This window comes from Schistocerca piceifrons, chromosome 2, assembly GCF_021461385.2.
Source record: "Schistocerca piceifrons isolate TAMUIC-IGC-003096 chromosome 2, iqSchPice1.1, whole genome shotgun sequence".
NCBI classification, from domain to species: domain Eukaryota; kingdom Metazoa; phylum Arthropoda; class Insecta; order Orthoptera; family Acrididae; genus Schistocerca; species Schistocerca piceifrons.
The window spans coordinates 429,651,373-429,723,461 of record NC_060139.1 but is presented as its reverse complement, the minus strand read 5'-3'; positions in this window follow the sequence as shown (position 1 = coordinate 429,723,461).

Below are 72,089 nucleotides of genomic sequence, written 5' to 3'. Positions count from 1 at the left end.
TCAGTTCTAAACGCACATTGCGACTTCACTGTAGAAGCCACGGAAATCTCACAAGTGTACAAGTCAGCACTACGAAGTATTTCTACCTGCCGTGACCACCCGCAAACTGCTCCACTCTCTCCAAGTCCCTCCCCCGCGACTCTGCGTCCGTCGCCGTACTGTCCCGTACTCCCGGGCTCCCTTCCATTCACTTCGGTAGTCGCGTCCATTAGTAACGAGCGATGTGATGGCTAGAGCGCTCCCTCCACGTCTCCAAGCTATCGCACACTCACAAACATAAAATACTTTCGAAATACAGGATTTACACTTAAATAACTTGAAATTATATAAATATTCCTACGGCTGGACCATAAACACGCTCTAACACGCATTACTAGACATACAAAGAAATTAAATAAACATATATCAAAGGAATAGAACAAACGTAGGCCAGTAGTCTAATGTCTCTGTCCCTTCTATAACACAGTAAATATTTAACTAATTTCTTCATGAACAGTATATATCGGATATAAACAAAGACATAGATGAATAAATATATTTGTAAGCATGCTGCTACCGTTTTTCATGTAAGTGTGGAGTACTTATGGTCTGAAACGATCGATAGTTAGCGACCACATTGACCTCCAATAACTCATGTACTATTTAAGTTACATACCTGTAATTCATAGCAATTTAGGTTTACACTAATCTCTTTCTAAAGAAACGTAGATTGAGGAAATCGAATGAACCGTTTATATTTTGGAAATTCGTTGCTGGGTGTTACTTGTATAATTTCTCGTCAGATACTAGACTTTAAACTAATAAATCTGATTACACCATCAGAATCGTCGTGCAAATAATACTAGTGTACATGTTTCTTTTTGAGGTATTATAATTCATCTGGATACTATTTTTTCGCGAACTGTGAAATGTCTGCCATGATGGTTTCACAAAGTCCACCATCTTTGGCACTCTCGGCATACAAGTCCCTTTCATTGACACAGCGTCATCCTGGAATTCCCAGCCACGCGGCTGGACCATGCGCTGTGGCTACCCCTCTCTTCCGGCTAACTTTCGCCACCAAGTGTTTGCTGCCGGGCCCTGGCTGTCCGAGCGGCCTGTGCGGCCACCTCAACGTAGAATATTTCCAGGGCGCCACAATTTGCCCGTTACCTCACACAGTGAGGAAACGTACACCTTACAGGGAAGGGCAAGAGATGTACAAGCTTTTCTATTGTCACTTACAACGACAAAACTCTCGCACAGAGTGAACATATCGAACCGGACTGAGACAGTAAAAATGGTTCAAATGGCTCTGAGCACTATGGGACTTAACATGTGAGGTCATCAGTCCCCTAGAACTTAGCACTACTTTCACCTAACTAACCTAAGGACATCACACACATCCATGCCCGAGGCAGGATTCGAACCTGCGACCGTAGCAGTCGCGCGGTTTCGGACTACAGGGCCTAGAGCCGCATGGCCACCGCGGCCGGCCTGAGACAATACTGGAGATGAATATACCCGTAATTGACAATGACTTGTTGAAGTTCGGTAGCTACAAAATATATTATCTTCTTCAATTCATTAGTGAAGCCTCTGATTACGAATAGTCCGCAGAAAACAACGTCTACACAAAGAACCGATAAAGATAAACCAATGCCGTTTGTACGATAGCTAAGTCGCTGTAACATAAGCAGGGAATAAGCAACTGAAAATCTAAGAGACTGTGTTCAAAGCTTTTATGTAACTCAACACAGTTTTATCTAACATATATGTTGATCTATACAGACGCTGCAGTCAATGAAATCTCCCTGACGTAACCACCGAGCCCCTCATCCGATCGATCATCACATTTAATTTCTAGAAGGTTGTGGAAAGACTAACGGAAAGACAAAAACTAGACTCACTATGAGGTGGTTCACAGTTTTCCGTGGAGTATAAACTTCCAGAATCTCCTGCAAGGTCTGCAGGAGAACTCCTGTGAAATTTGGAAGGTGGGGCATAAGGTAGTGGCAGAAGTAAAGCTGTGACGATGGATAGTGAGTCGTGGGTAGCTCAGTCGTAAGAGTATTTACCCCTGAAAGGCGAAAGTAACGAATTCCAGACTCGGTTCGGCACACAGATTTAATCTGCCACAAAGTTTTTATACTAACTTGTTAACAGCACATCTAGAGGTAGTGAAACGCCCACCTTGTGAAAGCAAAATACAATTTTTTTATCATTTGCTGAGGTCCTATTGATAAGCAGGTAAACTCTCCGTCGCCAGGATGAATCTTTTGGAGGAAGGACCAAGGAAGCGTGTGCTTAGTTTGTAAATAACTTACACAACTTTTCAGTTATACCCCTGGTTATTACTCTGGAAGCAGCTGTACTTTAAATTTATAGGGGGAAAAGAATCACAGTATGCTCACTCTACTTACACCCACAAGATACAATACTAAAGAGATACATATTATGTTTTCCTGGGCTAATCTTCTGGTGCTGAACAGCACAATAACCCTGGGTTCGGTGTGGGGCGGCGGTGGGGTGAGTGGACTGCTGTAGCTGTTGTGGGGTTGTGAATGACTGAAGTCTACGGCGGGGACGAAGCGTCTCCGTCGTTTTTATTTCCCCAGTTGAATACAATGCAATACAAATCACAAGATGGAAAACTGAAAGCTCATTCTAGATATAGTAGGAGTGGGTGAAATACAGACAGAAGATAAGGATATTTGGTCAGGTGACTTTGGTGTGTAGGAAGGTGGAGAAAACAGTAAGTTACTGTGAAATGTTCAGTGCAAGACTCTCACCAGACACGAAACCAATGACAGCTCTAGTAGTTCAGGAATATATGTCGACAAAAAATAGAAGTTGAAGAGGTAGAAGAAGAATGAGGGCACTGAACAGGTTACTCATTATATAAAGACATATGAAAATCACAATCATAAGCTGTTGGAACCTTACGGTAGGGGAAGGGAAACAATGTTCCTCGTGGTGCGATACAACTGGATAGCAGTTGTATTGCACCACGGGGAGATAGTGATTCCAAAATCAGATATCGGTTTGTAGGACGTGTCCACAAGCATATAAATATTAAAGTAACAATGAAAAGCTGGAAGAAGTTTAAGAAAATGGTCAGGAATAATTAGTGTCAAAAGAGATTGGGTCTCAAAGTATAGAAGGATATTATTTACGTTTGAAGCTCTCTAAGATTGTTGGTAACACGGTAGTAAATATCACAGTAGGAAGTTCAGTTTAAGAGGTCAAATAGGCAGACACAAAAGTAGGACACGTAAATATAGGTATGAGGAAGCCAAGAGCAAAAACTCCGTGGTTAATAGAAGAAATCACCAACGGAAGAGAGATGGTTGGTTGATTTGCAGGAGGAGACCAAATAGGGAGATCACCGGTCCCATCGGATTAGGGAAGTATGGAGAAGGACGTCGGCGATGCCCTAATCGTTCCAGCATTTCCCTGAAGCGATTAAATAAAATGACGGAAAACCTAAATCAGGATAGCCGGATGCGGGCTAGAGCCGTCGTCATCCCAAATGCGAGTCCAGTGTGTTAAACCCTGCGCCACCTCACAGGGTCAGAAGAGAGAAATATAGACATATTTAAGAAATGAAAGGAATACAAAAACGTAATTCACTCAGGATTGAAGAAAAAAGTAGAGAAGTTAAAACGAAAAAGCTTAATGAAAATGTGAAGAAATAAAAAACGAAACGACTGTCATACCGACACACTTAGCAAATAAGGAAGTCCAAGTAACTCGTAGGGATTATTAAAAGCAAGGTTGCCACTACTGGCCTAGAATAGGAATTCCACTGCTAAATATGAAGGTAAATGGAAAGAGTGGAGAATTCTACTAGGGAGAAACTTCTGGAGATAAGATAGAAGAAGGAATGAGTGCTGATTTGGGAGCTATGGGGGATCCAGCATTACCGTTACGGAGAGTGTAGGAGTCTAGAGAACAAACAAGCAGGAGGAGCACATTACGTCCTGCGAAACTTATAAAGTGATTGGGAACGGTGGCAAACAATCATTATCATTCTGTGACACCAGGGACATATTAACTGCTTATCGGTAGATATAAAAGCCAAACAATTGAGAAAAAAATCGAACAGTTAGCTTAAAATCTCAAGCATCCAAGTCGATGACCAGAATAAAGCAGGGAAGAAACGGAAAGAAAACTGAAGAACTGTTAGACAACTATCTTCTTGGTTCAACTGAACGTAAAGGAGCCAGAAATATAATTTTGATGAAGGAGGTAAGACTTCAGAAAACTCAAGACATACAATTTGTGTACTTCGAAAAATCAGTCTAAAACGTAAAACGCTGTAAGATTTTTGAAACTGGCCGAAAAGTGGTTACGCTACTCTGATATCAGAGATTGGCACAGTAGAGAAATACATGAAATGCTGCATCAAGAAATAAATAAATGAATAAAATAAAAAGTAATGTGACGAATTTAGTACTACTTTTAAGCTTCTATAAAATATTTAACTTATTCCCTAAGATAAAAAGGCAATGCCTTTAATGTCTCAAACAAGTTGACTCATCGTTTTTTCCTTTGTACATATTTAGTGATCTTACACTATACTTGTGTCGCTGTTTCAGCTTTCATCTTGTATCATTCGCTTTTAAAAAATTGTCTGAAGATCTGACCAGACGTATAGTATCTTACTAGTCCCGTGAGCGAGACTGGCTGAAAGTGAGTGCAGTTTTAAGCAAGATCGTATTTCACCTGTATTTATTGTTTTAGACATATCACTTGGGACAAGGGAAACGACGGGAAAAAAATATCTTTACGTGTGGCTTAATTTTACTGAAAATGACCAATGATCTCCGTATCCTTAGACAGCAAGCGATTGGATTTAGGCAAAGTAGCAGAATTCTGTCAATTTATAAAGAAGTCAATTTTTAGAAAGTAGAGAGACATAAAGGATTCAGTAGAAGTTACTTTACATTTTAAGTGTTAAGGAATATACAACCTTCAAAAAGGACTTAACTGTATAATCGCTCTTTTTTCACTTTCACGAAATGAAACTTTTCTCGTAGGCAGAAATTTTTCTCCTAGGCAGAAGATGGCATCTCGAGGGATAGTAGAATTCATAGCATTTTTTAACTGGTCCGATTTTACGTTCCCTGTGTGCCCGTGTCCTTGGCGCGGGCTATCTCGTCACGCCCTCGGTGCTGCGCGGCTCATGTACAACACAGTGGATTCCTGAATGTTACGCCAAAAAGATACGCCAGGTCCACTATACAAGGCGGGTTTCTGAAAGTGACATCCGGGACCACATCTCCTGGACAGCTAGAGGCGTCTTGTAAAGATGACACGTGGTCGTCGTCCCGATTGGCTACTTCTCCACCGATCGCAGTTTCTAGCGCTCATTCTATATAGAACGTATAACAAAGTGACAAATAGGAAAATGTCAGCGCTGCTAAAGTGAGAATTGTCAAATAATGGTGGGATGCCTTTTGATTTTCTTTTAATCATAAAATGGAATGAACCATTTCACCGACCTGTCTACTCTCAATGTTCGCAGTAAAGCTTCTGCGTGCCAATCAATATTTCCCGAGTACCGTAAAAAGGCATAGATAATACCGCACACGATTATTAGGATCAGAACGAGATCACACTTGTACCTTTCCCGAGGCCATTTAAAAATATTGTTCCGCCTTTACGGGAAATCGCACTTCACACCCTGAATTAAGTGTTGCCTCTTCAGAAACCGATGCTTGACTTCTGCACTTGACTTTAGAATTAACTTAAGATTGCCCGTGTTCGTCATTCAAGACAATTTGCAACAAATTGTTTCCTTTTACACGAGATTGCACTTCGTACCCGGATTCGCGTGCTGTTTCTTCCGAAACTGATGGTAAATTTCTACTGCGCTATTTTTACATTTTGGCGCCTGTCCACTCAGAACGTGCTTGTGATTGGTTTATATTGACCACCAATGATTTTCAAAGGTAACAGATCAGTTACTCTCTGAGTGTGAAGCGAGAGGTACTGAAACCACGGTTAACAAGTTATCAGTGCAGGTAACGTCAGCAGTACAGTAAGTTTATCTTTACATTCAAACAGTAAATCAAAATAATAAAAGATATACTTCTCGGCGCCAAGCCTCGTAGGTGAATCCCCTATGTCTCAATAGTTTACGGCATCTTGCAGCCACTACACCTCCCCGTTCTTAAGCTCTGACCGGCCGCAATGGTCGAGCGGTTCTAGGCTCTTCAGTCCGGAACCACGCGGCTGCTACGGTCTCAGGTTCGAATCCTGCCTCGGGCATGGATGTGTGTGATGTCCTTAGGTTGTTGGATGTTGTACACGTTGAATATTACCCGTTTTTCCTTATTGCCTACCGCTGTTTTTCTCAGAATTTCGAACATCTTGCACGTTTCACATTTTCAAACGCCTTTTCCGTGTCGACGAATGCTGTGAAAGTGTTTTTTTCAGTCTCGCTTCCGTTGTCCACCGCAGTGTCAGAACTGACTCTCTCTTCCGTTGTCAACTTCAATGTCAGAACTGACTCTCTGGTGCCATTACCTTTCCTAGAGTCAAACTACTCTCCATTTAACAGATCCTTAATTTTATTTGTCCATTCTGCCGTAAATTATCCTTGTCAACAGCTTGGGTACAAGAGCTGGTAAGCTGCTTCTGCAATCATTCTCGCACTTGTCAGCTCTAACAGTCATCGGAATTGTGTGGATGATACTTTTCCGAAAGTCAGATGGTACGTAGCCAGACTCATGTATTCTATACGCCAAAGTGATTAGTCATTTCGTTACCGCTTCCCCCACTGATTTTAGAAATTCTGATGGAATGTGGTCTATCCCTTCAGCTTGCTTTGATCTTGAGACCTCCACAGCTCTATCTCTTTTACGAACAACCTAATGGTGTTTCGAAAAGGTAGGCGTGTTTTTTGCTGTTAAAAGTAGTTTATCTTGTCGCGAAATTGAAGCAGATACTTCCTGAGAGCTAGTATGGGCAGAGGTCATTCTTGACAACCGGAATAAAATAATTGAATCCTTTCGCCGACCTCCCAATTCAGACGGTACAATTGCTAAAAGGTTCAAAGAAAATTTGAGTCTGATTTCAAACACTTACCCGACTCATACGATTATAGTTGGTGGTCACTTTAATTTACCCTCGATATGTTGGTGAAAATACATGTTTAATTCCGGTGGTACCCATAAATTATCATTGGAAATTGTGCTAAACGCATTCTCTGAAAATTATTTAGAGTAAGTTTATGAGCCTACGTGAATAGTAAACGGTTGTCAAAACACACCTGACCTCTTAGCAACTAATAATCCTGATTTAATAAAGAGCATCAAAACGAATACAGGGATTAGCGAACACAGGGTGTCGTAGCGAGATCGAATATTGTAACCCCCAAATCCTCCAAAAATAAACGAAAAATATACCTATTCAAAAAAGCAGATAAAAATTCACTTGATGCCTTCCTGAGAGATAATCTCCGCTCCTTCCAAATTAACAACGTAATTGTAGACCAGATGTGGCTTGAATTCAAAGAAACAGTATGGGCAGCGATTGAGAGGTTTATACAAAATAAATTAACAAACGACGGATCTGAACCTCCTTGGTACACGAAACTGGTTAGAACACTGTTGCAGAAACAACGAAACAAACATGCCAAATTTAAACAGACGAAAATCCTTAAACGTGAAATTTATCGCGGACTTCAATGCGAGATGCCTATAACAGTTTCCACAACGAAACTTTATCTCGAAACCTGGCAGATAATCCAAAGAGAGTCTGGTCGTATGTGAAGTATGTTAGCGGCAAGAAACCATCAATGCCTTCTCTGCGCGATAGCAATAGAGATACTATCGAAGACAGTTCTGCCAAAGCGGAGCTACTAAACACAGCCTACCGAAATGCCTTCACAACATAAGACGAAGTAAATATTCCAGAATTAGAATCAAGAATAGGTGCCAACATGAGTAACACAGGAGTAAATATCCTCGAAGAAGTTAAGCAACTTAGCTCACTTAATAAAAGCAAGTCTTCTGGTTCAGGCTATATACCAATTAGGTTCATTTCAGAGTATGCTGATGCAATAGCTCCATACTTAACAATCATATACAACCGTTCACTCGACGAAAGATCCATACCCAAAAACTGGAATGTTGCACAGGCCACACAAATGTTCAAGAAAGGTAGTAGGAGTAATCCACTAAATTACAGGCCCATACCATTAACGTCGATACGCCGCAGGATTTTGGAGGGTGTATTGTGTTCGAAGATTGAGTCACCTCGAAGAAAACGGTCTATTGACAAACGGTCAACATAGATTTAGAAAACATCCTTCTTGTGAAACACAACTAGCTCATTATTCGCATGAACTGTTGAGTGCTATTTAGAAGGGATTTCAGATTGATTCCGTATTTCTGGGATCCGGGAAGCTTTTAACAATGTACCACACAAGCAGCTTGTAGCGAATTTGCGTGCTTATGGAATGTCGTCTCAGTTATACGACTGGATTCGTGATTTCCTGTCAGAGAGGTCACAGATCGTAGTAAAAAGAGATTTCTGGCGTTCCCCAAGGTAGATGTAAATCGACTCCTGTTTCTTCTACTACCCCATTAGGCATATCTTCTGCCTCATTGAGTCCTTCAGTGTACTCTTTCAATCTATCCGCTATCCCCTTGCATTTATCAGTGTAATTCCTGTTGCACTCTTAATGTTATCACCCTTGGTTTTAATTTCACCGAGGATTGTTTTGACGTTCCTATATGCTGAGTCAGTCTTCCCGACTGTCCTTTTTCGATTTCTTCACATTTTTCTTGTAACCATTTCGTCCTAGTCATGTCATCACCACCGTCACGCAAGTCACCCAATGTGGGGTCACCGGAAACTAAATTTGCAACTCGGCGGCCGAACTTCCCCGGATGTGGTCTCCATGCCATCAATGCCACACAAGCATTTCATTTCATTTCTGAAACTGCAGCCTACTCTTCATCACTATTATGTTGCGATCTGAGTCTATATCTGCTCCTGGTTATGCCTTACAATCGAGTGTCTGATTTCGGAATCGCTGTTTGACCATGATGTAATCTAATTGAAATCTTCTGGTATCACTCGGCCTTTTGCAAGTATACCACCTCCTCTTGTGATTCTAGAACAAAGCATTCGCTAGTACTAGTTGAAATTTATTACAGGGCTCAATTAGTCATTCTATACCTCACGTAAAGTGTAACAACAAATGTAATGAAATGCGGAGCGACATATGGCATAAACGCCACAAATTTACTCGATGACTTCTGATGTTGATAAGTACGAGTATCATAAATAGTGAATTTCTGATGATAATAAATACGAGTATAATAAGTAGTCATACTTTGACCAGTAAATAGTTCTATGGAATTGTATTCGTGTACCTTGAAGATTTCCAGGCGGACAGAATATTCCAGCGTCTATCATTCATGCATAGAGGAGAAAGACATGTAAAATCTGTGGTCTGTTTATATACTGAGTTGATAATTACAACAAGATAAACACTGAAATCTTGAAAATATGCAAATGTGTGCAAAACATTCGTTTTTCTAAGGTGTGTGACAATTACTGGGATTAAAATGCTCGACTTCCAATTTCAGCTATATTTTAGGTTTCCAGGCAACTCAGGAATATAGTCAAGCTGGACTTTAATGGCTTTTTTGAACACATAATTGTACGGAAACGTGGATTTGCTTCACATCCCAAAATTTTGTACTATTTTATAGCTTCTTCTGTTTACTAATTTTAACTACATTTTAACTACTGTGCATAATTTTACCTGAGATGACAGAAAACATGAAGGTTGCGGCCCACACTAAAAACTTTCTTACTAAATGGCTGATAGCAGGCAATTTGTTGAATACCTTACACGTATGTTGGTGCGTGTAGCTTCACTGGCACACTGCACCCTCGTGAGCATGAAAGTATATGAAACAAGAGTAGATCTAACACCCTTCCAAAACCTATTTGAATACTGTATTATAAAACACTGTGACGTATCTCAACAGTTATCTCTTCAATACGAAGGATGAGAAAAGTTAATGGTTCAGTTATCAGACGCTGTAAAGGTCAGTAGAGATGAAATAATAACTCACATTTCCTGAGTGCTCTACTGGAACGTATGAGAGAGATTAAAAGAAGCATTCGAAACTAATACATTTTATGAATCCATCGTGATCGTCACAATGTTTCTATATGTATCGAGTGAATATATGTGTTATGCAATAGCCGGCCAGTGTGGCCGAGCGGTTCTAGACGCTTCAGTCTGGAACCGCGCGACCGCTAAGGTCGCAGGTTCGAATCCTGCCTCGGGCATGGATGTGTGTGATGTCCTTAGGTTAGTTGGGTTTAAGTAGTTCTAAGTTCTGGGGGACTGATGACCTCAGATGTTAAGTCCCATAGTGCTCAGAGCCATTTTGTTATGCAATAATTTCGAACGTCTAAATCATCTCAAAGAAGTTTGTTCCAGTGAACATATTGAAATACAATATCTATATTTTACAAATATTCTTTTCGGATTGTACAATTTTAATTCAGGACATGTACAATTTTAAGCGCTAATTCAGAATACAAATCCAGGCTCAAATATCTTCATTGAACATTAAATTTTATCATTTCAGTGTGGTGGGAATAAATTTGCAGAGCTGCTATTTTAATATTGTAAATAGAAGAACGATTAGTATAGGTGATATTCTCAAACGGATTTTAAATTCATTCTTAATTTCTGCTTACATTTTTGTATCCGGCGTCTGCTACCATTATAGTGTTGCTAAAATGAATACAATTACTTTTTAAAAATAGAAATAGTTTTACATGTCAGTATTTGTTTTGTCATTTAACTTTTATTGAGGCATTAATTGTATTATAATATATTTCTAAAAGTACCAATAAATCTAAAAATAAGTAAACGAGCTGCAATTTCCACATTCTTTGTCATTCGGTCGCTTACGAAGCCCGGCTACTGAAAATATTTAAGGTTTTGCTGTATAAGTTCATGCCCAAAACAAGCAATATATTTCGCTTTATTTCGAATTGGAACATATGCATGCCATCTGCACAATCTTATAAGGTGAAAGCGCGAAGCAGTGTTTCTGAGAACAGTCGACAGAAATGCTGGGAGCCGTAGATAGAGGCGTTATTTAAACGCGGTCGGGAATTCGATATCCGCTTTGCAAGAAACTTTGCGACATAAATATGGAAGTTCCCTAAATTAGATTCTGTTCTGGCGACTACGTGCGTGAGGCTTAAAATCAAGATCGTAAAAAGAATTTGGGTGGAGGGTATAAACATACAGACTACTCCTGCAGAAGCCACGAAGTTGCTGTCGCATGCTGATCACGTGCACGATGTGTTTGTTGAAGCCGGCAGAAAACTAAATACCGCTCTGATTACTAACTCACTTTTTCGTGGGAGAGTGACAGAGAGTGAGTTGATGCTATTAGGCACCTCCTATGTTGCATTCGAAGTTAGATGGGTCTGTGTGACTAAAGCCTAGTGTAATTTATGTGCTAAAAATCGTTGACAACGCATCAGCGGTCTTATAATGACATAAGCAGTGACAGAACACCATGTTCATACACGTAATTAGCGCGGATTCTGAAAATATTGTTTTTGAGATACACTACTGGCTCTTTATACACAAGAAGTAATAAGTGGTAATGTCAGGTAACCTCAAGTCGAATCCTTATTTCTAGATTTTCAACAAGTTTTTGACAGCGTTCCTCACAGCCACAGCAGTTTATGTGACTATAGACTATCATCTCATTTAAGCTACTAGATTCGCGATTTCTTCTCAGAAATTTCACAGTTTTTAGTAACTGTCATCTAGTAAAACAGAAGCGGCATCTGGAGTTCCCACAAAGAGTTATTTGCTTTCTGGTGTTCCTGATCTACATAAAAGCGTTAGGAAACAATATGAGCAGCCATCTCAGATTGTCTGCATATGACGTCGTTCACCGTCTCGTTAAGTTATAAAGAGATAAAAACGAATTGCAGAATGATTTAGAAAAGACATCTCTGTTTCATAGAGCGTTCATTAATGAATCTGCCAACAGTTGCAGTACTTATTTTGGCAAACAGTTTCAAACCTAACAGGTTCATTTTCACGCCCAGTCTACAGAGGCTGTACTGACAGTGCCTTATCTTAATAATAAACATCAAAGTGGCAACAGATGCTTTATAAAATGTTTGCAGAATAAATCTCGCAATCCATACTGGCATCTTAACAAGTCAAAATCAAAATTGTTAAGAAAAACGCGTGGACTGTGACATTCGTTCCGCAAACATTTTACAAAGCATTTGTTGCCACATTGATGTTTATTATTAAGATAAGGCACTGTCAGTGCAGCCTCAGTAGGCTTGGCGTGAAAATGAGCCTGTTCAGTTTGAAACTGTTTGTCAAAATAGGTACTGGAACTGTAGGCAGATTCGTTAATAAGCGCTTTATGAAATTTAATACAGTTGCTAGTTCACTGTTAAAAAATTGTTAAAAAAAGATGTCTCTGCATAGTGTGGAAATTGAGCCTAAACAATAAAAAGTGAGACACGAAACTTGTCACAACTTGCTCACACTAATTGGAAAGGTATGTTGTTGATTGCTGCCTACCTAGGTCAGATTCGCACGGAGAGATACGTGCCATTCAAGAGTCGAACTACGAAGAAATGGTTCTGTTTGACCTCTGCCAAATATTTAAGTCTGTATTGCAGAACAGTCATGAAGATGTACGTGTGCAGAGGGGTCAGAAAAATGTTGACACCCTTTGAGAGTCCTTATTAACGGAACAAAATGACATACCGCTATAATTCCTGCACGCTGGGGAAGATTATTATACGACTTGAAAGTGACAACCGTCAGCAGCCAAACAACGTCGATGGCGCTGTACTGTTCACCGAACTACGGCTGTCAGTGTTGCTGCCTTCTGTTGGCAATCGCTTTCAAGGTCCCCCATAGGTAGAACTCAAGAGGTGTAGGGTCTGGAGACCCTGGTGGGTACCCAACAGCTCCTGTTCGACCCATCCGTCGTCCAGGTAGATTTTCATTCAAGTATGTCTGACATGTCTGTGGTAGTGAGGCAGAAAGACATCTTTTTGTAGGCAAAATCGATGTTTGCAGTACCAGCTACGCTATCTTCGAAGAAGAACGGTCCAATCACACAGCTATTTACTGTACCGTCGAGTTTGAACTGCCCCTGGTCAGACCAGACAACCACCGCTGAAAAACTGTTAATCCTCACGAAGCGTGCCTTCAAACCACTCGCCATACTCCATCATTCGATCTGGGTCGTCCTCATTCATAGACTGCAGCGACGCCGAATGTACACTTTCCACTTTACAGCCTTCAGAACTCGTCGTACGTTTAATCAACTTACTCCACCTTCACGTGCACACTGCTTTACGGATATTTAAGGTGATCTAGTAAAGTATTTCAGCACAGTAGATGTTTTTCATCTGCTAGACCTCTCCTTATGGACATCCAGAACAGTACCGTCGGCTTCGAATTTATCCTGAATACGTTAATTTGTTATACTCCTTCCTGACTGAGTTACGTACACATTGCGGCATTTCCATTGTACCTCCATCGTATTTTCGTGCTTGCATTACCACTTCAATACGGCCTTTCGTGGCTTAAACGACAATCTTACTTATCCATTGCTGCATTGGCATCTGCTGGGAAACGGGCGCCGTAATAATTGTCATCTGCTGGTAAACGGGTGCCGTAATCTGTTGAGAAAACAATGTGCTAATTTACCGTGCAAAATAGCAACGGTATTACATTTACTTCGAAAGACATTAAGTATCAAAGAGGGTCTACATTTTTTCTGGACCACTCAGTACGTGCAAAGTAGAGGATTACTCATGCCACAATCTGCAGGAATCTTGCAACGAGTCTTCTTGCGCAGAAGTTGCAAAATTAGAAACACTACATTTAAAGTATGTATTACTTCACTTTCAGATGTAGCCAGTGTGTATGAACCCCTTAGTAAGTACTAACAGCCAAAGAATAGATTTTTGGAAATTGATCATGATAGAAATGGCTTCCACAGTATGTTTGTCACTATTGCTTACAGAAGACAAAGGAAATTCATTGTTAACCAATTACGTATGATACTATTTGTATGGATTTCTCGCGTGTCTTTAGTGTTGTAGGAGTTCCAAAGATTTTGTAATGTGTTCCGAGAATGGCAACTGCTCATAAAGACAAGTTGTTCATATATGTAATGTTTTATTGTAAGAGAAGACAAAAAAAATTCTAATATAGTTATGTATAAAGACAATGAACTACAGCACTAGTGTACAATTCGTTAGGGAAAGCAGACAATATCAATTGTTATGTTGTTGCTCATTTCGGTAGACAATTCATTTTTATTTGAATACCTTTTTTTACCACTTTCGTCTTCGTCCATTGCTTACCCAGTGAAAGTATAGTTAGGCTTTAGGACGAAAAATGCCAACGCGAAATGTAAAGTCCGAAATGCTATGAACTGAGGCATTAGGATATATATTTACAATATAACAGAGTGCTTTGGAAAGAATAATTACTTTTAACAAAAATGTTATCTTTTTTGAAAAGCAAGTCTTTTGTGAAAAATGCAAACGGAGCGTAAGTGCTAGTACATGATGCCTTTCCCTTACGATTATATAGGGGAATTATAATGAACTGTTAAAATATTTCAGTGTACATTAACATTTTTACTGAAAAATACTCACTGAACAATATAATTTAAGAACGTATTAGGAAGTAAGTTTTAAAATACGTTTCGATGCAGGGGAATAATATTTCGGTTCGGTGGATGCAATATTTCAGTAATTCCTCATGTTGCCAACACCAAGCTCGTATCCCATGATGCCAACATTGTCGACAGCTAAAGTTTTGTGCCCGTTGGTACAGTGATTGAATAGAGCGCCCGAGGAAAATTCTTTTATCATTAAGTCCGGAGTAATCTTAAGAGTCAAAATATGAGATGTGTAATCGGAAACATATCATATAACATGACAATTGTACAACGAGACAAAAATGACATAGTACATTCTTGAGCGTATGAATGGTAAGAAATTGAAGACAGTAACAATTTAGCTTTATACTGCCAGTTTACTTATTTCTGAGGTCTGTGAAACATTGTAAAGTGAGGTAGCGGTTTGCTTGTATTTTGTTATTCCTTTTATAGAGAGAGAGAGAATCATGTTATGAGCTTCACCAACAAGAAAGGCGGAACTGTTCATCTACGCTTTCGAGCTGTATATCTTTGATTTATGTGTTTACGAAAAGAGAGCCCAATGGAGCTACTGATAAGATGAAACGGAATCCCACTCGCATTCTGCGAGCCAGATGACGTAAAACTGTTTTCACTTCTATTCAATTTAGAGAAATGATTTATTATTGACACCTTGGTATGAAGTGTCTGTTCTTCCAACCAACCTCGTTTTTCACATAAATGTTTAGTGAAAGATAATATGAGGTATGAGAAATAATGCCATGAACTGAAACACCGAAAAGTGATGAAACAAAAATATTTTGCAGCACACGTGTTCGGCAATTGTCTTAGTCACTTCACTAATTGATTAGTTACACTTAGTGTCACAGAATATACTGGTGTGCCTTATTATTATTTAAAAATAAAATTATCAACACTGTAAACATTTTAAAATTTGCATGTAAAAACGTGAAGATTATGATTTTTTTCAAACGTTGCTATGACAAGACATACAGAAAGACATACTCATTTAGCAGCCGGTAAATCTTTCCGTAAAATGTGAAAGAAACACTTTTGTCTCCGTATTAGGAATCATAACGAGGCACATTAGATACCTACTCCTACCCATAAATTATTCAGAGCACTACAAAATTAACCCATTTGAAAAATACTTACCTTAAACTTACTTGAACCTTCATCAGTGACACAGTGGTTGATGTTATGGGAGACTCCTGTCCCTAGAGGACAGGTAACTAGAAACACACGATGTCTTTTCGTCGGTACTTCACTGTAGTGAATGATTTTAGAATCATGTAAAGGAATACACATTAAAGACCACCCTAAGCAGTTTCCTCCAATTAATTAGTGATCTGTGGTTGTTTGACATGACATATTTTGTACAATATGTGCAAAATTTTTTACTTCTACACAATCAACTTTCTAGCAGACGCCCTTCTGTATAAAGTGCGCCAACGACAAATAACATTGTTTTGTATCGTTCCATTGTTGTTCTACAATTGTGAGCTCATTTCTATTACTTCGTTACTGCTTTAGCTAACACAGTGATAATCTGTGTTATTTTACACCCAATTGAGCAGAAATAATATAAAATAAACAGCTAGCCAGCTGAGAAAAAATTTACGATCCTTACAAGAAAATAACTCAAATTCCGCGCTTGTAGCACAACCTCATAACGAGATAATTAGTAATCGAATAGGCGTTTGGTGGGGATCTGATGCAACTGTGCCCTTTAATGCTCCGAGTGGGTCATTACTGTAACACTGGAATGCGGCAACAGAGTGATACAATGGAAGTTTGTTTTATTATTGTTTAATTAAACAGTGATTTATCGTTGTTTAACTGAGCTGTGATGAAGCTCTGATTCTGCTCATACATGTATACCCTGGTAACATAAAGACAGCTATCCTTTAGACGCCTATGAAGTACGCCGCGCCCGCTCGTGTTACGAAAATCAGCGAGCATGTTGGAGGGTTAAGCATCGTATAATATATTAAACCTATTTGGTACATATTTTTCATTTTTAGGTACAGAATTTCAGAGTGATTAAAACGCTATATATTTACAGGACTATTTCCGCACCATGTTGTTCCTTGAAATAGTATGTGTTTTACGACCGAATATGTAGTGTTTCTAAATTAATTCTCTTTAATGTCTTAATAATTTCCGCTATCTTGAAAATCGAAATTGGTTTTAGCTCTTAATAGATTTATGTCAAAATGCGTTTAGTTCTAACTGATTTTTGATAATACTTCTGCTAAATTTCATTTACTGATTATTTCGTTTACTGGTTATTCATGTGCAGTAAAATGATGTAACAGATAGACAGTTAAATACAACATTGGGAAGATTTCCTCCACTGCAATTCTTTTATGTTTCAAAAGATTTGTTCCTATGTGCATGATCATGTTGTACCTTGGAATACATCTTAATACTTGGAAGAAACCTTAACTTTCCGGTGCAATTTTTGTAATTTCAGAAAAAACTGAAGCATGTAAAAAGTGAACGCCATTATTTAAAAATGTACTAAGGGTACCTATTAAACTTCTATTACTGTGACAAGTAGAGGAAAACAGGTAGAAAGTGCACAAAGGTGCGACACTATAGCAACTAGTCACACTTACAGAATATTTTATTTCCAGGCAATTTAATACACAATGGGGTTAATTCACGTTTCTGTTACATAAATTCATTGAAAAAACTGGCCCTATAGAATATTAAATAGATAACGACTGTATAACGAGAGATTAAGTACGCTACCAACGAATAACAGAGAACAGATATAAATGCAGTATGTTACTTCTACTACTTATTTCTCCTATCCTGTTGTTTTATGCATTAGTAACAGATTTCCGAATTTAGAATTTTTTCCAAAATTTGATACAATTTATAATAACACGCAATGTCAGGCAATAGTTCAATCCTCAGGTCTTGAGCTTGGATTTGCTACCTATTTTTGCATCTTTAATTACCGATTTGTTGTGTTCAGGGTCTCCGGTAAACTGTAGGCAAAGAAGTGCATGCTAACTTAATTAGAGCGCGCTTCTTAAAGTACTGCAGAGTTCAAACTAACCTTCAAGGCCAAGGCTCCTTTTTATTGCAATTATAGCTACAAATCTCTGTTAAGTAAAACAGGAAATAATGGTTCAAATGGTCATGCTGAGGTCATTAGTCCCCTAGAACTTAGAACTAGTTAAACCTAACTAACCTAAGGACATCACAAACATCCATGCCCGAGGCAGGATTCGAACCTGCGACCGTAGCGGTCTTGCGGTTCCAGACTGCAGCGCCTTTAACCGCACGGCCACTTCGGCCGGCGCAGGAAATAATGACCGAGCAATTAAACTGTAATTACCTGTTGCTAACTGGCTGCAAAGAACTGAAAGGGAAGGAATAATGGAGGAAGGAAGAGGAATAAAATAATCCCCCTAAATTTAATCAGTTCGAAGTACATGTGGAAAAGTAAAGATTGAAGAGTGTTGGAACCGCGATACGCGGTTAAATCCTAACCCATGCAAAGGAAAGGGTGCTATAAAAAAGTCACAAACAACGAGTCGGAAATCGGTATATATGATGCCCATGTACAGACTAACAAATGATTACAGTCAGAAAAATTGTATGATTTATTCAAGCGAAGGAGCTTCTCAGATTAAGGAAGTCAATAACGCGTTGGTCCAGTTGGTATACCTCTGGCTCTTATGGAAGCAGTTTTCGGCTTGGCCTTGATTCATAGAGTTCTTAGAAGTCCTCCTAAGGGATGTCGTTTCAAATTCTGTCCAATTGGCGCGTTAGATCGTCAGAATCCCGAGATGGTTGGAGGGCGCTGCCCATAATGTGGTATGATCCCCGGCAGAGGGTTTCTTGGAGACAAAGGCAGAGTGAAGAGGAGGAGACAGGCTGTCAGTCAGCGGTCGTTGGTTCACAGAATGGCTGCGACGATTGTCAGCTGCGTCCTAAGAGTGTCAGCGATCTTGTCGTAGAGGCCGACATTCGTTATGTGAAGGTGCACAGCCTAATCGTGCTGATGGCCTGTTCGGCCGGTCTGGGGCACACAGGATGATTCCGTGCTGGTGTTAGAAAGTTACAGGGATGACGGTGAAGTGTAAATACACTGAAGAGCTAAAGAAACCTGCTAAATATCGTTCAGGGCCTGCGCGAGCACCCAAAGTGCCGCATCACGACGTGGCGTGGACTCGACTAACGTCTGAAGTAGTGCTGGAGGGAACTGTCACCATGAATCCTGCATAGCTGTCCATAAGTCCGTAAGACTACGAGTCGGTGCAGATCTCTTCTGAATAGCACGTTGCAATGCATCCCAGATATGCTCGATTATGTTCATGTTTGGGGGGAATTTGGTGGCCATCGGAAGTGTTCAAACTCAGAAGAGTGTTCCTGGAGCTACTCTGTAGCCATCCCTGACGTGTGGGGTGACGCAATGTCCTGCTGGAATTTCCCAAGTGCGCCGGAATGCACAATGTATATGAATGAATGCAGGTGATCAAACAGGATGCTTACGTACGTGTCACCTGCCAGTCAAATCTAGACGTAGCAGGGGTCCCACATCACTCCAATTGCACACGGCCGACACCATTACAGAGCCTCCACCAGCTGAAACGGTCCCCTGCTAACATGCAGGTCCATGGATTCATGAGGTTCTCTCCATACCCGTACACGTCCATCCACTCGATATGATTTCAAACGAGACATCAGACAACATGTTTCCAGTCATCAACAGCCCAACATCCGTGCTGAGGGGCCCAAGCGAGGTGTAAAGTTGTTTTGACAGGCATCATGGAAAGTACACTAGTGGACCTTCGGCTCCGAAACCCCATATTTCGTTGAATGGTTCAGAAATCCCTGGGCTACCAGGACAGAGCGGTTGAGATTATATTTCTGGAAAGGGGCCAACATATAAACTTTATTTGTTAAAACACATAATCACACTAGCAGGAATCAAACCTCTCAAGGTTTTAAGGAAAGACCTCCTTTGATTTAATTCAGATCGGCTGAAGGCCATATCGAAAATCCAAGGCACAAGGCCTAGGCAAGGAATTGAGTACATGAGTTCTTCTGAAGGTCTCACTTCTTTAAAAAAAATTATCTTCAATATAAAAAGGTTGAAGGCCTTAGCTGAGATCTTTCCCATAGAGCTCGACTGAAGGCCACACATTAATCGAGAACAGTGTCACTGCTTAAGGCCGAGACAAAGATTTTCAATGTTTAATCTAAATAGGCTGAAAACTCGGCTGAAGGCTGCATTTCAACAAAACAATTTAACCGCTTAAGGCCTAGGAAGAAGAGCTTTCAATTTGAAAAGACTGAAGGCCTTATCTTAAAATACTTCGTGTAAAACTCGTCTGAAGGCCTCATACTAAAGAATAACAATCTTATGACTTAAGGCCAAGACAATGATTTTGAACTTTTAATTCAAGAGAGATTAAAACTCTGCTGAAGGCTACACATCATGCAGAAAACTATTTTACGGGTGAAGGCCTAAAGGGAAGGGCTTCTAAATTTCAACTAAAATAGACTAAATGCTTTATCCTAAAACGATTCACATAAAAATCGGCTCAAGGCCTCATACGAAACCCAAACAATCATACGGCTTAAGGCCCGGCAAAGAAATTTCCAATTTTTAATTTAGGCTGGGAAACTCGGTTGAAGGCCACATACAAAATTGAAAATATTTCTTAAGGCATAGATAAAATTTTTCAACTTTTGATTTGAAACGGCTGGAAACTCGGCTGAAGGCACATACCAGTACACTCTGATCTTACTGTTAAATTATATCGTGGTATATCCTCAACTATTAAGACGTAAATAATCCGTACAAACTATGAGTTGCAAGTAGTTAGACGTACTGCGTCCCTACTAATAGGAAGAGAACAACAGAAAAAATAATAGAGCTGCATTACAGACGAGCAGCATTTCTATGAAAATACTTACTGTTCCCTCAGTACCTAACGTTACTTGAAGACCTAATTCTCTGTAACTCAGTTCTCTCAACAAAACTTACAATGTCGTTATAAAAGCGAACTACATTCCCCAAAACAATTTTGTGTTGGATTTCACAAGAAATATTTGTTCCAACGTTTAAATGAACAAATACTGAAACTATCACCTGAATTACTTTCTACGTATGTCACTTATCTTCATATCAACGGCGAGACTAAATTTTTCTCATCATTCAGCTTTGAAAGTTTGCCTTTAGTTCTTGAACTCTTATGCTGTGCTGGTGGATGTTGCATGTGTTTCTCAGTTAACTTTCTGCTCTGTAACTGAAATCTGATGTAATTCTTTAGAAAGTTACCCGTCGAGAAACAATGGTGTGGCTAAAAGTATTTGGAAAATGTTTTGCAGCCTAGAAAGCAATAAAACATTTATTTCAATGGTAACCGATTTCGGTCTGTACATAACCATCCTCAGACCCTTACACCATGATGACCCAGACCGGTAACCATTGAAATAAATGTTTTATTTCCGTCAAGATTGTTTGCAATCCATTTTTAATGAAATTTGATGGTTTCAGCCTATCAGTATATTGGTTTTGTTCCCTAATATACCAGTCTGCTACAAATATTTCACACGTTGTAGTAGTAATAATAGTTAATGCTCCAGTCTGAAATTATATCCTTGGAATGATAGCAACATTTTCCTCATCGATCACATGAATCTTTCTTTTATTTTACTTTATAAATGCAGGTAGGTATCATCCTACTTATTTCGCAAAACTTTTCAGAAGTTCTCTGTTCTCGCCTTAGTTAAAGTTTTGGTTTCATTTGTACCTCCAGGAGTAAGGCCGTAGAGTCTTTCAACGTTGTTGTGGTATCTACCGTTTCTCCCTTTACCTATTACGTTAAGAACTGGTGTTCCTAGAATGAGAACTTGTCCTAAATTGTGCATGTTATATCATAATCATCAACGATTTTCATAAGGATAAATTGATCTCAAAGAAATGTAACATATATTTTATACACATCAATATTCCAAATCAAATATTTCAGCCATATCACGAGTTGCTGTCACTACGGTCTCCATTCCATATCTGTTCTTCCTGTTCATCTTGTTTATGCACTTCTTGGTAAAAAATATGGCAGGAACATCATAAAATGTTGTAGCGTGGCACAAAATTTTGTGTGCATAGAGCCATTTCCTTCAAAATTCAAAAGAAACTGAGAGCTTCATGTAATTCTTGTGTTGTCTACAATCTATAGATTCTTTCCTGTAATTACAATACGTTTCTATTGAAGTTACGAAAAAATCTAGCACCATCGTATTTACAATTTATGAAAGAATAGTTGGCAATCGCATTCACAAAATCATTTAGACAACTGTTTCAGGTACTTTCATGATTTAATTTAATGTTAATGACAAGTAACTAACAAGTCACACGGTACCCAGCTTAGCTGATGTTTACGAATTCTGTCAGCACGTCTAGCGTGAGCAGCATGCATATGGCTGCATTTCAGATACGAGAATTCCATTTATACTGGGAGACAGGGTCTGCAAGATATTTCTTATTTGTTTTCTTGGAACGCGTTTATTTTCCGTTCCTTCATATTTATGTGGAAACTTATATTCGGAGCCAATATCGAATTCGGCACCAAGTTCACAATACGGGCACGTCCGCAGAAGACGCCTGGCGTCTCATAGACTTCCAGACCGTGTTGTAGGAGCACGATGTACGTGCCCGCAAAGCCATCTAGGCAAAGAGTGGCAAAATGCAAACTCACGGAAACTCGTGGAGCAGCGTTGCTCAACATTTGCGATGCTTGCACAGCGGTTTGAAAATCAGTTCTTGTGCGTGCTGAATGACTATCAGTATCGCATAATTTTCGCGCAAGCAGTAGCGATAAAGGCTTATACTGCGAAAAGTGTCTTTTTAATAGTATTTAGCGACTACACAGATGGAAGCAAGGAAGATTAAAGTTTAACGTCCCGTTGACAGTTGTCGTTAGAGACTGATCACAATCTCGGGTTATGAAAACGTGGGAAAAGAAATCGGTCGTGCCGTTTTCAAAAGGGCTATCCCGACATCTGCCTGGAGCGACTTAGGAAAGTCACTCGATATATAAATATGGATGGCCGGATGCGGAATTTAGCCATCATTCTGACTGCGATTCCAGTGTGGTAACCATTTAACCATTGTACCAACTCGCTGGGTGATATAGATGGTCTTAATGTGGCAGTAATTAGAGATCAATTTAGTTACACTATTTTACGAAGAAAAGGAATGATTCAGTAGCAGGAAGAAATCATCGAGATGTTACTTCTACTGAATGCAGAAATGACTTAAAATCTAAACAATGGAAATAATAACTCAACAAATGTCTGAGTACTTTAGTCATAGTCTTACAAAGATCACATTACGCATGAGTCCATACACTGGATCTGAGCAAACTTGATGAATATTTAGCTGGAAATACAATTGTCTGCCACGTATAAGACATACTCAAGGAAGGTGTAATATGGGGAGCTGGTGTTACCCTTCTTTCCACTACTGATGTCAAAATTATTCGCTTCCGTTTGTGACATATTTTCTTCAGTCGTGCATCTACCACAGTTATATAACATAACTAATTTGTTCAAATGTGTGAGAAATCTTACGGGACCTAACAGCTAAGTTCCAGTCCCTATGCTTACACACTACTTAACCTAAATAATTCTAAGGACAAACACACACACCCATGACCGAGGGAGGACTCGAACCTCCACCGGGACCAGCCGTACAGTCCATGACTGCAGTGCCTTAGACCGCTCGGCTAATCCCGCGCAGCTATAACTAATTTGTTATTGATGGTGTACCTAAATGAATTTTGTTATCCACAGTATAGCTCACCTATTGCTGAAGACAACAGTATATTTAGTTCGTATGGAGAAATTTTATGTAAAAAAATCATAATTTAATATACTGCTGCGCCACCAACAAGTACAGTCGTTGATTTGGGGAATTCCTGTAGATTCCGCGCAGCTGTGGCTGGGAGGTAGTAGTTACGGAACCCATTGTCACATCGAACGGCAGGCGCGGGCAATGTTGATATTTAGCAAACGACTCTGTCAGACAGGTTTACAACACCGCCCGCAGGCGAGAAAACACGGTTCGGTGGGCACTGTACACGAGTGTGAAGTAAACAGGACTGCAAAGACATTGGCATCTGCATTTACATCTACATCTTACATCGCAAGCCACCTAATCGTGTTTGGCGGAAGATACTTTTTTGTGGCACAAACTGAGCCCTCCAATCGTGTTCCACTCGCTCTAATTTATCGAATTTTCTCCTCAAGGTCATTGACAGGTATGTGCGGGGAAGTAATATGTTGCCCGACTCTTCATGAAAATTACTCTCTCGACATTTCAATAGTATATCTCTCCGTGACGCGCAACGCCTCTCTTGTAACGTCTGGCAATAGATTCTGGTGCTCTTCTATAATTCTGCAACAGGTTGACGTCAAAAGTATAATTGGTCTACAATCGTGTGCATATGTCCCATGCCCCTTCATAAAAACGAAAAGATTGCAGGTATCGCATCTGGTCCTGACGTCTTTCCACTAGTAAGTGCTTGTAGCTGTTTTTCTATTCTGCGATCGGTTATCTCAATATCTGTAATTCCGAAGTTCGTACGACGATCGAAAGGAGGGGCCGTATTACAGTCTTCCGTGGTGAAACAATTTCGGAAGACCGAATTCATCATCTTGGCCTTCTCCCTGTTATCTTGTGTTTCGGTCCAGTATGATCACTGAGGAAATGAATAGATGATTTTGACTCACTTACTGATTTTGCAGCCGGCCGGTGTGGCTGAGCGGTTCTAGGCGCTTCAGTCTGGAACCGCGCGACCGCTACGGTCGCTGGTTCGAATCCTGCCTCGGGCATGGATGTGTGTGATGTCCTTAGGTTAGTTAGGTTCAAGTAGTTCTAAGTTCTAGGGGACTGATGACCTCAGATGTTAAGTCCCATAGTGCTCAGAGCCATTTGAACTGATTTTACATACGACCAAAACCTCTTAGGGTTTTTATTCAGATCTGTTGATAAAATTTTACTTTCAAAGTCATTGAACGCTTCTCCCATTGTTCTCCGTAACCTCATTTTCGCTTCGTTCAGCTTTTGTTTGTCAGCTAAGTTTTCACTTCTCTTGAATCTGAGATGAAGTTCTCTTTGTTTACGTAGCAGATTTCCAATACAGCTGTTAAACTATGGTGTGTCTTTTCTATCCGTTAATACTCCTTCTTGGACTGATGACCATAGATGTTAAATCCCATAGTGCTCAGAGCCCTTTTTGAGCCAATACTCCTTTTGGCAAGCTCAATGTGTAGTATTTTTGCGGTTCAAGGTCATATAAAGAAAACAATTTATAGATTGTAGATCATTTATTGTCCATAATACAACATACAGTCTCCTACAATCTTTATCTTAAATTTGCTATTTCCTACTTTAGCCCAAATAAACAAATACTTGTCAGAATTAAGCAGCTTTTTTCTTCTAGTTGAGATGAAAAACGGCTTGTCTGGAACCAAAGCAAAATAAGGAATCTTCTGCAGCAGTCCAGTACTCTCGCTAATACTCCATGTCTTTCAAGCCAAAATGTTTGCATCTAGAAAAGCTTCAAGAACACCATAGTCTGCACGACTGCCCCGTACAACAGCCAAGGTCAAACATGTACTGCCTCCAAACACGGATGATACATCACACGTGAACTGCATTTTAAGCCCACGAAAACCACTGGGGCCACCAATAAGCTGCTGCTTTTTAAATTGCCCAATAAGGTCAGCGTTGATTGCTTGCAATGACCTATATACAGGAACATAACGCCGAAGGCGCGAGGCATTGCAGCGGTACGTTAATACTAAGTAAACGTAGCAAGCCAATGCACAGCAAAACACAGCGCTAATTGAGCGAAGTTAACAGCACGGTCCTCCGATCCAAAGTCCCGCTCAGCTAACCGCAGCCAGGCTATTTATAGCCTGCGGGCTGCCTGAGCAAGCTCTTATCAGCTCTTCCACATATTTTTCTAGGGAATATTGTACGATCCCCTCGAATTTTTTCCATTTGTTTTCCACATCTTTGTCCTCATCATCGAATATCTGACTGCTCAGGTACTCTGACATTTCTATCCTATTGCTAAGCAAAAATATCTTCCTAGCTTTCTTAACATTCTTTGTCAGACCCATTTGTCACAGATGCTATCACAGCCTTATGATTACTGATATCTTCCTCTATGTTAACTGATTCGATAAGCTCAGGTCTGTTTGTTTCCAAGAGGTCTAAGACGTTACCCTCACTAGTTGGTTCTCTATCTGCTCAAAGTAATTTTCGGACAAGACATTCAGAACAATGTCACTCAAATCCCTGTCTCTGCCACTAGTTCTGATAAATGTGAATACCTGTCAGATGGAAGTCATCTCCAATTGTAATGGGATGATCAGCAAAATTATTAACTATACTCTTAAAGTTCTGTCTGAAGCGCTATGCAACTAGAGCTCCTGACCTAGGCAGTCTATATAAGCTTTACTATTTTTGACCGATCTTTAATACTTCACTCAGGTTAATTAACAATCGGAATCAGTGATAACCTCTCTATATTTTATCGAATTCTTTACTGCAATAAACACGCCACCATCACTGGCGACTAAAAGTTATCCAGTCTTAACTTAGGAATTCGTTGTGATTAACGTCCAGTTTCAACCAACTTTCTGTTTGAAATACTATCTTTGCATTATAGCCTTCAGTAAGCAATACCTACCTTAAAGGTCTTGCAGCCGCGCGGAATTTAGCCGTGCGGTCTAAGGCGCTGCAGTCATGGACTGGGCAGCTGGTCCCGGCGGAGGTTCGAGTCCTCCCTCGGGCATGGATGTGTGTGTTTGTCCTTAGGATAATTTAGGTTAATTAGTGTGTAAGCTTAGGGGCTGATGACCTTAGCAGTTAAGTCCCATAAGATTTCACAGACATATGAACATTTTTGATGGTCTTGCAGTTTACTAAAATCGTATTAACCTTTTCTATTCCTGGCCTGAGAAGAAGTTTTCTCAGGGCTAATTTATCAGGAAAATCCTGTTTGATCCCAAAGGAGGATTTCACTAACTAGAAAAGCCCTATGTGCACGCCACATCACTCCGCTATCTTAGTAGCCGCTTCCAGCGTGTAGTGCACGCCTGACCTATCCAGGAGAAAACTATAGTTCTGTATCCGATAGTGGAGGTCTCGAAATTCGCATTCGATACCGTTGCAGAGCCGTCTGAGCATCAGGTTTAGACCTTCCACTCCGCTCTTAACCAGAGGACCACGAACAACCCTGGGTACGACACTACAAATGCCGGCCGTTGTGGCCGAGCGGTTCTAGGCACTTCAGTCCAGAACCACGCTGCTGCTACGGTCGCAGGTTCGAATCCTGCCTCGGGCATGGATGTGTGTGATGTCTTTAGGTTAGTTTGGTTTAAGTAGTTCTAAGTCTAGGTTGCTGATGGCCTCAGATGTTAAATCCCAAAGTGCTCAGAGCCATTTGAACCCATTTAGCCTGTGCCCACGTTGGGATGCTAGTTGCCCTCAACAAATAAGCCGCCCGCCGAAGGATCGAGAATGCCCGCAGAATTCAGGCAGCAGGCGTCATTCGCGCTGACAAGTGCCATTATATTCTGTGAAGAACCCATACGTTGCAGTTACAACAGCTCCTAGGGCCTTGTATGTAGCGGCCCCCCTCTGGGGAACTATATCAGAGGCGTAGGGAAAAGACGTATTAATAAGCGATCCGGGAGGCTCAAATGAGAAGTCGTGTCGCCATCCTGTCGGCATCTAGAGCCGGAGAGAATGAAGATTGGTTAAGTTACAGGCCAACCACACCGACCTGGAAGCTGCCGTCCTCCCGATTGTCAGAGCTGGCAGCAGTCACGGACTGAGCTGCCCTGGGACGACGGCTGGAGCTGCTAAGACTCATCACAGCGACGGCGGTCGGCTGTTACTCTTCGGCACTCTACATGGGATCCACGAGTTACGCTTGAGAGAGGAGCCATACGTGTCCCGAGCTACCAGTTCAGCCTACATGCGGGGTAGCACCTTAACCGTGGTGTGAGTAGGAATTCTACCTCTGCTAGGCTCGGCGGCCGGACGACAACGCAGCAGATTACGGCATTGGCACTGGCGCTGACCCACGCACGCAGGCCACGCCCTGCCATCACCGAGATCAGTGGAAAGTCCACTTTATACCTGCGTTGCAATAATGTCAGTGACACACTTTCTGGCGTTTCTCTGCACAATTCGGCGTGAGTGACCCCTCTCTCCCAAACCATACCTCACCGTTGTTCTGACATATTACAACCCCTGTACGCGAGGGTTGTAACTTTGCTGTTAGGAAGTGCCTCATCCGTTTTCCAACACAGTACACTGTCAGGAAGTGTTCGTCCACGTCCAATACTACACTACCGGCCATTAAAATTGCTACACCACGAAGATGACGTGCCACAGACGCGAAATTTAACCGACAGGAAAAAGATGCTGTGATATGCAAATGATTAGCTTATCAGAGCCTTCACATAAGGTTGGCGCCGGTGGCGACACTTACAACGTGCTGACATGAGGAAAGTTTCCAACCGATTTCTCATACACAAACAGCAATTGACTGGCGTTACCTGGTGAAACGTTGTTGTGATGCCTCGTGTAAGGAGGAGAGATGCGTACCATCACGATTCCGACTTTGATAAAGGTCGGATTGTAGCCTATCGCGATTGCGGTTTATCGTATCGCAACATTGCTGCTCGCGTTGGTCGAGATACAATGACTGTTCGCAGAATATGTAATCGGTCGGTTCAGGAGGGCAATACGGAACGCCGTGCTGGATCCCAACGGCCTCGTATCACTAGCAGTCGAGATAACAGGCATCTTCTCCGCATGGCTGTAACGGATTGTGCAGCCACATCTCAATCCCTGAGTCAACAGATGGGGACGTTTGCAAGACGACAACCATCTGCACGAACAGTTCGACGACATTTGCAGCAGCCAGGACTATCAGCTCGGAGACCATGGCTGCAGTCACTCTTGACGCTACATCAGACACGAGCGCCTGCCATGGTGTACTCAACGACGAACCTGGGTGGACGAATGGCAAAACGTCATTTTTTCGGATGAAGCCAGGTTCTGTTTACAGCATCATGATGGTCGCATCCGCTGTGAACGCATACTGGAAGCGTGTATTCGTCGTCGCCATATTGGCGTATCACCCGGCGTGATGGTATGGGGTGCCATTGGTTACACGTCTCGGTCAGCTGTTGTTCGCATTGACTGCACTTTTAACAGTGGACGCTATATTTCAGATGTGTTACGACCCGTGGCCCTTCATTCGATCCCTGCGAATCCCTACATTTCAGCAGGATAGTGCACGACCGCATGTTGCAGATCCTGCACGGGCCTCTGTGGATACTGAAAATGTTCGGCTGCTGCCCTGGCCAGCACATTCTGATGATCCCTCACCAACTGAAAACGTCTGGTCAATGGTGGCCGAGCAACTGGCTCGTCACAATACGCCAGTCACTACTCTTGATGAACTGTGGTATCGTGTTGAAGCTGCATAGGCAACTGTACATGTACACGCCATCCAAGCTCTGTTTGACTGAATGCCCAGGAATATCAATGCCGTTATTATGGCCAGAGGTGGTTGTTCTGGGTACTGATTTCTCAGGATCTATGCACCCAAACTGCTTAAAAATGTAATCACATGTCAGTCCTAGTATAATATATCTGCCCAATGTTTACCTGTTTATCATCTGCATTTCTTCCTGGTGTAGAAATTTTAATGGCCAGTAGTGTATGTTTTAATGAGAGAGTTGGTTTACCGAGTGGTGGTACCAGCTCAGTATAATGTGCTTCAGTGAGTCTAAGTTTTATTTATATTATTTATGTTTGCTCTCGTTGCTAGAGTTACTTGTGTGAGCAAGGGTACATGATTTTTAGAGTCACTTTCGTGAAGCTATAGGAACTTGTGGACTTATCTTTGTTTAGAGTGAATGGTGGGTGTGACAATTTAGTGTCGGTGAGGTGTCCATTTTGCAGTTCGTCTGGGCACAGTTGCCATGTAGCATGCTGTAGCAGCTGTTTGTTCTGTATATAGGAGTACTGGTCATCTGTCTAGTAGCTGTACTGAGTGTAGATGGTCGATGATTTCCCAGGACGAATTAATTTGTGCTCACTTTTTTGTGTAGGTTTAAATGGGAGTTCTCGTTTTGCCTTTTTTTTTTAAATCAGGAAGGTGGAAGTAGAGCACGCAATATTCTGTTGCTGCATTAATTCAATAAATTCAAGCGTTAACAGAGCAGTTTGAAGGCACGAAACAGAGAAATTTCGAACTCAGTCGTGATTTATAGGCTCGAAAAGAGAGTTACGATTCATGGGAGAGAAGTCTGGACTGGCAGTGCCTTTTGTTGCATATGACCCGGCAGTGGTCGCACTGATTAATTCCTTCTCGCTCAAGGCAACGGAGGACGTGACAATTGTCATTAATGGACGTTGCAGAAGCACGTGGGTGGTCGGATGAAGTAACCCTGCATGTTCCTAGTATGCATTTGTCAAGGAGCGCCATAACATACGTTGTTAACACGAGTCATTGACTGAAGAACACACGTTTGGTGACTGAGCCGAGGGATTGTACCAGCGGTACGAGAATCAGAAAAAGCATAATTTTTTCGGAAGAAATTAGGTACGTTGTCGATGCAGTGCATCGACACCGTAGAAGCATTCCCGGATCGAGTCAATACGTTAAACGCAAATACATACGTATATACCCAGAATGCAGCAGCTAATAGGGTACTGTTACATGAGGCAGAAAATAGAGCGGTGGATGGTTTTTCGTGTCGTGTATTCGCTGAAATGTCACGAAGGGTACGGATGGAGAGCCTGGAGAACTTAGAGTCGACTCTTAGGAACGCAGAGCATACAGAGAAGGTGGATGTGGCCACAAACCAGTGAGCGAACCACTACATGTTCGTCTTTGAAGTCAAGTGTTACAGATGTTGTCGCGAGGGGCATGTGAGGAAGCAGCGTATGCCGGCAGACTGCTATGCGTGTGGCATAGTGGGCCACCAGGGATTTAAGTGGGAAGGGTGGAAAGCACCGCCAAGGGAAGGAGCTGTTAAACTCAAACGGGATTGCTCCAACCGTACCGATGGACTTGTACCACGTACAAGTTAATGCACAGACGGAATGCAGCTTTGTGGGTTTAGCGGCTGACAGGGAATAGAACGTCAAAACTGGGGTTTTCGGTAGGGATAGCTAAGTTCAGCGAACGCATGGAGGTGTTGCCATGAGTAGGAGCAGGTTATTCATTTCTTCATTTTCAACATTTCGCTGACAGGGAACATCAACATTATTTAAATTCCTTAAGTCGTTTATTCACATAACTAATGAGGAGGTACTGAATAGGATTGGGGAGAAGAGGAGTTTGTGGCACAACTTGACCAGAAGAAGGGATCGGTTGGTAGGACATGTTCTGAGGCATCAAGGGATCACCAATTTAGTATTGGAGGGCAGTGTGGAGGGTAAAAATCGTAGGGGGAGACCAAGAGATGAATACACTAACCAGATTCAGAAGGATGTAGGTTGCAGTAGGTACTGGGAGATGAAGAAGCTTGCACAGGATAGAGTAGCATGGAGAGCTGCATCAAACCAGTCTCAGGACTGAAGACCACAACGACAACAAAGTCGTTTATTAGTGGTTTTGTCAACAGTTGCAGTATTTAGGCTATTAGACGATTAGTTTCCAACCTAATAGGTCCATTTTCAAGCCTGGCCTACTGAGGCTACAAAACCAGTACATAGTTGTCAGTGAACTGTGAATACAAAAGCAGTATTACATTGAAAAGTTCAAATGTAGCATAAATTAATTATTTGAATAGATGCATAACTGCACTGACAGTGTCTGATCCTAATAATGAACGCTGAGTGAGAACACATGCTCTATAAATGTTTGCAGGATGAATGCCACAATCCATAAATGCCTGTTACCAAGTCAAAATCAAACTGGAGGTCAACAGAGCCAACAGCGTCAGGAAACTGACTATCGATGGCGCTAGCGTCGCGCCTAACGTACAAGTGCACGTCCGTATCCAGTGGGCGTGTCGCGTTTCAAAATGTGGGTGCATCTAAGCAGCTTTATTAAACCTGACTTCAATACGGTGAATGACAACAACAGATGTGCAAGTATTACACAAATACAAATAGTAGTGCGAAGTGCACTCTTCACTTATTTGAACAGAAGACAAGCATTTCATGTTCAAACGCGCGTCCACGGCCAATGGACGTATCGAATTAAAATAGGGGGCATCGCAGAGCGCTTATTGCCAATCACATATAATAAAAAGTACAATGACACAAGTAACATTTGCTGCTCCATTACAAATTTTACGTTATACATACACATGGTTGTCCTCCAAAAGTCTACATGAATATAATTTACGTGCGTAAAGAAATTTTAAGACACATATGTCGTTTGTTTAGGTAGTAGGTTTCGTATGAAACACGGTCCTGCCAAAATAGCGTCTCATATTACCGAATCACCACTGCATCACATTTGCAACCACCTTGATATCGCCTGGTCCTATACTCAAAGTGCGTATCTATTCGTGCGAACCCTACTGTGAATTTTACGCAATTCCAAACAAATCTGCGTTACTGGTCACGCATGCTGCATGAACAACCTTTTACATATGGTGCCTCTAACATCTCGCCACCCTTCAGATAAACGTATCAAGACCTGACATAATTTACTAACTAGACATTCTAATCCAATTACAGGTGCACTTCAATGCCCTCCTACGAAACAGTGTTTCAAATTCAAACATCCTGATTAAACAAGTTTGCTGGCTTGATATGCATCTCTAATTACGGATTACACTCAAATAATGTCTCTTCCGAAACATCATCCTAAGTACTACGTTCCTGTTTATTCCCTGTGGCTTCATCATACACTATTTTGGGAATCTAATGCAGTAAGTATAACTGAAAAGGTCATTATACGTGCGAAAACCCACGTACTCGTAGTTAAAATCGAAACGAAATAAAATTAAAATTAATAAAATTTAAGAAGAAACAAAATTTTAAAAATTGAAAAATCACATCATTGTGTCCGATATCCGTGTATGAGCATTTGGAACGTCATTTACACACACTGCTAAAAAACCATTTAATCCTAGAAGTGGTTCCATACACGTCTCACATGTGTTAATATCTTAGAAGTACCATGTATCAATCATCGGGAAACGGCGCTGGTGTCCCACAACTCGTTATGAGGACAGTGGTGACATTGAGTGGGCTTTCAGCGAAATGTCCAAATGTTGCTAAATGCGTGGGTAGACGCGGAGTGCTTACATTACAGAGATCTTGTCAATGTGCGTGGTATTTAGAAGCTCAAGAAATCACAAAATCTGAACTTACTACAAGCCCCAATGCATCTAGTGAGCGTGACTGTTCGATGATAAGGCCTGGTTGGTGAACCGACACACCCATTTATAAAATCACTATTGTTACTGTAACGAACAGTATTTTGTTAACACCTAGACACCTTAGAGAACGCAACTATAATAAGCGCATGGTTCAAATGGTTCAAACGGCTCTGAACACTATGGGACTTAACTTCTGAGGTCATCAGTCCCCTAGAACTTAGAACTACTTAAACCTAACTAACCTAACGACATCACACACATCCATGCCCGAGGCAGGATACGAACCTGCGACCGTCGCGGTCGCGCGGTTCCAGACTGTAGCGCATAGGACCGCTCGGCCACTCTGGCCGACTAAAAAGTGCATAGCGTAAGCAGTTTAACACTGTTGAGGCCCAGTCATTGTACCCCTGTATGTACATTGTTGCTCTCAAATTACCATTTACAGAAACTAATCGGTAAGTTTCATTTTTAAAAACATTGCCCTGTGTATTATCAACATCGTTGTAATGTGTACCCCAGCCTATGCGGGGATCGGCGTGTTAAACTGCATTTGCTACGAGATTTATCGTACTCGTAAGGAATAATAAGACGTACTACACCAGTGGCCTGTATGTGAAGCAGTGGCGTAGGTGAGTTTTGCCTCATGCCTACATCATCACTGTCGCTACACAGTGTGATGTATACCTTATTGGGATCTCTGACTTTAAATGTCTCTCCTCGAAAAAGTGCTAAACGATTACTTAAATCCGTAGAAACTCTGCTACATAATGGTGTCAATGGTACAACAGACTACCTGTGTGTCATACAAGAACTTGAACCCAAATTTGAAATTGAAATGAACTCTCCATTCGACGCGCAGCTTATCATGGTGCTATCTGAGCGGGTTCTACTTTATTGCCCCAAATTTCTCTTCTAAAAACGCCGAAGTAATGATTATATTATACTTAAAATCGGAGCCAATGTTTGGCAGCGTGCTCAAGGGAGTCATCATCTTCAAACCTTGTTCCACGAAGAGAGTCTTTGAGTTTTCCAAAGAGATGATAGTCTCGTACTGTTTCAGAAGTTCACTGCATACCGTTTTTCTTGTTTCTTTGCGAGCCACTGTCATCATCCTGGGACCCCACCTGGCACAAACGTGTGTCTCAGTGTTGTCTATCCGAGTTTTGTGATCGCTTCCGTGGTGTTTTGGTAGCCATAAATTTTCCAGCAGAAGGTGCGTATTAACGTTTGAAGTGCCTGAGACTATAGTTACGAACAAGGGTACGAATTTTGTCTCGGATTTAATGAAAGTCATTTCAAATACTGCTTATACGGAAATTACGGACGAGTTAATGTCATCTTCAGACCAATGAGAGAACATAATGCGTACGCAAGACAACTGTAAAGACGTTGAGCTATTACGTAGATTCCACGCACGACGATTGGGACGCCTATTTACCTTACGTACAATGTGCTTATAATTCGAAGGTTTATACTGCAATGGGCTTGGCGCTATTTGATACGCTGTACGGCAGGAAAATGAGATTTCCATTCGAGGTTTTGATTCCTAAATTGGGACAGGATGGAGAAGTTTGCCAGTAGAGTCAGGGAAATGTCCAAAAGGCAAACACGAAGGCTCTAGAACATCAGGAACATGGGTAAATTGCTGTAACTCCGCATAGGGAAGTGGATAATGGTCACTAGTTCCTCTACATCAAAGGGGAAAACAAGGAAATTTTTAACAGAATACCAGGGGCCAGTCGAGGTTGTGGAAATGGCCTCACCGGTCAACGTGAAGATACAGTTCCACAGAAAACCTTGTGTTACACAAGTCAGGCGCTTAAACTGTTTAAAGGAATGTTAGAGGAGATACCACAGTATCAGCAACCAACCATTAAGTGAAAGCTACAAAGGGTAAAAAGAAGGAACCTAAAGTCGATGAGCAACGTAAGGTGCACGATGTGCCGTGTAGGTTAAGGTCGTGTAAGTAGGTTGTATAATTGTAATTTGCTGTCTTTTTTATTTGCTGTATCAGGGAGCATTTATTTTTATTGCCATAGGAATATTTGTTGTTTTTTCGTAGCTGTTAGTTTTCCGTCTCATTATTACTGATTTTATTTTTTTGTGGATTGTGGCTTCTCAGCAGGTAGAGGGTGGTAGTACAATTTTGTTCTACGGCTTGCGAATACGAAAGGACATCGAGGGCGACTAGGATGGCCCTGCTGTTGCTGTACGCCGGCAAGTGCGAGGCAGGGTGGGTAACTTGTTCGGCTCCTAGAATCGGATGTGACTGTCTTGAGACAACTGGATGCGTGGCTTACTAGTCATAAATGGACGCCGAAAACAGTGGAGTTCTGGAAGATTAGGGATGAAGTGGATAGCTTTGATCATGCCTTTTCGGAATTACGAAAGCAGGCATAGGGGAATAATTGAACAATTTATTTAGGGAGATAAAGGGAGATTACCAGGGGTTGCTGTTCACTTACAATAAATTAAGGGCGCAGTTGTCACAGCTGGTGGATGTGGTTCCTCAAGCTAGGAGTCAGTGGAAGAGATGCTGGGTAAATGCGGGAGCAAAAATTGTTAAAGATAATATTCAGAAAAGCAGACGAGGAAGTGCATAAGTTAAATAGCACAGTTGTTCTCGTTCAGCAGATGGCAAGTTGTATGAAGAATGCCGTGGAGTGGCACACAACTACGTTCTCGAACTTAAAACAAGGGGTGTTGAAGAATAGGAGACTATTATGGGAATTAGCAGCAGAGCTAACTCGGTGTGGTAGCGAAACGAGGGAGGTGCTGAAAATTGGAGAATAAAAATTGAACGATTAAGTGCGTTGGACAACGAATTGATTGTAGCGTGGGTACCAACAGAGGCGAACGAGTGTGCCGGGATTTAACACAGTTCACTGATAGTAGCGCCACGTCACAACAAGGCGTCTGCGCGTAGCTCGCAAGTATTGCACGGTAGTTAAGAATAAAATTAAAATTTAAAATTGCCTTTTCAAACTTTTGTCAGCATATAATTTAATGCAATAATGTTTTAAATGTCAAGTCTTAGAGTGATCATATCAGTATTTTTCGTAAATACATCGTTTTAAGAAAAAAATAAGTGGCGCTGAATAATAAAGCTAGAAAGCCAGAAATCGGTCATAATGTGCCACTGTATATCAAAAATAACTGGTGCGAGTTCTCAACATGATAAAATAAAAATTGTGGTCAGAATCCACTTTTTAAGAAAAACTGAAAGACAATGTGGTAGGAACTTACCGTAGAGGTCGCCTCTGAAATGCTCATAGTGCTATTTCGGATAGAAAAATTTACTGTCGATATGAACATAGTGAATTTCACATAGTTGTGCGTGTGAAACTTTACCAAATATAGGTGTCAATTGGAACGCCAGCCTTTGTCGCCATGCGGTTTTAGGCACTTTAGTCCGGAACCGCGTTGCTGCTACGGTCACAGGTTCGAATCCTGCCTCGGCCATGGATGTATGTGATGTCCGTAGGTTAGTTTGGGTTTTTGTAGTTCTGAGTCTAGGGGACTGATGACCTCAAGAAGACTCCTTATCCTCCAAGTAATAATAATTATTCTCCATATCTAATTAATAAATAAATGCTGTGGTTATTAAATATTAATGTAACTTTAACAAATTATTTTAATTTGAATCTGGCACTCAGCCACTATTAATACCAATGTAATTGCCATTCAAGATTTCTGAAGTTTTTAAATAGACTTTATTTATAAAATCCCTTCTTACAAGTTATTTAGTAGTAAACAGGACCCAAGCAAACAATAAGCTTTAGCCGCCGCTGCTGCTACTGCTGCTGCTTGCCGCTGCGAATTGCTTTAAACCGCATGGAAGAAGGCAGTGGTCTAAAGAGATGAGTGCAAAAACTAGGGCTAAAACAGAGACACTGACACACCACAACATGACATGTACTCTAATCCAGTAAATTCCGTTGAACAAGTCAGATTCTGTATCACTTGTAAATTATGGTTCGAAAACGCAGTCATTTAGGTTAACATTGTTACATGTTCGTTTGTTCCTGTAGTTTTTCATATTCAAATACGCAGTCAGATAGCTTATCCAAATGTGAGGTTTAAGTTTTTCATGTAACGCTTTGTTGAGGGCGTAAATGACAGTGAAACTAACACTCACACAACACGCACACAATGTTATGTCGGTTAGATTACGTTCACTGATAGCTCAGGTAGCTTATCGAGTCCTTTTCCATAGACGAACGTAGGTAATATTTGTTGTAGCAACGTTACAACTTCTACTAAAATAATTAGTTGGTTTGTTAGTCATTCCAGTCAGAAAACATCGCTTTCTAAAAACTTATTGGTAAACCTTATGGATCCCCTTGCACGTTAAACCTTACTCTCACCTAACGGCACCACTAATTTTGCTATTTTCACATTGTACAGAATTTGGGCACTCATATTTTCTTCATTGCCTATTTAATCTGTGTAATTTTACCGTTTCCTATCTTTGATGTTAATATCTCAAAGATAATGTTATTGTATTTTACAATTTTGTAGTATATGTAGCAAGCACATCTATAAATAGAAAGGAACATTATTTACTACAAGCTCATTCTGCAAAAAAGACTACTGCAGCCAGCCCCTATTGATGATGTTATTTGTTTGCAACAGAAGTTCCGTTACAGGATTCTAACCGACAAATTCATTTTCAGACACTTGGTCACGTATAAATATAAATGTTCCGAAGTTTACAAAAGATTTTGACTCTTTATTCCACCATGTGCTGAAAGATTCTTGGGATGGTGGTGCTGTATAGTTTAAACAATGTAGCTTTCTACTATAAAGTCAATGTGCATATTCTATAACTCTGAGAGCGAATTTCTTTGGCGCTGTTCTATTAGTGATATCAGTTTCTTTGTATATATTTTCCCATGTGACAACAACTTTTTAGAGTGTGCCTTGTGCTTTATGACGCATGTTTATATGTAAATCAAATAAATGTTTCATTACCTTTACTTACACTCTACATATACATTCATGAACACGGAAAAACAACATTGCAACCAAGGGACTAAGAATTTTCGATGTAAGTAAGACATAACTAAAACATCTCAATCTTTAATATTTGTTTACACTGAGTTCGATCGTTGTTGGAGATGTGCTTAAACAGATCGTTTCTGACATTGTGTTTTACTGCAGGACACCACTATCCCAAGGATATTTCTCAGTATCGCGGAATAAAGAGCGAAAAATGACTTACATTTTAAGAAATGTGTATCCTGAACAGCTGTCTGAAGATGAACGTGTCGGTTCGAAACCGGTAACGGTCTGTGTAAACAAAGAGCGTTATCAATAATTGCTATTTTCTGTTGACCTCTTTGCGAGAGCTAACCTCTATTTTCTATACAACCACGGTCCCACAATTTCAGTTTTAGACGAAGCAGCAGGGGATTAATATTTAACGTCTCATTAAAGCCGGAACACAAGGTTGGATTAAGGAAGTGCTATGTTTCCACCATGTAATTTTCTGTTATACGTCGTCTGTAGCACCTTACGAAAACTATTACCTCAGGTGGACACTATGACATAATGTTCCGTTTTAGACAGTCTGTGTACTGGTGTGAATATCCAAAGTTCACAATGCCACAATGCCACTTGTTAATGTTAGCTAGTCCAACAATAGCCTATACTCCTTCCGAACACGTGACCCGTGCCTTAACCGCAATGCCACCTCGCTCATTTCTGAAGCAGCAACCATCAAGTGACTGAATCAGATGAAAACAGGAGTTAATCGAAAAAGACAATAGCTAGACGGGTTCGGAAAGAAAGGTACTTGCAGTTATAAGGTATCTGATAGGAATGTAGCAGAAGTACATAAATCAGTAGTGCCATGTTCAGAAGTAGCGACTACAGTCATCATTTACAAGTCGAGGTGGCGTGTCACCAACATTTAAATAACGTGTGCGGAACACCAGATTTACCTGCTGAAATTTATTGTATCACTGGTCAACCATATCTTCCAATTTCCAGAGTAACATGCAACATTGTAGATGCGATATACTTCTGTCATTTTGACTATTTGTCTCCTAGAGGAATCAACCTCTAAATTAGCTGCTTACTTTTCAGAACTGGATTGACTCTTTGCTTATTCCATTTGAAATGTTTTTTAATATTTGTTTTGTAACGCAATGTAAACTTGCTTTTCTACCGAAAGTAACATACAGTCGTATAATAAATTTAATGTCTTGTTGTAGAACAGAAGCTACATAAAGTCACGGCACAGTGTGACGAGATTTTGGTAGCCAGAGAAACAAAAGTGCGTAGTCTTTTTGATGCGGTCCGCCACCGTGTCAACCTTTTCATCTCAGAGTAGTGCCTACAACTTACATCCTGTGTTATTTGTCGGACTTGTTCCAGTCTCTGCCTTTCTCTAGAGTTTTTACTTCTGCAGCTCCCTCTTAGAACCAAGGAAGTTGCTCCCTGTTATCATAACAAATGTCCTGTCATCCTTTCCCTTCCTCTTTTCGGTGTTTTCATGTATTCCTTCTCTCGCCGATTCTGCGGAGAACCACCTCAGCTCTTACCGTATCAGTCCATCTGATTTTCAACGGTCTTCCTCAGCTCGTCATCTCTTCTGGTTGGGATTTCCCAAAATCCATATTGCACTAACATACAACGCTGTGCTCCAGGTGTGTGCATTCTCAGAAATTTCTTCCTCAGAGTAACGCCTATATTTGGTACTAGTAGACATCTCTTGGCAAGGAATGCTCTTTTGCCGGTGCTAGACTACTTTTTAATGTCCTTTGTCCGGCCGTCATGGGTTACTTTGACTAGGTAGCAGAATTCCTTAATTTCGTTTTCCTTGATACCAAATTTTTGATATTTTTCTCGGTGTTCTCGTTTCTGCTACTTTTGATCGCTTTCGTCTTTATTCGATCTACTCTCAGTTCAAATTCAGAACCCGTCAGGCTGTGCATTCCATTCAACAAATTCTGTATTCTTCTTCACTTTCAATGTCATCAGCGAATCATATCACGGATATCCATTCACCCTGAATTTTAATCCCACTCTTCCATCATTCTCCTATTTCCGTTACGTATACTTCGATGTATATATTGAAGACGGGGGAGGGGGGGGGGAGGATCGATGTATTACATCCCGGTCTTACATAATTTTTAATCCATGCACTTCGTCCTATGTCCTTCAGTGTTGATGTTCCGTCTTGGTTCTTGTGCATAACGTCTATCAGCCGACATTCTCTATAGCTCACCCCTATTTATCTCAGTATTTCGAACATCTTGCATCATTTCAGATTGTCGAACACTTTTTACCGTTCGGCGAATCCTACGAAAGCGTCTTGATATTACTTCGGACTTGCTGCCAGTATCAACCACAACGTCAGAACTGCCGCTATGTTACCTTTATCTTTCCTAGAGCCAAGTAATTTCCCTAAATCACTCCAGGCAATTGCCGGGACGGTTTCTTTGAAAGGGCACGGCCGACTTCCTTCTCCGTCCGTCCCTAATCCGATGAGACCGATGACCTCGCTGTTTGGTCTCTTCCCCCAAACCAACCAACCAACCAACCTAGAGCCAAATTTAGCATTATCTAACATAGTCGTCAGTTCATTTTTCCCTTCTTCTGCTTATTACACTTGTCAGCAGCTATACACCCAGGTGTAGCCGTTTTGTTGCCACTTCCCCCAGTGACTTCATCTTAAGTCGCCCAAAGCTTTTTCAAATTCTGATTGTGATACTGGGCCCCCGACCTGTTTCCTGTCGACTCCTGTTTCTTCTTTATGACGTTGAGACAACTCTTCCCCCTCACAGAGGCCTTCAAGTACTCTATCCACCTATCCACCCCCTCCTCTGTATGGGGAATTCCCATTGCACTCTTAATGTTACGACCCTTGCCTTTAATTTCACCGAAGATTATTATGACTTTTCTGTATGCCGAGTTAGTCCTTCTGACAATCACTTCCTGCTCGGTTTCTTCACGTTTTTCATTTAGCCACTTCACCTTAGCTTCTCTGCACTTCCTATTTATGTCTTCAATTTCAAGCTTATCTTTTCATTCCTTAGCACATCCGCATCCATCTTCTTTGCTCACTGATTCTTCCTGACTAATCTCTTAAACTTTAGTCCACTCTTCATCAGTAGTAAATTGTGATGTGTGTCTATATCTGCTCCTGGTTACGACTTTTATTCCAATATCTGTTTTCAGAATGTCTATCTGACCATGATGCAATCTCACTGGAATCTTCTGGTATCTCCCGGCCTTTCCAAGTATACCTCCTTCTCTTGTGATCTTCGATCAGAGAATTCGCTATTATTCACTGAAATGTATTGCAGCACTCAATTAGCCTTTCTCTTCTCTCATTTATGCTAAGGAGCCTATCTTCTCCCGTCCCACATTTTTCTACTCCTTCCCCTACAACCGCATTGCAGTCGCCCTTTCTGACCTACCTTGCTATTCATAACGAGCCATACTCCCATTAAAAAGTTTTCTGCTGCTCTTGGTATTACCCTATACTTTTATGATTAGAAATCCTTTTGATCTTCCCGTTTCACATTACTGACCTCCAATATATCGAGATAGCGCCTTTTATTGTCCTTTCCAGATTTTCTAGCTTTGCTATTATGTTCAAACTTCTAACATTCCTAGCTCTCATTTGAAGAATGTTACCCTTTGATTATTTTTTTTTTCTTGTGATCACTCTGTTCTTGGCAGACGTCTTCCAGAGATCCGAACTGGTGACTAGCCCAGAATCTTTTGCCAATGAAGAGATCGTCTTAACACTTCTTCAAGTACAGGTTAAATGTCCTCTGGTTTTAATGCAGTGGTTTCCATTCCCTTCTTTAATTTCATGCCTTGAACATTGTTGATTTTTCCACCTTCATTATCCCACCCCCAATGGCAAGAAGTCGTCATAAAATTCTGTCCGCTCCTCCCCCCATCTTTGACGAGACCGCTGGCAGAAGAACGGTGATTTCTTATGCCTAAAGCCTGCGGTCACCACTGTTGATGATTTTTATTTGTTTTTGATTTTGTCCGTTGAATACTCAAAAAAATTGATCAAAACTCGAAGCTACTCAACCATCAAAAATGAACTATTCCTCTTCACGCGTTACACCTAACTGTTCCCAAGAATGCTCTCAAAGTGATAGGATGCAAGTTTCTCTGATTTGCTTACATGATTATAATTAGTACACGTATACAAACGAAAATCGTATAAATTGTAACGTTACAAAAGAGTTATTCAAGGATCAACAAAAGTAACATGCGTATATTATCTGTACAACTTCAGCTAAAAGAAAATGGTGCAACTGGATTCTTCTTGTGCACTGCCGCTGGCATTTTCCCACTTCAACAATGCCATGTAAAAATAGCTACAAGCTGTAAAAGGAAATTTATTGAAATACCTGTTATAGTTTAAGAATCACAGGATTTTGCCTAATAGGCGTTTTTACGTATAATACATGTTCCCATTCTGGTATAATTTTCTGGTCCATCATCAGTCTAATAGCATTCAAACTGTTGCAGAATGCTGTCAGCATTCGTAGGAACACATTATGCCTCTCGTTTTGTAGTTTGGAATATATCTGAGGAAATAGAAAAACCTTATTATACCACATTACTATTTTCTCTAAAAAATACCGCTAAAATTATATACAGAATGACAAATATAGATCATTTCTGCGATGTATTACGTGTAATACAAAGATACTATCCCATTCGTCAGTTGAGAGAAATTTGGTGAACTTGGATAAAACCATTGTGAAGTTATATGTACCTAATGTTCTGAAAATGTAGTTTCGAGAAAATAAGAAAAGAATGTTTATAGTGTTTTTGACTCACCGTATGCCTCTTTTAGAACATTCCAGCAGCATAATCTTGCTGGCCAGCTGCTTCTTTATCCTCTGTAGACTTCTTCAGGAGCCTTTTCCCTACTCTGGACTCTTTAGTGGTGGCTTCCATAGCCCTTTCGGCTTCAACTAGTCGTTGACGATCTACGGCAATCAAAGCAACTATCATATTATTTCCTGGCTGAATGCCTAATTTGTCAATTACTTTTGTCCAGCTGATTACATCATCACTGAAACATGCGACAGCATCCATCACACCCAATTTAGTAGTATCCGTCCAACACTGTTTTTGGTATTCGTTGCCATAGACAACTGTTGAAACTCTCACTAGGGTTTTGTGTACGGCCACGTAGACATTTGCTGAGTAATTTTGTGTCTGCAAGGTCCCTGTAAATTGGCTTTATTGTTTCCATGACTGTGGCAGGCAAGAAATGTTTATGATGATATTTCTTGCCTGTCGCATGAGCGTGGCAGGTTTGCAGACATTTGTTCAAAAAGCATTTCAAACCAAATAAAGAACGGAAAAGTAGGTAAGAGATACACTTTTGAAACGGGATGAAATTGTCTTTCAGATGGTGACAAAAAATGTTTTGAAAATTTCAGTCATTTCACGTCCAGGTTCCCTTAAACAGAATGATAAAAACCCCTTCACGGATAAAACTTAAATCTACGTTAGCCATTGAGGCATTGTCATCCAGAATGGAACGGGACGCGTCAGAGATTAAAAGCCCACTTCAGGACGGCTAGATTTGGACAGCTCAACAAGCTGTGGACTACTGTTAAACGTGAATCACAGTGACACTGAGGTGGGTCCTCGCCACGTAGGTGACCGTGAGATAGCGAAGTATCGCTGATACAAAGCCGACAAAGAACAATGAAGATCTTGCGAGAGGCTCGCATGAAGGACAACACGTTCTTAGTCTCCTCTATCACCTGATCTATTCGGTAAAGTTAGGGAGGGCCATTCTGCATTCCAGAGCCCAAAAACTTCGCGGAGTATTACTGATCGCAGATCAGATTCCGGACGCCCATATCCAGACTCGGTTTTTGTGTAGCCTCTTTGGATAGCTTGTCGCCAAGTTCATTTCCCGGGACTCCGTCATGTTTTGGGGCCCATATGAATATCTCTGACTGTCCATCTTGTCTGAGGACATAAGCAGATTCTTTGAAGACAATTACTGATCTGGATCTTCTAAGGCGCTGAAGGAGTTGCCATAAATGAGGCACTCCCTGTTGCAGGAACATATATGCCCAAGAGTGAGAGAGATGGTTACCAGCTCTGCAGTGAACACAATGTAGAGAGAAATACTCGAGTTCATTGAGAAGGGACAAGACATGGACACCAACTGTAATCCCCGATCTGGGTCGCCGTTGTGGGAGATAGATCACCATGTTAGGGAAAAGGTGATTTGAATGTTAAGGCGAGCTGTGAATGTGTGTGGTATAATTGGCAAGCAGTTGTTGTCGCCGGATCCGCAAAGGAGAAACCCTAGATTCTCCAAAGCTGTTCAAAGGAGTTGTTCGGAAAGCTCCCGTTTCAAGTCGATCTCCACGGCCGTGTATGGGGTCCAGCATCTGAAATGCTGAGGGCGATGCCGAACTATATGCCAAGCTCCCACAGGCACGACGGAACTGTACAAGGACTTTGTACAACAGCATCAGTGTAGGGTGATCTGCACCCCAGTCGGTGTGACCCAGACAACGAAGAATTAGACACTGAAAGTACTGTTGCTTAAACTGATGAAGACGAGGTAGCCAAGTTAAGTGGGCCTCGAAAACTGGTCCTAATAGCAATGAGTCTACTACGTTAACAAGATTGTAATTATGATAGAGTTGTGGATGTAGGTAAACTGTACGACTGCGGGAGATGTGTATGACGTAAGTCTTGGAGGCTGAGAACTGAAAGCTGTGGATGAGGGCCCATGACTGCTCATTTCACATGGCTCCCTGCAGTCAACGTTCAGCCACAACAATAGTAGATGAGCAAAAGGAAATTTTCTCATTATAAGAGTATTCAAGGGGAATGTGTTTATTTTTTATTCAATATATCGGTTTCAACAGTCTTAGCTGAGATCTTCGGGTCTGAATTTTTTTTTTTTGTAGTAACTCATGTTCATTTTACTCTGGCCTCATGAGAAGATGTGCGTGAAGTCCACATTATAAATGTTCGTCACCGCTAAAAACACACAGAATCTTGTCCAAAAGGTCATGTCCATATATATTCTTGTTACATGATGCAAATACGGAGCTAGAAGGCCTCGAGACTTAGAGCCAACACCTGCCAGCTCACCATTCATTCGAGAAGTTTGCACAGAACGTTTGTGAGGCTAGCAGGAGGAAAGCTATCTATACCTAGAGGGATCTTACCAGGTTTTAGAACAAAACGATGATACTTACTCGTCATTGCAATGGGAATTCGCCGTCGCTCCAGATGCGGTTGAAGAGGGCAAGGAGGTGGCGTTGGTAAGCTGCTGACAGATGTTCAATCATTCGGTGATGATGGATTCGGTCTGGCTCAGGGTTGTGTCAGGAAGGGACCAAGGAGGCAGTTTACGCTTAAGCGTTATATATGGCCCCCAGTTGAGTGTGTGTATCCATTACCATTGCTTTGGAGGCATCGACCAGGTTGTGGTCCTTGGGGTACACTAGAATTTCCACCTCATCCTCACCCACAGAACCCGTAGATGGAGATGATGTGGGGGGTCACCAGAGTCTCCCATCTGTTAACAATCTTTATCTGTTTGTCTTCTCGCTGCTCTTTAGGGACTTGATGAGAGGGCTTCTCTGAATTAATTTCAGAGATAGATGAAGAGCATGAAGCCCTTTGATCAGCAGCTCGTTGCTCCTTCAGCCACTGGCTGGTGTTCTCTTTGGCATGGGTGGAGACCTTGGAAGGTAGAGCCCCAAAGGACGCATTCTACGTGAGAAGAGCCTCAGGAGGCTATGTGGTTGTGGGGGGGGGGGGGGGGATTGTAGTGCTACAACGATGAAAATTAATATTACGACGATGTCAAACCTTATTTTCATGATTTAAAGAAGTATTAGTGATATTAAAAATGTAATAATAATGTTATTATTTTCATTTTCGTGCTCAGTGTATCTAAGACTTTCTAGTGCACGGAATAAGTTAGAATTCTTTGTACTACGAAACTATGTTTGATTGTTAAGCGTTAAGCATGTAATAATTTGATGTAAGACATTTTGTGGAGTCTGAATTTTGTTCTCGTACTGGTCGGTAGAGAGGGAAAAGTTCCTTAATCGATGTGAAGGTATAAAGGCTGTAAAAAGGAGAGAGAGAGAAGGTAAATACAAGTTATTCAAAACAAATATCTCTAAAGTGTAACGTCTTGTGATTTCCTATAACTAAAAATTGCAAGGTCTAATCTGAGCCTGTCCTGAATAACAGCGAAGAACATTTATGTTATCATATATTTCCTTCATTTGATCACGGTTGTGATTCGCATGTTTCTATTTGTTACGCGACGTGTTATGAATATTTTCATTATACGCGCAAAAGTGCACACAGCTTTAATCGAACCTGCGTCTTTCGGAAATGATCACTTTTAATCAGTACAATTACGCGAATACCGTCTAAATCGCAACCGTGATCGCAAAAGTGTTTCCTGGACCAAATAATTCTTATAAAATTTGTATTCTCCAAAGCGAGCAACATTGCGCTATCGCTGACTCGCAACAATCGAAAGAGTAATATCAGTGCTTAAATAAAATTCCACCTTTTAATAATTATTATTATCCCATTAAATAAGTAAATAGCATCTCAGTGGCTATACAATCAATAAACAGAGAGGGCAATTCAGGGTGGAACCAAAGCACTAGCGTTTGGGGTGGATCCCTCCCAAAGTAGTTGCTTTGGGAGCAACAGAAGAAGAAGTGCCACATATCATCAGGTGGCGGGTGGGGGATGGGGCTGGGGGGCAAGATATAGTCTGGTAGACCATAAGACCAACTATAGGAGGCGTAGACGAAGGTTCTACCATTTCTACCATCACCAGCGAGGGCGGTGCTATTGTAGCTGCAGCACAAGAAGATATCAATCGAATGGGGTTTAACTGATCATATTTCTTTTCAGTGTCTTGGTAAATGATCCTGTGCAGGACCTGTATTCTATAATTTTCCTCTCTTTTTGAAGAACTGTGCAGTCTGGCGAGCAGGGGGAGGTGTGCTCTCTACAGGTGATACTGGTCAGAGGACGGGCACATGGAATGATCGGATGCAACGGACGTTCACAATCTTTACGCGTGGCACTAGAAGTGCACTGGTAAGACATGTGCCCCAAGCCGGCCGGTGTGGCCAAGCGGTTCTACGCCCTTCAGTTTGGAACCGCACGACCGCTACGGTCCCAGGTTCGAATCCTGCCTCGGGCATGGATATGTGTGATGTCCTTAGGTTAGTTAGGACCAAGTAGTTCTAAGTTCAGGGACTGATGACCTTAGATGTTAAGTCCCATATTGCTCAGATCCATTTTCAACCATGTGCCCCAATTTTCAGTACTTAAAACACTGCACAGGGGGAGGGTATATGGTTTGATGTCACATTGCTTTGCATAACTTTGACCTTTCCAAGTAACGAATCACCTTCAAAGGCCAAGATGAAGGCCCTAGTAGCAACTCAATTATCGTTTGGTTCCCCATGGACGCGAGAGACAAAGCGAACACTCCGTTTTCCAAATTGGTGTGCAGCTCGTCGTTGGACTGAAATAGGAGATCTCAATGAAAAATAATCCCTTGTACCATGTTTGGAGTCATACGATTTGGAGTCATACTTCTCAGCAATGAAATTTAGCCTTTCTTTCACAGAGACTGCTGGAGCCATTCGGCCACTAGCAAATACAGACTTGGTCCACTTCGTAGTGGATCATCTGCCCAGATGCTCATCTGCCCTGAGGCTCTCCCCATTAGCGCCATCCAGACAGAGCAAAGGGTCACCTGGCACAATGGCCATTGCTGAGAATCTTGTTGCCCCAAGAGGATGGCCATCTACTCCTTGGCATAGATAGGGAGGCATCAGCAGTGCGATCCGTGTGTTGTCGGGGGGCTACAGCCAAGAGAATACATGACGATCCTCCAAAACGGACTGGCTACCGCACTGGATATTGGGAGTGAAAAGATCCATTATTATCGTGGCTACAGGAAACGACGGTGCACAATGGATGTAAAGTACGCACTCTGTAAGATGTCCTTGATCAAAAGACTGGACTACAGGTGTAATTACAATAGATGCACAAGGTCTCAGCGCATGGTGTATACATCATGCGCCACATACGGCGTTCTTCCCCAAAATAGCCTGCACTTCTGTAGAATTTTGGAAGGTGGAGGTCAAATCCTAAAAGGGAACCATAAGTGATTAGGGCGAAAAGTAGGACACCCCTTGTTGTAACTGCGACTAGGACGGTCGCGGGGTAGCACTGACGAAAGGCGCGGCGGGACCCGCGGAGAGGCCTGCGAACAACACAACGAAAAAGGACGGACACGACCAACGTAGGACAGAACGAATACGACAAGACCGAACAACAGAGTCACAAGGAAACAAACTCGTACACGAACCATGAAGAAAGCAGTCTAGCGCAAGCGAGGTGCAAACCCACGTAAGCGAGATAAGATGACTTGATGTGCTCTTTTTTTCCTTGGCCTCTGAGAAACACAAAAGTTACAAATGAAGACATTGAGAGAAAAAACATGGTGGACATAGAAAAGGAGACACACTTTTTAAAATACATGGAGCCGTTCACGGGCGTAGAGTCCAAGATAAAATTGTCACACGCGAACGTAGGTGCACAAAACGAATAACACTGAACCACTTAAGCACAAAACGACGGCACACACAGAACACGAGGCGTTGATGTCTGGCGCGCGAATGTTCACTAACCGTGTATGAGTCCGGGGACCTGCCAAGAGAAGAGGGGGAGGGGTGAAAGGGAGAGGGGAGAGCAAATGCCATGGGCAGGGGAGATAGGGGGGAAGGGAGGAAGGGGAAGCCCGGGGGAAGAGGGGTGGAGGGAGGGGACGGGGGAAAAGGAAAGAGAAGGGAGGTAGGGTGCCTAAAGGAAAGGACACAGGAAGTGGGGGGGAGGATCAAAGTTGATAGGAGGGGTAGATGGAAGGGAGGAGGACATCATCAGGGAGGGGGAGCTGGCGGAAGCCACCTTGGGAGAGGGTAAGGAGGGTGGAGAGATGGAGACCGGGTGGGACGTGGGAATACAGGCGCAGCAGCGGGCGGGGGTGGGAGAGGATGGGTGAGACAAGCGGATGAGGAGGATCGAGTTTGTGGGAGGTGTGCAGGATCCATAGCCTTTCAAGGAAAAGGGGGAGGTTGGGGAAGGGGATGAGATCATACAGGATCCGCGTGGGGGAGGGGAGACGGATGTGATAGGTGAGGTGGAGAGCTTGGCATTCAAGGATTTGGAGGGATTTATAAAAGTTGGGGGGGCGGAGATCCAGGCCGGATGGGCGTAACAAAGGATAGGGCTGATGAGGGATTTATATGTGTGGAGGATGGTGGAGGGGTACAGACCCCACGTACGGCCGGTAAGGAGCTTGAGAAGACGGAGTCAGGAGCGTGCCTTGGCTTGGATAGTCCGGAGATGGGGAGTGCAGGAGAGGCGGCGGTCGATGGTGACGCCAAGGTACTTAAGGGTGCGAGTGAGGGCGATGGGACGGCCATAGATGGTGAGATAGAAATGAAGGAGGCGGAAGGAAGGGGTGGTTTTGCCTACAACGATCGCCTGGGTTTTGGAGGGATTGACCTTGAGCAACCACTGGTTGCACCAAGCGGTGAACCGGTCAAGATGGGATTGGAGAAGGTATTGGGAGCACTGCAGGGTGGGGGCAAGGGCAAGGAAGGCGGTGTCATCCGCAAACTGGAGGAGGAGGACGGGGGGTGACGGCGGCGGCATGTCCGCCGTGTACAAAAGATACAGATGGGGGGAGAGGACGTAGCTTTGGGGCACACCGGCGGAGGGGAAAAAGGTGTAGGAGTCGGTGTTATGGATGGTGACGTAGGAAGGACGGTGGGAGAGAAAGGAGCCGATCAGACTGACGTAGTTAATGGGAAGGGCGAAGGTTTGGAGCTTGAAGAGGAGACCGGAATGCCATACACGGTCATAAGCTCGTTCGAGGTCCAGGGAGAGGAAGATTGCGGAGCGACGGGAATTAAGCTGGTCGGAAAGAAAATAAGTGAGGTGACTTGATGTGCGAGTGGCCGGCGCTTAAGTACGCTCTCGGGGGCGCCGCTATTGGCCGCTGGGACCACGTGTTCCACTGGTGGCACCCCCACACTAAAAGCGGGCCAGGAGGCGCGCGCCGCCACAACTTACGGTGCAGCGACCACTATGGGTCTTCGACGTCCATGACGTCTGGCGCGGATTCAAATTCCGCGGCGCGCGGTACCAGACTCCTCTTAATCGCTTCCTACGACAGGCAAGAATACAGCGACTCTGTTCTAGCCTCCGACCCTCAGGGAGCAAGAGGTCATCAGCTCTTGCCCAGACCTTAGCCAGTACCAGCCCACCATCGTGCAGTTGGAGAGTGAAAGTGTCATATCGTACTTTAAATACGTGTACAGCGGATAGGTAGTAACTGCAGGCCACCTGAATTCTGTGGCCTATCATCGCCGGCAGTGGGAGGACTTGTACCTGTGTCATGTGTTTGAGTTTTGATACTCTGTGGAGTGAACACGTGGTCTAGGAGCTCTGTGTTTTGTTAGTAATGAAAACGTTCTCGGTCCCAGGTTCGAAACCCGCCACAGCTTAAATTTTGATTGAAACCAGCTTTGGCGGACGATGACTTCTGACATGAGAAGTGAACCTCATTCTGTTAATGGTCTTGTCAAATTCGGCGGAGGAATTGACAGTGGTTCAGGGTGCTCTCTTATCTTTGGGGAGGGAAACTGCCCCTAATGGCCGAATAATCAACAATGATCAACGGCATGAGGATGCAGAAGGCAATGGAAACCACTGCATTAAAATAATGTGTGTACATAGGACATGTGGCCTGTAATTTAAAAGGTGTCATGACGCTCTCTCCATTGAGGAATGATTCTGGAACAGTCCCCCCATTCAGATCTCCAGGAGGGAAATGCAAAAGGGGAGGTGACCACAAGAAAAATATTGAACAACCAACGATGTGAAACGATATACGATTCGGGGCGTGGACAGTCAGAAGGTTGAACGTGGAGGGAAGCTTTAAATCTGAAAACGCAAAGGCTCAGTCTAGATATTGTAGGGTTCAGTGAAGTTAAACAGAAAGAAGACATGGGTTTCTGGTCAGATGAGTATAAGGTAATATCAGCACCATTAGAAAATAGGTTCATTATGAGTAGGAAGGTAGGGCAGAGAGAGCGTTACTGCAAACCTCAGAGATAGAGTTGTTCTTCTCAGAATGGAGAGCAAACCAATAACAACCACGATAGTTCAGGTACGCATGCCCACGTCTCAAGCTGAGAATGAAGAGATAGAAAAAGTATATGAGGATACTGAAAGGGTAATACAGTATGACAGGGAGACGAAAATGTAATAATCATGGCGGACTAGAATGCAGTTGTAGGGAAGGAGTAGAAGAAAGTGTTACATTACAGGGCTTGGGATAGGGAATGAGAGAGGAGAAAGAGACTAATTGAATTCTCTAATAAATTTCAGCTAGCAATAGCAAATACTCTGACCAAGAATCATAAGAGGATGAGGCATACTTGGAAAAGGTAAGGTGATACGGGCAGATTTCAGATAGATTGTATTATAATCAGAAAGAGATATCGAAATCAGAAAGAGGGTTATAAGGCGTACCCAGCAGCAGATATAGACTCAGATCACAACGTAATTGTGATGAAGAATAGACTGAATTGTAAGAGATTAGTCAGGAAGAATCAATAGACAAAGAAGTGAGATAGGGAAGTAATAAGGAATGACGAGATACGCTTGAAGTTCTCTAAGGCTATAGATACAACAATAAGGAATATCTCAGTACGCAGTACAGTTGAAGGGGAATGGACATTTCCATAAGGGCCATCACGGAAGTTGGAAAGAAAAACATAGCTACAAAGAAGGTAACTGTGAAGAAACCATGAGTAACAGAAGAAATGCATAAGTTGATCGATGGAAGAAAGAAGTATAAAAAGTTCAGGAATATTCAGGAATACAGAAATACAAGTCACTGAGGAATGACATAAATAGGAAGTGCAGTGAAACTAAGGCCAAATGGCTACATGAAGAATGTGAAGAAATTGAAAAAGGAATGATTGTCGAAAGGACTGACTCAGCGTACAGGAAAGTTTAAGCAACCGTCTGTGAAATTAAAAGCACGGGTGGTAATATTAAGAGTGCAACGGGAATTCCCACTGTTAAATGCAATTGGACAGCGGATAGGTAGAAAGAATATATTGAAGTCCCTATGAGGGGGAAGCTACGTCTAATGTGGTAAAGGAAGAAACAGGAGTCGATTTAGAAGAGATAGGAGATCCAGTATTAAAATCAGAAATTAAGAGAGTTTTGGAGGGCTCAAGATCAAATAAGGTAGAAGGGATAGACAACATTCCATCAGTTTCTAAAATCATTGTAGGAAGTGGCCACAAAACGACTAATCACGTTGGTCTATAGGATTTATGAGCCTCGCGACATACCATCTCACTTGGAGTAAAATATCATCTGCACAATGCCGAGGACGGAAAGAGCTCAAAATGCGAAATGAATCGTACAGTCAGCCTACAGCTCATGCATCTAAGTCGCTTGCAAGAATAATTTACACACGAATGGAAGGAAAAATTTAGGAAGTGTTAGATGACTATCAGTTTGGCTTTAGGAAAGGTAAAGGCAATTCTGACGTTCCAGTTGATAACGGAAACAAGACTAAAGGAAAATCAAGACTCCTTCGTAGAATTCTTCGACCTGCAAAAAGCGTTTGAGAATGTAAAATGGTGCAAGATGTTTTAAATTCTGAGAAAAATTGGGGTAAGCTATAGGGCGAGATGGATAATACACAATGCGTACAACAGCCAAGAGGGAATAATAAGAGTGGACGACAAAGAAAATAGTCCTCAGATTAAAAAGGTTGTAAAGACAGGGATGTAGTCTTTCGCCCCTACTGTTCAATCTGTACATCGAAGAATCAATGCATGAAATCAAAAAAATTCCAGGAGTGAGATTAAAATTCAAGGTGAAAGGATATCAATGAAATGATTTGCTGATGACATTCCTATCCTGAGTGAAAGTGATCTGCTGTATGGAATGATCAGTCTAATGAATACACAATAAGGATTTGGAGAAAATCGAAGAAAGACGAAAGTGATGTAAAGTACCAAAAATGAGAACTGGGAGGAACCTAACACCTTGATTGATGGTCACGAAATAGATGAAGTCAAGAAATTCTGTTACCTAGGTAGCAAAATAACCAACTCGCATGGAGCAAGGTAGACATCAAAAACAGATTAGCAATGGCAAAAAAAGGCATTCCTGGCCAAGAGAGGTCTATTAGTATTAAACGTAGGCCTTGGTTTAGAAGAAGAAATTTCTGAGAATATCCTTTTGGAGCACAGAATTGTGTGGTAGTGAAACGTGGGCTTTGGGAGAACTGTAACAGAAGAAACTCGAAGCATTTGAGATATGGTGCTACAGATGAGATGAATGCTGAAAATTATGTGACTGATAAGGTAAGGAGTTGACAAATAGAAGGGAAAGGATGATAGGACATCTGTTAAGACATGAGGGAATTACTTCCATGCTACTAGTGAGAGCTGTAGAGGGCAATATTCTAGAGGAAGACAGAGAATAGAATACATTTAGCAAATAATTTAGGACGTTCATTACAAGTTGCACCCTGAGATGAAGAGTTTGGTACAGGAGTAGAATTCGTGGCAGGCCCCATCAAACTAGTTAGAAGACTGATGACTCAAAAAAAAAAAAAAAAAAAAAAAAAAAAAAAAAAAAAAGGAAGAAGAAAGATTACAGGTTTTTCAAACGTCGCAGCTGGCTCAAGTCCTGGAGCAAGTTCTAGTGCACCATCACTTGTATGATCCTTAGTAACCGTAGATACATCTCTGCGGCCATTCCGTGCAAATCCTTTCTAAATGTGACGCCCGAATGTCTCATTTCAGTCACTGGCAGGACGGGGACAACAGCGCTCGGTACTAGACTGTAAATGACATTTAGTTCCACTGAACTGTTGATTTTCAGTAAACTGCTCGCGGCCAGTCCGTATAGCTTTATCTAGTTTAGTGTGCTGCGGAACTCATCTGTCGAACATATCATAAGCAGTAGGTCGTCCGGCGTATGCCCTAATGCGGAAGGTAAAGCCCCATATGCTGATGTCAGATAGCCTGTGGTGGAGAACCTCGAGGTGTGCCTCGAACGTGATTCTGTAAAGGTAGGTAGAAAGGGAGAAACCTTGTTGTAGAGTCTTAAGGGGTATTGGGCTCACTTGCCTTGAGAGGTGGTTGCGGCCAAAAGGCGCCACAGCATATTGATGAGTCTCGAGAGTAATCCTTCATAATTCCTTAAACTGCAGGAGGAAGTTTAGTGCACTCTAAGTATGGCTCCATCAAAATTGATAGAGATGATATACGCTCTTAAGCAGCACTGCCAGGCGACGGCTGTTAAGTGCCTGTAGTTTCTGGAGGCCATTAGCATTTTAGCATCTCTCTACTGTGACGTCTGTTCCAGGGCGACGATCATCGACATTTTCATCTTAATGTGGCCTGTCAAAAGCTTGGCGAAGATCATGTAGTCGGCATGCAACATTGGAAGTGGCCAAAAGTCGTTAACCGATTGTCCGCCCCTGGCATGAGTACCTACCACTATGAGAAGTTCTTCAACGATGGTTCCGCTGGCGTGCACTGCCCGCTTATATAGAGCCAGCGTGACCTTGATTAAGTAAAGCGCTGATAACGGACTTAGACTCTGCAGGCACCAGCAGGCGAGACTTATGCCGTGCGCGCGCTGTGGTCTTACTAGGAGCGCGCGTACCCGCTGGTGCGCTGGCCTAGCGACAAGCCAAGCGGGTTGCATAACCGGCAGGCTGGGTGCCCCTGGGGACAGTGTGGCACTATGCTCTGTTAATTTTTCAAATTGTTGCATCCTTCAGCCCCCGTTCGGAGACGTACGACTAGCGGTTCTCGGCTGACGCCCCCGGTTACAGTAGTCAAGGAAAAAAACTTTATTAATATTTATAATACAAAGTAATATCACCCGTTACTGTTACATTCTCAGCAAGTACACCAAGTCCTTTCATCCATACATGTATTTTCTCATCATTAGACACTTTCCTACAGGAACGGATATACAAAGTAAAAGGTATATTACTATAAACAAAACTAGGTCTACTTTGAGTCTCTGAGTCTATCCCACAGTGCCAGGTCTTGTAGGCGATGACATCTCGATCGGCAGAAGATTATAGTCCAGGTAGAGATGCGTTCTCACAGCGGACAATTGAGAGTGTAAACCACCCACTGTCAGCTGCTCCAGTTGCGAGTTTGCTGAGTTTGTTGAACACTGTAACCCAATGGGGCCTCATGAAGTCACAGAAGGTCCGATAAAACCCTATTAGTAATACACTGGGACCTCGAGACTTACTGAATGCATCACTTTAGGCAAGACGTCCTCCATTAATACAGTACCTTCACTGTTTACATGTCATTAATGCGTGTCACCTGCTGTAATGTTTCTGAAGTGGTGTCGCCATCTACGGTTCTTTCTTGGTAAAGAGTACGAAAAGGATACTGCGTGATTTCGCTGTGGTTGCTTGGGTTGTACAGGAGCGAACGCATAGCGCCATAAAGCGTGTGATTAACTGTCAACGATGTTGGGGCATGTCCAGCACAACGTGATAAACGCTGGGTATCTCTGCGGTCATTTGGTTGTGATGTGAGCAGGCCATGGCGCTTTGTAATCGGCGCATTTTCAAGATTGTATTAAAGCATAATTCAGTGGAATTCTCTTTGTCTGTCCAGCGATGGATTAGCGTAGAGGTCCCTGAACATCACATACTAAAAGTCCAGGACTGGCGGTGCCATACAGCCATGTTCTTGCCAGACTGCATCAGCATATTCCACACTGTCAATTCACTGCAGTGCAGTCACCACCACAAAACCGACTGATACTGAGAGTCATGGTGTTCACAGTTGGCCCATGGTACAGCTACAGTGGTAGTCCGAGCCATTGAGGGGAGTTACATCCAAATATTCAAGAGCTGTTGCTATACCAGACTGGTTGGGGTGGAGAAGCCTAATTGGATACAGGCACTATTGTCAGAGAAGGCCATAGGCCATTGGTGGGTGGCAACAAATCCCCTTCTAAGACATTGTGATATGTATATACTATCCTGTCGGCTCGCCAAATGACTGGTAACATGTTTATTATTTATTTATTTACACGTCAAGTTCCCTAGGGCCAAAAGTAATCACAGATAAAAAATAAAATGTTTATGAACCCGAAAATAGCCAAAACATGGCCCTAAGCACTATGGGATTTAACATCTGACGTCATCAGTCGCCTAGACGTAGAACTACTTAAACCTAACTAACCTAAGGACATCACACACATCCATGCCCGGGCAGGATTCGAGCCTGCGACCGTAGCAGCCGCGCGGTGCCGGACTGAAGCGCCTAGAACCGCTCGACCCCGAAAAAAGTCAATCCGCAAGTTTAAGTAAACGCAGTCAACAATACAACGAGAATCAGCTTAATTTTTCAAGGAATTCCTCGACAGAGTAGTGGGAGTGAGCCATGAGGAAACTCTTCAGTTTCGATTCGAAAGCGCGTGGATTACTGCTAAGATTTTTTAATTCGAGTGGTAACTTATTGAAAATGGCTGGAGCGGTGTACTGCACACCTTTCTGCACAAGAGTTAAGGAAAGAAATGCAGGTTTGATTTCTGCCGAGTATTAACTGAGTGAAAGCTGCTTATTCTTGGGAATAAGCTAATGTTGTTAAGAAGAAATGACAGTAAGGAGTATATATATATATATATATATATATATATATATATATATATATATATATATATATATATATATAGAGGCCAATGTCTAAATACCCAAACTCGTGTACAGGGGTCGACAAGAGGTTCATAAGTTACACCATTTATTGCGCGAACCGCCAGTTTCTGAGCCAAAAATATCCTCTTAGTATGGGAAGAGTTGCCCCAAAACATAATACCATACGATATATGCGAGTGAAAAAGAGCAAAGTCGACTAATTTCCGTGTCGAACTATCAATCACTTCAGATACCGTTCGAATAGTAAAAATGGCAGCATTAAATCTTTGAACAAGTTCCTGAACGTGGGCTTTCCACGACAGTTTACTATCTACCTGAACACCTAGACATTTGAACTGTTCATTTTCACTGATCATATGCCCATTCTGTGAATTTAAACGTCAGGTTTATTTGAATTGTTATTAGAAAAAAATGATTCAAATGGCTCTGAGCACTATGGGGCTTAACATCTATGGTCATCAGTCCCCTAGAACTTAGACCTACTTAAACCTAACTAACCTAAGGACAGCACACAACACCCAGTCATCACGAGGCAGAGAAAATCCCTGACCCCGCCGGGAATCGAACCCGGGAACCCGGGTGTTTTTAGAAACTGTAAAAGCTTGTCTTCCCTTGATTTAGCATTAGTTTATTTTCTACAAGCCATGAACTTAGGTCATGAACTGCATTATTTGAGAAACCGAGCCAATGTTCCACACAAGATCCTTTACTACCAAGCCTGTGTCATCAGCAAACAGAAACATTTTAGAGTTACTCGTAATACTAGAGGACATATTATTTATATAAATAAAGAACAGGCGTGGCCCCAACACATCCCTGGGGGCACCCGCAACATGACCGTATCCCACTCAGATTCCACATCACAGATATTCTCGACACTGTGAACAGTGACCATTTGCTGTCTGTTGCTAAAGTAAGAGGTGAAACAATTGTGAGCTACTCCCTGTATTCCGCAGTGATTCCACTTCTGGAGCAATATTTTGTGATCAACACAATCAAACGTCTTAGTTAAATCAATGAATATGCCTAGCGTTCGAAACCTTTTGTTTAACTCACCCAGTACCTCACAGAAAAACGAGAATGTAGCATTTTCAGATGTTAAACGACTACTAACGACGAACTGTACATTTGATAGGAAATCGTGTGATATAAAATGATGAATTATCCTTACATACACAGCCTTGTCAATAATTTTAAGAAACACTGATGCCATAAAATTATCTGCATTATCCCTTTTTCCCTTTTTATAAAGCGGCTTTACTACTGAGTTCTTTATTGTTCAGGAAACTGACCATTACTAAAGGAAAAATTACAAATATGGCTAAATGCAGGGCTAAAACGTACAGCACAGTACTTTAATATTCTGCTATTCACTCCATCATTAACACGAGAGTCCTTAGTCTTCAGTGATTTATGTATCACGGAGAAGTATTTGAGACCTCATTCTCGGAAAGGCATTTGCCAAGAAAGTTATATGATTGCCTGTAGAAACTAAATTTTTAATTCACCAGCAATTCTCAGAAAATGATTGTTAAATACTGTACATATTCCCGATTTATCAGCAACAGAATGTTCACTACGAACAGACTTTATATCTTCGACCTTGTGGTGTTGACCCGACTCTTCCTTCACAACTGATCATATGTTTTTAATTTTACCCTGTGAAATAGCTATTCTATTTGCATACCACATACTTTTTGCCTTCCTAATAACATTTTAAGCAGCTTACAATACTGTTTCAATGGGCTACTGTAGCTTGATTGTGACTACTTCGAACATTTTGATATAATTCCCGCTTTGTTCTACATGATATCTTCATCCCACTAGTCAGCCAGCCATGCTGCCTATTACTGCTAGTAACCCGTTTAGAACGTTCTAATGGAAAGCAATTCGAGAGTGGTCATCATGTAGCTTTTCCTGCGCATCGCAAAAGTGAAGGTCGTGAATCATTCAAGACACTTCTAGAGAATGCGTGTAGTGCTGGATTTAGTCCTTGGGATGGAGGTTGCAGTTAAAACGCTGGCGAAGACGCTGTCTTGCTGTGTTCCGACAAAGTTCTTCGGCGTCGTTTTTGGCGTTTTGGTGAACAATGTTTCGGTCTGTGGCTTTCCATGTTGTACGACGGCATTGACTTACGCCTCACCGGCACAAAGGCGTCGGTTGGTATTCATATCATCCTAGAAAAAGGAGGCCGATGTCTGTGGAGTAAACCTGACTGGATCACGATGTTTCGTGCTGCCTGACAATGAATCAACATTAATGAATTGATCGTCGAGTGCCGTTGCCGCCAATCCTCGAACAATGGGGAGATATGTGATTTCAGTGGCTTCAGAATTGTCATTGACTAAAATCGCCACCCTGGTGTCTACAGGACTACCGTGCATCACTTACTTCATGTATGCAAACAAATCCTGGGATGTATTAACTCACACTTCTTGGCTGAATGAAAAGTCACGCCTGTGGCTTGTATTGTTTCTCGCACAAGACGTCAGGGTAGTTAACTATGTTGATATTCATCTTTGCCAAGTGGCAAGCCTGGCAGTGCGGTAGCTGTGAGGGGTTATCCATGGTTATGTTGGAAACAATTGGACATCATGGGTGAGGTCACATCCCTTCAACTGGAGCCATCCCAATAATGTTCAGACTGGATGGTCTGGTGAGACTGCGGCGGAGTCTTGGATCGGGGTCCTGCCTGGTCTCGTCGTCCTCGATCTGCGTCGTGGGCAGAGATGTATGTTGAGGTACTATAAGGTTGCAAAAGTTGACAGGAAGGGACGGAGCAGCTTCTTCGTAGGCTGCACTGGAAACTTCCTGCTGGTCACCGCCACAGAGGACTGGCAGACGGACGCCGCCCGTCAGTGGTAATGGCGTCAGCCCAGTGGTTGGCGTCCTGTGCGATTAAATGTCTTCCTGTGTTCCGATACAGTTCTGCGGTGTCGCTTTTGGCGTTTTGGTGAACGATGTTTCCGTGCGTGGCGTTCTATGTTGTGCGACGGCATCTACTCACTCCTCGCCAGCACAAAGGCGTCGGTCTGTATAAGTGAATCTATTGGCCTCCTGCTGGTGTTGGTCGTATCGATCGCATCACAGTGAGTTCTGCCACTGGCCAGGTTGGCTGACTGGCCAGGAGTCAGTCCGCACAGGGTTGTCCCAGTACTGCCATACCAGTCTGTTGCTTCTGCACAGGCGGAGAGGCCATGAGCGCCGCCCCCTGTGTCAGTGACAGGATCATCGTCGCCATTGCAGGTACAAGGTCCTCCTGTCGAGGGTTGTGTGATCTGATGATGGGGATCATATATTAGCCAGACTGTCATAAATAAGATGGTCTGACAACCTTCTGTCTTGAGATACGATGGATACGTGTACCGTGTTGAAATCTAAGTGCGTCTTAAATTGGGTCCACTTTTCTGTCACGGTCCTTGTACCGCGCAATAGGGGCGTAGTGCGCCCATGACGTCAGCCGCCGGGGTTTCATAGGGTAGTTCGAATATTCGTATTGTGCGCAGCCCAGTCCGGCGTGGTCAAGCTCGACTTGCCGACATCTCTGTCTGCGTGGCAAAAGCGGAGTCCTAGTTTCATCTCACGGAGAACCTTGTCACATGTAGCGTCGTTAGTAAGTTTCACATAGACCGTGTTACATACTATCGAAAAGCGGACGCCGACGACGTCGGCAGCAGAGATCTTGACCTCCTCCTTTAAAAACGCTTGACATCGAGAGCTTTTAGCCTGGCAAAGACATTTAAAAAAGCGAATTTCAACGTTGATTATCTGTATTTGTTCACCATGATCTTGTCGCGCTACGACGTCACGTTAACCTCGGCTGGAGGAAGTTAACAAGGCGAACGTGCTCGCTCTGTAGGCGGACACACGCAGCACGTCCGCACCGTTAGTCTGCTAAAGCCCGGCACACGGGTGTGTACGCACAATTATATGGAAAGAATCGACGAAGCTGAACGAAATGGCCTAGTGCTTGTCACATGGATGGCAGCTATTTCTTAAATATTTTTTACGTAGATGGTAGCCAGTACATTGTTGATAAGCACCACATAAGCCCTGAAGCTTAGTATCCCAACCAAACCATTTACTCACTAGGCAGAGAGTAAATTGTTCATAAATTCAGTGACAGCGCTGTTTCTTTACAATCTAATCAGCAATATTCTAACGCGTTTTGTAGCTGAATATCTTAAGAGTATTTTCTGTACACTTAACAGGACCCCAATGTTAATGAAAATGGAAACCATTGCACCAGTCGAAAGGAGATACTCCACAGATAATGAGGGATAGATGAGAAATTAGAAACGAGGTAGCTGTAGCTACCAACTTCAAATTTTCATGAAGAAAAAACGAATATGTTAAATTACAAACGTAATGTATTGCAATCGCAGTTGTTCGATTGGTGCATAAGTTGATAACGTTTCGAAAGCGTGCAAAAAAAGGGCAGCTCGTTTTGTATTATCACGGAATAGGGGAGAGATCGTGGCAGATATGATACGTGAGTTGGGATGGAAGGTCATTAAAGCAAAGACGTTTTTCGTCACGGCGAGATCTATTTACGAAATATCAGTCACCAACTTTCTCTTCTGAATGCGAAAATATTCTGTTGAGCCCAACCTACATAGGTAGGAATGATCATCAAAATAAAATAAGAGAAATCAGAGCTCGAACAGAAAGGTTTAGGTGTTCGTTTTTCCCGCGCGCTGTTCGGGAGTGGAATGGTAGAGAGATAGTATGATTGTGGTTCGATGAACCCTCTGCCAAGCACTTAAATGTGAATTGCAGAGTAGTCATGTAGGTGTAGATGTACATGTAGATGTTTTGTATGTTGGTATTTTGGTTGCTATGGGTTTATTTACCGATTACCATTTTTTACATGTAGTTCAATGTAGCTATTGCGGTTTACGTATTGCAATTCTTTCAATTGAAGATAGTGAGTGGAGCTGTGGACACTATAAAATGGATAATTGGAGAAATCGGAACATTTCAGACATATTTTTCTATCTGAGTTCACAGCAGGTTTTCTCGGTTTGAAGAGGATAATTCTGACCTTAGCTTGATGAAGATCGTGTGAACTCATTAAGCCACACTTACTCACCTCAGCGTACTCCAGAACTGTCAAATGTGATGAACCGTCGTTCCACGATCGTGTGACATTTGAATGCAATGGGAAAGTTTCAAAAATCAGGTGTGTGGGTATCGCATGCTCTAAGCCAAAATCAAAAAAATCAGCGGGTGACTATATGTGTATCTTTGCTTGGTCGTCACCAATTGTCTCATCAACAACACCGGCAGTTCCTATCCAGTATCGTTGCTGGTGACAATACATAGTGTCTTTATGCTGAAATAAGAAAAAGAAAGCGATGATTGAGACCTAAGAATGCTGCTGCGGGCCCCACAAAACATAATGTCATGCAGATGGTGGAACAGCGAAGGTGTGGTGAACTACGAATTATGTCCCCGAGATGTAACCATCAGTACTGATATTTGTGGTCAACAATGAGACGTCTTTCAGGAGCAAGACTGCGTGAAGTGATGCTTCTCGACGATAACGCCCACCTATGTTCTGCTAGACTGATCGCAGAAGACTGTACAGTAGTTGAGTTGGGTTCAAAATGTTCAAATGTGTCTGAATTCCTAAGAGACCAAACTGCTGAGGTCATGGGTCATTAGACTCACACACTACTTAGACTAACTTAAACTAATTTAAGAAACACACACACACACACACACACACACACACACACACACACACACACACACACACACACACCGCGCGCGCGCCCGAGGGAGCACTCGAACTTCCGGTGGGAGAGGCCATGCAATCCGTGACATGGCGCCTCTAACCGCCCGGCCACTGTGCGTGGCAGTTCGGTTGGGATCTCATTCCGCATCCAGCCTACTCACATGATCTGGCGCCGTCAGATTTTCACATTTACAGCTCTCTACCGAACTTCCTTACTGGATGAAAATGCGCTCCAAACATAGCTCAAAGAGTTCTTCTCCTGAAAGTCACGTAATTTCTACAATCGTGGAATCAGGAAGTTACGGCAGCATCGTTAGACTGTTGCAAATAGTGAAGGACAATATATTTGTGATGATTAATGCGTCTGTTATGTGTATGCGTTTTTGAAACGTATGCAAAAACGCTACGAAGTTGTGCACCAACGTAGTGTTTTGTGTTTATGTTTAGTAAGTTGCGCTGATTCAAGGCAACAGCTTTATGTCTCCACGCTTATTACAACGGCAGAAGAAAAATAAACCAGTTGTTTTCCAACGAAGAAAAAGTGTTCTCTTCAAATGAACAAGAAATAGCTGGTCACCATGAAGCTTGTTTAATTATGTGAAAATTATAGAATACTTTATATTGTATGTTTATTACCATTTGAGAGATCTATTAATGCATCACCCTCGTTTATCCGATAAATTACATTATCTCGCATTGCTTTTACTTTTACTACTGATCGCTTGTGATTTCGTGTTATAAGAAAATAATAACTAAACGGAAGCAGTGGATTTCTTTCTGTGTTTTGCCGTGCAGAATGTATTACGAGTTATATGAAGCCCTTGCATTTCATCACAATCCATCGATACAATTCGTTTTTACAGTTACAAAGAAGTGCAGATTCATTTCGAAGGATTCATATATCCTCTATACTCCATCGAAATGATTTTTTGAAATGGTTCCTTTCAGTAAAATAACGTTCATTGCTGGGAATAGAGGTTGTACGTGTAAGAGAATATATCTCTTGATTAAGTACGCCGTGTTTGTTCCTTTCTGCACTGTAAATGTGTAAAACAGTTTTATCTGTGTCAATATATCTCTTACAGTTTTGGCACGATGGTCGTTCATGTATCAAAATCTTAAGTTACAGCATAAGTTTATTTGGTTAAGTATCAGTCGCCATATGCTTTGTTACTGTATTTGTTATATTACGACTGAATATTGTAGGATATCTATTATTGGCTACTGTTGTCATTCTTCACTTTAAAAAAATATTTACTTCCTATATTGTTTAGCGTGATAAGAGTTTTGACTGGAATGAAATTCATATTCTGATCCAGTAAGGTTTTTGTATCCAGCCACGCGGGATTAGCCGAGCGGTCTAGGGCGCTGCAGTGATGGACTGTGCGGCTGGTTCCGGCGGAGGTTCGAGTCCTCCCTCGGGCATGGGTGTGTGTGTTTGTCCTTGGGATAATTTAGGTTAAGTAGTGTGTAAGCTTAGGGACTGATGACCTTAGCAGTTGAGTCCCATAAGATTTCACACACATTTTTTTTGTATCCAGGTATGTATTTCCAGTTTATTTTAGCAAGATACCTTACTCGTTTACTTGTATACATATTAAAATTTACATCTAGTCTCCATATCACTACTTGAACAAAACTTCGGGTTCTAATGATGTCATGAGGAATCAACCAAGGAAGAAGCTATTCACAAGACATCATATTTCAATATAAAGGATGTGCCATACACAGGATAAATGCATTTTTAACGAACGTTTTCACACACTATTTTCGTAATACATATCTCGTACAGTGACAGTTATTTTACGTGTGTGAAGAAGTACCGGAACTACAGTGATCTCTCAGTACTTCAGTAACTCGTATCGGAAGCACAAATTTTACTACCTAATCGAAGCAAACATGTTGGCTTTCCTGTGTCAGTTACCTAGAGAACAGATAAAACGGCAAGAACTGGTGGACAGAGCTCCCGAATACGCATATAAGTTTTGAACTACTGCGCCACGTCACTCGGCTTTGGAAGTTATGCGCACACTAGGCCAAAACAGGCGACCAACTGCGTCTCGCCATACCCTCTGGCAGACTGACCACTGCTGTGGTTCTCGTTCTGTGGGTGAGAAAGCTGCACGCTCAGCGCGTAACCTGAGAGGAGCCATAGTTTACCAAGCAACTAATTTTGTCTGAAATGCCAAATTGATTAAAATGCCGTTGCAAACACATTTGGAAACATTGCGCTCTTCGACCATCTTTGTGCCGGCGATGTGGGCAAATACTAAAGAATATTCTGGTAGTCTAATTCGAAGTTTTTGCTGGCACGAAAAATTGCAGAAAAATGAACAAATTTCCCTACTCTCCCTATAGCGGCCATCTCTTTCATCAGGCCAACCAATCGCCCAATGATTATTGCTGAAGTGTGAAACCACACACCCGCCGGCCGCGGTGGCCGTGCGGTTCTAGGCGCTCCAGTCCGGAGCCGCGCTGCTGCTACGGTCGCGGGTTTGAATCGTGCCTCGGGCATGGGTGTGTGTGATGTCCTTGGGTTAGTACTCCTCAAAGAAAGGATATTGTGGAGAGCACTTGCCCGCGAAATGCAAAGGTCCCGAGTTCGACTCTCGGTCCAGCACACAGTTTTAATCAGCCAGGAAATTTCATATCTGTGGTGGGATACTCATTCTGTGGTTATTCTGAAACGAGAAAGATCGTATCAAAGGAAAGATGTTTAGATTCATCCCTCTTCTCCATCCCTCTTTCGTGATTAGATCACCTAATAATACTGGGAGATAACGCCCTAGTTTTCATCCGGACCAATACTATTAATGTTTCAACTGTCAGCAGCGTATACGCAGACAACGGCAAGGAGAAGTCGAAGTGCACCGAATCATTCCAACTCACATGGTCGGATTCCGCCTGCGCGTAGGCACCCATTATGTGAGAACGAAGCCCCGTAGAATATCAGAACCGAAAACTGTCATACATCGTTTACCTACGTTGGAATGGTCTGTTTAGAGAAATCTAAAATATTCTTCGTCCTATGGCCGGTGTAATGAGTAACAACTGATCTACATACATAATGTGTCTTTTGTGGGTTAGAACAGTATTATGAGTACTGAATACACTATTGAGCTCTGAACCTTTCTTAAGTCAGGCAGATAAAAATTTGTCCAATTAGAGCAATAACATTCATCATCGTCACGGAATACGAGAAGATTTGTACAGACCATTAATAACAGCCGATCGTAAATAACAGCTATATTTCACCTGCGTTTTGTTTCGACACACAGGCAATATGTCACAGCCAGACTGCAGTATATCATGCTACAGGTAGCGACTCATGTTCGGTGGTCTAGAATATAAAATAGTGCGTCCTGGAATAGTTCCTGCATATTGTAAATGGTTGCAGCAGCTACGACGAACGCTTGTCAGTGTTACCGAGCACACAGCGCAACATTGGGATTAAAACGCCAAAAGCGATTTATACTTGAGTGTACAAATTAAACGACCGTCTATAAAGCAAAGAAGTTATTTCTGTTATGGAGGGTGTGATTACTCATAATTAATTTTTTATTGGTAACTGAAAAGGTTTCATTTGGATTTATAGAGTGAATACTTCCAAGAAACTCCAATAGAAGTTCGGTCAATCACGGCTTATCTTGCTTCTGTTTGAACAAAGTTCACGACACATTGCTGTTTCAAGTGTTATTCGTGGATAGAATACATACTGCTGAAATGGAAAGATCTGAAAGCATATGAAACCGTCAAGTCTATGTACTAAAAGAGGAACTGGTGAACTAGCCGTTAACAACAAATAACTGTAAGTTACAAGTAGAGGACTTTAAGAAGCTTCTCAATTGTGAGAAACCCGTGATACCTATTGACAGAAGGAGGAAGTGACATTCTCTCTCGAAATATGAAACCACCATATAAAGGATTTAAACTTTATTTGGTGGTTTTATATTTCGGAATATAATCAAAGAGTTCAATACAAGCCTGGTGGAGAAGATTCCATTGTCGCGGGAATGTGAAAAAAACCAGCCACTACATGACTGAAAAGATTGGCAAACGTTTCGTGTAAATTTTAGAAACAGAGACGGCGAAATGCGAAGTACGCTCTCATAAAACCCTTGCACAAGATAAGAAATAACGTAGATATTGACAGCTATAGAGGAATATACTCAGCGACCGTCACAAAGAGCAATTTGGAAAAGCTGTTAGACCATCAGTTCGATGAATATCAAAGGGGATTTATGAAGACGGTCGTTGAACAGAGTACGGATTTGAATCTGGTTGTATGAAACTATTTTCTAAGAAGTAAAAATCTTGTCGTACCCATCGTAGATTCCAAAAAAAGCGTAAGACTGTGCAGACATGAAATACTTCTCAGTGCACTAGATGAAACCGATACAGACGAATAAACTTCGGCAGTAATTAAAGAAACGTTAACAGAAACAAAGTCCAAAATGAAATCCTTTTGAGAAATTTTAGAACCAGTTGCCATAACAACTAAAATTTACCATTGCTCTTCAGCTACGTTGACGATGCGGTAGTGTTGAAGAGTGAATAAATTTAAGTATTTTGGGGGACTAATACAGCCAAAACGTTTAGATAAAAAAGAAAAGAAAGAAACAGTGCACACAAAATGGAAATAGCTTATTAACGACGGACATATGCCACAAAAAAATCATTGTGAGTAAAAACAAAAAACAAAAAAACCAACAGTATAACACTACGGTGAATGGAGAGGGACTCTTTGCAGTGGAATATTCAGTTCTCAACAAAAAGGATAAATCGCAGTGTTAGAAATAAAGGAAAGGAATGTACTACGGAAAATATTCGCTTCAACAATAGTTGGGAGTACGTGGACGAGCTGAAGAAATAAAAAAGAAACACATATACATCCAATCTGTAGAATGGTCTGATGCTCGCAGGAGAAGGATAATTTCTTTTTATGGTCTCCTGGTACGAATGAACCCGGGAACACTGACTAAAATATATTTGACCATCCCAAAACACAGCTGGTTCAGGCAATTGAGAAAGTACTTATCAGAAGATATGAAGCACAATTTTTTCTTTTTTTCTTAATGGGATGCTATAGTTTGATACTTATTTTCTGATAGCGGTTATCGAGACGAATCCAGTGATGTGTAACAGTAAGGCCTTTGAAAATCAACGAAGGTCACAAAGATGGCAGAAACGTCCATTTACAGAAGGTGTTCGAAATGATGACCACTGGTATCAGTGCAGTGTTGCAATCTTCTTATCATGGATTTCCTTATCTGAAAAAGGTAGTAAACTATGGCATCCCATTAAAAAAAAGAACGAAGTTGACCTTCATATCTCTGAGACGGCCCCACCTAGCAACAAAAACTTACGACGACTCACCGATCGCATTTCCCAAACGTCACTCAGATATGTACGTTAATTTTACTTAGTCAGATCGCATTCGGGAGGGCGACGGTTCACTCCCGCGTCCGGCCATCCTGATTTAGGTTTTCCGTGATTTCCCTAAATCACTCCAGGCAAATGCCGGGATGGTTCCTCTGAAAGGGCACGGCCGACTTCCTTACCAATCCTTCCGTAATCCGATGAGACCGATGACCTCGCTGTCTGGTCTCCTTCCCCAAAACCAACCAACCAACCAACCAACCAACTTAGTCAGATATAAATTGCTCCCAGACATTTGAATATAATGACACATACGCATTATAACTTTCACAATATTTCCGGGGGTAACAATATACGACGATTTTTGCATTTGACACTGTTCCTGTCATCTGTGTTCTTCATTTGGCAGAAAGAATCATCCTTTATGAAAACTGAAGACTTTTGTTGTTCTACTTTAGACACATCGTTAGATAAAGTATCCATTTTGTACGATCCACCTACAAAAATTGTGGAATGTTTGCCATCATTAGATTGAATAAGCCATAGAGGCGTCACAGTTTGTGTTTTCTTTCACTTTTATACTTTGTGTACATTTCCTCTGCCACCTTTTTTGTGTCTGCATGTGTGTGAGCACAATTTTCGTTAACTTATGGTAGGTAATGTTTATTGAATGAAAAATTTCCTGCAAATAAAGTGGTGTCTGTTGTGTGAGTGAATTCGTGATTTGCTGTCAGAAAGGTCACAGTTCGTAGCAGTTTATGGAAAATCATAGATGAAAATGATACCTGGCGTTCCCCAAGGAAGCATTATAGGTTCTCTGCTGTTCCTAATTTGTATAAGCTATTTGGGAGACAATCTGAGGAGACCTCTTAGGTTATTGATGTACCAGCATTTCACATATGCAGTGGCTTACGTCGCGCTGATATGTTTGCCAGACAAATGTATTCGTGAAATTTCGTTACTCTACATTAATAATTTAAGTTGTTGCGGATTTTTCCGTCAGTTTTATTAGTTGGTGACCACCTACATAGGAAGAAATTATCGTCGTAATAAACTATGGGAAATCAGGGCTCGAACAGATAGATTCAAGTATTCGTTTTCCCCGTTGTTTGACAGTGGAACAGAATAGAAACAGATTGAATATGCTTTTTAGAGAAACACATAACCTTTTAACTGTTTTATTTGTTTTATAAACAATAAAACAGGCAAATGGCTGTGCGTCCCTTTAAATAATACTGTATGACTGTTACTCAGCAACATGAAAAACTTGGTGATGGTTCCACAAAACCACCTGCCAGACACTTAATTGTGAATTGCAAAGTAGTAATGTACAAGTAGACTTCCCCTAAATGAGTGTTTTATCCTTACACACTTTAATTATCTATTTCGAATTAATCAGGGTTAATTAAAATATTTCAACTATGTTTCATTACATGCCGAAATAAACTCAGCTCAAAAGAGAATCTCTTAGAAACCATTGTGGACTAATTCCGTATATCGTGTACCATTATTAGAGATTCAAAATCTGGTTAACCTGCAATATATGGCTGCAGTACCTCTTTTCACTTACAGTGCCCTAAAGAGAACACATTTATAGCTTTAGGAAATTTTTATTTATTCAGTAACACTTCATAAAAATCAGAGACTATGTTTGTTTTGTAGGATAAATATCCCTGAACCACAGCAGTGGGTGTTAACCCAGTGAATGTATGCACACCACACAGAGCCGATTGTCCACAGCTCATAGCTCTGCAGTTGGTTCCATGCTGGTATAACATGAAAGAGTGTAGTGTCCAGCACTGTTTATATACTGGTATTGGTGACGTAATTTATTTTACAATTAACAACAGTGACAGATTCCTGGTTTTATGGTCTGTCGCCTGTGGTTATAGTTTCCCCTAATATGATTCTGTAAATACTTTTGAGAACCCGATGGTGGTCAGTCGACTGAAACTCGTTGTTTAGAGACAGATTTTATCAACAGCTCAAGACAGTAATCATGACTTTTTCAAATGTTCGTCCAGTTTTCCATTTGGCTGTCCAAGTGTCATAGATCGTTTCCGTCGGGAAACATTTATCTACTTGCATGCTACGACAGTACCCACTGAGAATGACAAAACCGTTGTAACAGTTGTCTACTTTGTACTGACCCAAAGACTTGTGGTTTCCGAAAGTCTGTTCTGAGTTTTGAGCATCTCGTGACAACTTCGTCTATACACCAATCAGATAATTAGTAATCGGAAGAAGCCTTACCTAGGCGTCAAGGCAAGATGCAGCAACAGACCGAAGCAAACAATCAACCTTACCACGCGTTCAAGAGAAGGGTGGTTAGTGGGGACGTCATAGGCAATGAAGTCTCCGGGACTTTTTGAGATTGCCTGATTTATCTCTCTATAATGTATTACCGTGATGCAAATTAAACTACCAAGTGCTCTCAAATAATACCGCAACGCTAGAAGAACTTCATTAGCAGTTACACACTCTTCCATTTAAATTGCACACGTCTTGTTTAGTTTTTGTAATGAAGTAATGCACAGCCATCAGTGGCTTTGAGTAGCTCTCTTTATTGTTTCCTTTCGTGTATCACCGAACACTCAGAGTCTTGGGTAAAGGAGTATGCAAATGTGGTGTTATTAATTTAATCATGATGCAGATCCGTCCCCTTTCCTTCCACCTGGTGCGGACCTCGAATAATTGTGGAAGTCTGACTGATTTCGAGACCGCACCTTCTTATGGGGGTCATTACTATATACTACATCGCGGGTAATGGTATCGGTTATTTTATTCGTGTATTCATGTTGACTGTCATTCGTTGAGTGGAATTAACGAGATCGGTGGTTTACTAAAATCACCTGTGTAGTCTGTAAGAAGCAGGTACTCCTCTGTAGGATAGATTACGATGCAGTATATAGAATATTGAGATACACCGTCCGTGTTTGATATTACGTTAAATTCTCTTAGTATCAACATTCATTATCAGGTTTCAGTCCCCCCCACATGTATAGTTGTTGAAAATGGCTCTTCCTACCACACAACGCTTTTGAGTAAAATACGTAGTAATGCGGTATAAGAACTGAGGAGATTAACCCTGTGCTTACCAGAAAATCTACATAGCACTGCTTACCAGCCGGGCCTCTAAGGCTCGTGTTGTTTAAATTACTGCTTTCGATGTGAGTGACTTTAGAGATATAAATACTTTTAATATAATTTATTTAAAATTAACACTTTAAAAAACAATTTTTATACTTTTACTGGTGGTTTATATTCTTTTTGCAAATTTGTGCAGGATCTGCAAACAATAGCAGAATCTTCCGAAATCACAGGTTTGGTGCACTAACGTGTAATTTGGCATTTCCTATCTTTCTTCTCTACACAATAGGTTCATCTTCTCCTTTCCTTAGTTCGCGGTTTCACTGCCTTTCGTGTAACCGGTGCTAATGAATTCAGTTACTTCCTTACCTCTGCTACCTGCTTTCCCAAATTGACGATGAACGTCCTACGTATCATTTTTTTATTAGTAGCCACCATCATCCAAATCATATATTTGTTCATTACTCTTACATCTATCATTTTGTAAAAAAATGAAAAAAAAGCCATTGGCTAGTGCCTTGTTTTCTTCTTCACTTCTACTCCAGGGCGTCATCGCCGTCCTTTTGTGGCACTATATGTCATCATAGCTTCAGGCTTCTCTACTTAAGATGATGATGATGATGATGATGATGATGATGTTCGTTGGTCATGAAGAGAGCTAAGGACGGTAAGAATTCTGTATTTCTTAGGAAAATAAGAGGCTATCATTCCATCTGCGTGAAAACCATATAATGTAGACTATACTTCACGTCCTTTAGGAGTAATAAAATCGGCAGGCAATTCACCTTTGTTTTGCGGATAGTACCAACCAGTGTCAGATCTTTCGACAGCAGATAATGAGCTAAATCGAGAGATCCAAAAATTTTATCACAAGTGATATTACGTCCAGACTTTTCAAGTCCAATCACTAGGGTTCACACAATATTCTCTCCAAGTCGCC